Raw genomic sequence first — 72,089 nt, 5'->3', positions numbered from 1 at the left:
ATCTTTAAATTTATATTATTTTTGTTAAAAAATTAATTACAATCCGAACGAGACTTTAACTTACTGATTATTATTTCTCAATCAACATATTAATGTTTAATTCAAATTATGACAAATTTCTAATAAAAAAATTAAATTTAGAACATATAGCTTCTTTGTCATAGATCTTCATTTGCTTACTTCACCACCGAGATTTCTTCTTCTTTTTCAAGAAGCTGTTGTGTGTGCTTCCTGATTTTTTATCTCGCTTCTTGGATCATTTTTAACGGGTCATTTTGGAATTTCTTCAAATGCTCACATAGTTCAGCTTTGATTTCGAGATTGGCCCTTAGCTTCTCATTCTCAACTTTGACTTCATCTAGCTCTTGATTAACCTTCTCAATTGCCATGTAATTATTATCAAATGCGTAAGACCCTTAGTGATTTAAACTGAACTGTAATTTCTTATGAAGGAACAATCGAGAGCTACTGTCGATTTCATTTATATGCTTTTTTGGGGGAAATTAACAAACAGACGGTGCCAAAATGCCAGATTCAACTAAACAAACAAATAGGGGAAAACACTAAATAGCTAAACCCTAAAGGCGCGTAATAAAATATTAAGAAAAATTAATTAGTACCTAACCATATGAAGCCAAACATCTTTAGGTTAAATTGAATTTTAGTGTTCAAAGAATTTTTTTGCTAAAAAAATGTTTAAAGTTTTCAACGCTGTTAAGTACTTTGACTGTAACTGTCGTTAAATTTAGCCGCCATCTGACACGTGGCACACATATAAAATTCGAAAAAATTATTTAAAAGATACAACTTTAGGTGCCTAAAATATACATCAAATTGACTTTTGGAGCCTAAAGAATTTTTCATTAAAAATAAGTGACTAACGTTTTTTCCGTTACACTTTTAGATGTCTACTGTTATATTTTTTATTTTTTAATAATTCAAATATTATTTTAAAAAAAATAAACCCTTGCGTCATCCCTCTCCCTCCTTTCTCCTCACCTCTGACGACAACGAATGGTCACCACCAACTGGATTTTGTTCAGAGTAGGGCAAGGAACTCAATGGTGATGAATGTATAACATACGACCAGCTGTAGTAGTCAAAAAATAGTAAAGGAAAACTTAGAAAACTGACGATCATTTGCAACGCTTTTTACGACAATCGGTGTAGTTTCACGGTCGGTGGAGGATTGAGTTTTAGTCGTGGCGACGAAACGGCTCTGATGGTGTCAACGGTGGAATTTTGATTTTTTTAAAATATAATATTAATTTTTTTAAATAATTTTTAAAATTTTATATGCATTACATGTGTCAAATAACAGTCAAATTTAACGGTCATTATGATCCATGCACCTAAAAGTGTAACGTTGAAAACATAAGACACCTATTTTTAGCGCAAAATATTTTAGGCACCAAAAGTCAATTTGAGGTATAGTTTAGGCACTTAAAAGTGTATTAAACCTTAAAAAATAAAAAAAATATAACGGTAGACACCTAAAAGTGTAACAGAGAAAACATTAAGCACTTAAAATTGTAACAAAAAAACGTTAGACACCTATTTTTAACGAAAAATTCTTTAGACACCAAAATCCAATTTAAGATATATAGTTTAGCACTCAAAAGTGTATTAAGACAAAGGATAACTAGTTATCAATTTTCTCCCAAAAGTTTTACCCATATGGACTCTTCTCTTTTTATTTTTGTTGGGCTTGGATGGTTCTATTGAAGTTTCTGAGTTAACAAACATAAAAATAACTGGAAGCAGAAGATCCAGAAGAAGTACCTGATTTTTCTAATTATTAATTCATCATCAAAAGGAACTACTCCTGCAGCATGTTTCTTTTTTCCCTCTTAGTTAAATTTCTAGTTATGAAAAAAATAAAGATTATAAAGAAAAGATATGCGAGAGGGTTTTTTTTAATACAAATCCTAGTCGTTTTCTTTCTCTTCCTCTCTCTTCTTTCTTTTCTTTTTTACAGTTTGTGTTAATTTTATTGATCAATTCAAGTTTTTCTTCTTTAATTTTGTTTAAACGGTGGCGACACCAGTTTTGATACTGGTTGACGCCCACCGATTGTCTTTTTTCTCTATTTTTTGTTAGTTTTATAATAAGAATATGTTGCGAAACACGACTATCGGATAGAGCAAAATCGCAACTGATAATTTGAGAAAATAAAAATGAATATAAAGAAGACACAAATTTTACGTGGAAAACCCCTAAATAATATAGGGTAAAACCCACAGGCAACGGTAGAAGAATTTCACTATTACAACTTCTCTCGATCTAACAAGGAGAAAACAATAACAATTCTCTCTTGATAAAAAGGAGAAAACAACTCTCAAGAAAACTCTCTAAATTCTCTAATATTGGGAGAAAGCTAGAATGATTTGGGATGGTTTTAAAGCTAAATGAGCTAGGGTATTTATAGTTGAACCTTAAGGATTAATCTTATAAATACTCTAAAGTACAATGACCATCCTTAAGCTTCAACTCTAAATTTAGTCATTGTACTTTAGAGTATTTATAAGATTAATCCTTAAGCTTCAACTATAAATACCCTAGCTCATTTAGCTTCAAAACCATCCCAAATCATTCTAGTATTCTCCCAATATTAGAGAATTTAGAGAGTTTCTAAATTGTGATTTTACCATTGTCCAAAAATCAACATTTTCGGTGCATGCACCGAAAGCAAACCCATTTTCACCTTTGCACTGAAATTTAATGCTCTTTCTGAAAATCCACTCTTTTCAGCTTAATTACTTCATATATCATCCCCTTTCTTATTATTAACTTACATATACATGTTTAAACTCATTTATATTCATTTATCTTGTCTTTAACCTTAATATCCTCTCCTCTTCATTAACTTCAAGAATCATACCATATTTTTAACATGTTTTAAAACTCATTCTATCACTTCACATCTCTTAATTTAACCCTTGACAAGTCAAATTCAACTTCAAAATCTATTAACTCCTTCTATTTCAAAAATTCACTTAAAAACTCATTTTCTTTAATCTCTTCTATATCTTTCATCTTGTTGTTTTAGAACAAATTAATCTTTCCTTAAGCTTAATTATCCTCTAATGATCATAACCCAACCTTAAAATCAATAATTAATCCACAAGCAAAGAAACTCACCTTTGAGCTTTAAGATACGGGAGGAAGAAGAAGAAGACTGAAGAATGCTATGGAGAAATTATCTCATTTCCACATGCTTATTACCCTTTATAAAGGGAAATAAAAATCTTTCCTGAAAAATGACCATAATACCCTTGTTACTTCAAACTTTGTTATTTAAATCCAACATCAATACTTTTCATTTAAATCCCTAAACTTTCAATCTCTTCTGAGATTGGTCACTAAATTACCAAAATTCTATTTTGGTCATTGACCCGACTTTTGGGATGTTACAAATCTCCCCTCCTTAAGAAAATTCGTCCTCGAATTTTCACTGCATACCTTTATAATATCATGTCTTCTCATATTTTCATGTTGCTTCTCTTAATCTTTCCTGTTACCACTAGCAAACTTACTATTTTCCATACTCAATTCTTAATATACGTTCATATCTGTATAAGTCCATATAATATCATTCATTATATGGATAACAACCCTAAATCCTTATTCCTCAATATTATGGATCAATTGATCTTTTCCATCATTCTCTATGTGCTTTGCACATAATTCAAGATTTTGCTCATTTATTAATCATTGTCTGTATTACTATACACACAATCTTTTCCTATCCTTTTATTCTTTCTTTCCTTCAAAATCAAAATCTTCTTATACATATCATATCTTTTTCTTTAAAGTTCACATACTCTTTTCTTATCATTTATACTCATCTCTGATTACCGATCTTCATCGTATCTTCGTAACTTTGATAATCCACTTTACTTATAGAGAACTTCATTCTTTACCATCTCTTGTACTTGTATTTCCTTCCTTAAAGCCCCTTTTTAAAACATACAAATATTTATTTTCTTGCCTACATCATATCTATATAATCAGAATCACATCCAAATTCACATCACACTTAATTAATTTACCCTGACATTATCTTCTAATCCTTTAACTTCAATACCCTTACCATCACATGATTCTGTTAGTCAGCACCAATTCTTCTAATCTAAAGCATAAACCTCCATCGAACCATTCATATGCATTCTTTCCAGTCAAAATTATCTCAATAATAGTTTACTTAACTTATCAATCCACATTTATTCTTATACACTATGAAATTTTCGTTGTTCCAACCCAATATTCTAACTTCCTTTATCTTATAAAATGATCACCGATGTACCCATTCTTAAACTCTTCTTATCAATCCTTAGCTTTACTCAAACATATGAATCCTCACCTTCTTCACCATGTCACATTATTATGATCAAAATATACAACTGTATCCAGATCCACCTTATCTTTAGTTATCTTATCCTGACAATATCTCAAAATCTTATAATTCCAATACATTTTCCATCACATGATCTGGTTAGCCAACGCTAACTCTTTCCATCTAGAATGCAAGCCATTATTATATCTACACTCTTGCTTATACACGATATTATATCTTTGTTTCAAATTCATATCTTTGATTCCATTTATCTTATAAACTGATCACTAATTCACTTATTCTTGAACTTTTCTACAAATTCTAATCACATCGTTAGATCTTTTAACTTTCTTATGGTGACACTTGTTCACCATATTCTATCTTATTCCTGTAATAACAAAACTATTACATATCACTTTTCCGGTTCAAAACAGTAAAGACCTTATATCACTATTCAGATATGATTTCAACTTTTTGAAATCAACCTTTGACCTTTAAAGGCACTTCCTGAGGTGTCCGCTATTCATCCTGCCTGACCAGGGCAGGTGAATAGCTACAACAATCAGGAATATCACCTTTCACTTTATTTCAGAATTATCATAATCATACTTCTATTATAACTTAGTAATTTGATTATATTAGCAAGACAACACAATCCTTACACTATCAGATCAGAAATTTTCACTTTATGTTGGCATGTACACATTTTTAAAACTCATTTGACTTTGGTTTAAGCCTAGAATCGCCTAAACCTTACCTCTGATACCATTAAATATAACACCCCCAACCCGTACCCGACCCGGATACGAGTCTGAGGTGTCACATTGACTACTCAAAACATTTACTTTTACAAAATACCCAAGATTCAGTTTGATATTTCTAATAAAACCATTTATTTTCTATGATATAAAACATATGCTTTTACAAAACTGATCAGAGCGTATCTAATACAAATCTTTTAATTACATGCCAACTAAATTCTATATATAACAAAATACATGTTATTCATTTAGGTTCTGATCTGACCTTCGGTAAGGAGAAACTAACCTGTCTTGCTCCTATTCCTGCTTTCCTGAACCTAAGTGTGAAACACTCACACGCTAAATCATAGACTTAGTGAGACATATAAAACATATGTAAATTATCAAATGCATGTACATATCATGTAATACAACGTCATACTGGTATACATACTTTTTCATGTAACAATTACATACACACATGCATATCACTATTTATGTTTTCTCATACTCTTATATGATTATCCTTTCTTTCTCTTATCTCTTGTTCATATGATCTCTTATTTTCATATTCTATATCTTATAACATGTTCTTACATCATCATATGAGTCCTTGATATTCATTCATATATATACCTTAACATATATTCATGTACATCCCATAACAAATGCCATAACTCATAACACACATTCTTTCCTATAACATATACACACAGTCACATATATCATCATATAAAACATGTAACACATTTCCCATTGCAACTCACATTTTATCGTTATCTTTTTGGTTAGCCCATGCACACTACTGAGAACTTAAGGTATGTGAGTACATAGAGGTTGTGCACTATACTGTCACCACAGCTCGTATAATTCCCACTAGGGGCGCGTAGAATTTGTCCCAAAGGACCACGTAGATGTCCCGAATGACCACTTATAACATATATGTCCCGAAAGACCACTATATCCCAAAGGACCGCGTAGACCCTCGACTCTTGGCATGCCAACTATACCTATAGCTCTCATAACACATGACATGGACATTATCTTTTACCTCATTACACATTCACATATTCATCACATAGTCACGTAGTTTACTTTCACGTAACATTTTTCCATGAAATTGACATTCACGTATCACATAACTTTCCACTTGTACTTGTATTCTTTTTTTCATATAGCTCATAATTATGATTCTTATCTCATAACATATATTCACATCACTCATATAACATACATAGCATATCGTGTAACGTTCTCATAGAAACACATATGAGTCATATCACTTTCACATATATTTTATCATATATCTTATCTCTTATGATCATATAACCTATTATCACGCATACATGCATTCACAAGGTTCACATATAAAGATACATTCAACAATTAAACCTATGCATTTACTCATATACTTCTAGCACCATATTATTACAGGATCATGCTCAGGTACTCTTAAACATCATATCATACTACACTTATATTATTGTACTCATGTCATCTATTATCGGAATTAAACTCATCGCAAGTCTTAATTCCATAAACATCATGTACACTTAATATCATGTACTCACCTGGTCTCACTAGTCAATACCGATCTGTTATCTTTTCCTTGATCGATCTTATTTGCCAAGTTCCAGAACTTGTTTAGGCTCTGAATCTACATAGTAATTCATTGATACTAATCAGTATATTAATTAATATATTCTAAACTATCATTTCTTGGGCTAAAAGAAGAGCCATTTTTATCTTTTAATGAAGGTATGCATCGATGCACCACACCCTGCATCGATGCATAAATCCTATTCGATGTTTACATTTAAGGGGGTGCTTCGATGCACTGATGGCATTCGATGTTCGTATTTTAGAAGAGTGCATCGATGCACTTCAGGTGCATCGATACACCTTGAACAATTTCTGGGATTTACCCTTGATGCATCGGTGCACATTGAATGTGCATCGATGCACATAGCCCAGAATTCCAATTTATACCTGAAAATCCACTCTTTTCAGCTTAATTACTCCATATATCATCCCTTTTCTTATTATTAACTTACATATACATGTTTAAACTCATTTATATTCATTTATCTCGTCTTTAACCTTAATATCCTCTCCTCTTCATTAACTTCAAGAATCATACCATATTTTCAACATGTTTTAAAACTCATTCTATTACTTCACATCTCTTAATTTAACCCTTGACAAGTCAAATTCAACTTCAAAATCTATTAACTCCTTCTATTTCAAAAATTCACTTAAAAACTCATTTTCTTTAATCTCTTCTATATCTTTCATCTTGTTGTTTTAGAACAAATTAAGTTTTCCTTGAGCTTAATTATCCTCTAATGATCATAACCCAACCTTAAAATCAATAATTAATCCACAAGCAAAGAAACTCACCTTTGAGCTTGGAGATACGGGATGAAGAAGAAGAAGATTGAAGAATGTTCTAGAGAAATTATCTCCTTCCCACGTGCTTATTACCCTTTATAAAGGGAAATAAAAATCTTTCCTAAAAAATAACCATAATACCCTTGTTACTTCAAACTTTGTTATTTAAATCCAACATCAATACTTTTCATTTAAATCCCTAAACTTTCAATCTCTTCTGAGATTGGTCACTAAATTACCAAAATTCTATTTTGGTCATTGACCCGACTTTTGGGATGTTACAATTTCTATCTTTATTCATTCATCTTCTTTGTCTATCTTCTTTAGTTTTCGTTTATTTTCATTGTCTTAATCTTAATATTGTGTTCTTATCTTAATTTTCTAGTCACTTTCTTTCCCATTCAAAGCCCTAGATTGCGACAACAGTTTAATCAATCTTTCATCTTGTTCTTTGATTGAGTCTAGACCCATAGACTTGATTCTTTAACTATTCATCACTCTGTTGCCATCCCTATCATGGGATCATTGAAAAGTCTTCAATATCATATGAGAAAAAGGTCATTATTGTTGGAGTCAACAACCAGTCGATGTGTGATAGAGGTGATGAATGAAGGATAACTAGGATCATAACCAAACGAAGCGAAAAATAAAAAAAAGAACATAGATTATAAATGAATTTAGATAAATTTAGATAAAAAGATATTAGTGGTCCATGTACTTTAAAATGATAATATTTTCGATTTATTATATCAATCTGAAAGAATTTTCTTATAACATAGTGATTTACATGACACATTAATTATATATTTTGTTTATTATTATTTGTGATGCTAATGCTAATACTTTTGTTTTGTAATAGTTTCCCTACAAAGGTATCTTTCAAAACTATTGGAAATCTCTCGTAAAATAAAAAGTGAGTAATTAGTCTCTTGAATTTTGGTTCAATTTTTACATTGAATTTAAGAAATACTTTTTTTTTTTTGGAATTTAAGAAAGACCTAGTTAAAGTTGAAGAATGGGGGCAAAGGACTGAGATTGGCAAAATGAAACGAATTGTCGCATTTCGGCACGACCATATAGAATGACTTTTTTTAATCATATTTATATATTATATAAAAAAAGGGAAATTAAAGGGTAGAATACAAGGAAACAATAAAATTCCCCTAGAGCCAATTAAAGAACACGATGAAGCCTTATCCTTTAATTCATAAATTTACACTTTGAGGTTTCTTTCAACTCCTATATAAAAAAACAAAAAAAAAACAAAAAAACAAATATCTAATGCCAAAACTATGGATTCAAAACATAGGAGATGAAAAATGATGGCATATTAAGGATGGCAACAGATTGGGTTAGGGTCGGGTTTTTGGTAAACCCAACTCAAAAATTTTATATCCTCCACCTAACCTAACCCGATCCAATCTAAAAAATATATACTCTATCCTATTTCGACCCGATCCAAATTTTTAGAGTATAAATCCGACCTGACCGGACTAGATCGGATATAAAATAAGGACTTAATTAAAATAATAATAAAATTATGGAAAATACATTATTATCCTCGGATCGGGTCGGATTTTTTTCACCCTCCACCCGACCCGACTTTACCCCTTAAAAAACTCGACACGAACCCAATTTGTTTTTAAAAAATATTCGACACTATAAGGTCATATTAGATTAAAACCCGATGAATTCGAGTTAAATTGCCATCTTTAGGGCATATAATTACCAAAGGAAAAAAAACATTCTAAGAAGGCAATTATTGCTTTAGCCTCTCTTCTTAAATTACATGTGTAAAAATTGCATGTATATATTTTCAATCTGTTTATCTTTTTAGCATTTTCAAGACGGTTTTTCATTTTTTTTAAATAGCAACAGAAAATATCAAATTAAACTAAAAATTATTATTCTAAAGGAAAATTCTCCTCCAAGAGTGAAAACTTTTCCTAGTAAAAGCTTATTAAAAGATGAAGATAAAATATCTTTTTTCAATACAAAATTGATAAGAATATAAAGAAAATAAAGCAGATTCTCTCAATGATCTTTATCTTTTATATTTTCCGCGTAAATTTCAAGGGGAAAAAAAGAGTAAACAAAACAATTTAAATGCATAGGACGAATGCAAAATTTGTTCAAACATCAGACTTTTTCTTTGTATTGATCCAGTCATTTAGATGAACGAACTATGGATATCATCTTTTATAAACTTGAATAAATTTTATTTGAGTTTCTATTTAATAATAAAATATTTTATTCTTATTTATTTGAAAATGAATTAATGTAAAAAAACAACAACAAAATTAAAAGAAAACAATATACGCAAATGATCAATCATTATGTTTACGTTCACAAGGAACATATGATCAATAAAGTTTACATGGATGTAATCGTGTATGATGCACGTTTACGAACTGTAGTTAGGGCTGTAACATCAGGTAATCGCACAGGTTTCAGTCGGATCTCAGCAGTTCGGGTAAAATCGGGTACATGTCAACTCAGGTTGATTTGACACCAGATCCAATTCGGGTCATTTTCAGTTCGGATCGATGTCAGTTCAGGTAAAAACAGTTCAGGTCCCAAGCAGATAAAGACCAGGTTAATTCAGGTTCGGGTGGACTTCAATCGGATCTCGTTCAGATCGGGTCACATCATTGACAGATAAAATTCAGGTCGGATGTTTATCGGATACGGATTGAGTTCAGGTCGGGTCGTTTTTATTTTTTGGATTAATTATTTTGTCATCTTTCATGATTGGTGAATTGCAAGTTGTAATTGTATATGATTTCGAGTAAATTAAGAGAAAAATAAATATTCATGGATCAATTTTGTAAAAAATATAAATTTAATGACAAAATTGAAGAAATGTAAAATTAAAAATAAAATCTTAAAATATAAATTAAACAACACCCATAGGTAAGGGACTAAATCGAAATAAATTTAAAATGTGAGGTTTAAATTAATATAAAAAGGACTAAATTAAACACATTTAAAAAATTATGGGCCAATTACAAAAATATAAATAAATAACAACTAACAATGGAATATGTAAATATAAATTTAAGGACTAAATTGAATACACATAAAAGTGAAAGACTTAAAATTGAAATAAATTAAAAAACACAAAAGAATTAAATCGAAATAAATGCAAAATGTGAAGAAATAATGAAAAATATACTAACTTGCATTCATTTTAAAAAATTGAAAAATTATAATATATATATATAATATAAAATTATATATAAACTATATTTATATTATAAACTATATAATTATTATAAACTATATATATAAATTATATTTATGTGAACTATATTTATAAACTATGTATATAAAATTATAAACTATATAATTATTATAAGCTATATATAAAAATTATGTTTATGTGAATTATATATATAAACTATGTATATAAACTATATATGTATAAACTATAAAAAGTATATAGTTTATAAAATATTATTTATATTAATATAGTATATATATATATATATATATATATATATAAACTATATATGTATAAACTATATAAAATATACAGTTTATATGTTATAATTTATATTAATATAGTATATATATGTATGCATTAGTCTATTTAGAGTTTAGGGTTTCTATAAACTATATACTTTATTACTTTATATAGTTTATGCATAGTATTTCTATAAACTATATAAGTAATTTACTTTATATAGTTTATATATATATATATATATATATAGGTATATATATAGTTTATATATACTATACATGGTTTATATATACATTAGGGTTTAGGGTTTATAATTTAGGGTTTAAGGTTTATATAAACTATATACTTTATTACTTTATATAGTTTATGCATAGTGTTTCTATAAATTGCATCGAATTAAAAATTTAAGAAGATATTTACAATTAAACCATGACTAAAATGAAAGAAATTAAAAATCAAATAAAAGTGGAAAAATGATGATTGTTGGAGGAGCATGAGCCTAATTAACCCAAAATATCTTGTTGGACACTATATTTGGTGCCAACTTCCCAAATTTTTCTATTCCCTCTAAATTTCCCAATTTTCCTCTAAATTCCCAATTTCCCTATATTCTCAAATTTTCCTAATTTCCCTCTAAATTCCCAAATAAAATCAAAATTTTTCTCACAAAAATCTTTCTTTTAAAAAGTTTTCTCCCACCACTCACTTTGAATAATATATATATATATATATATATATATATATATATATATATATATATATATATATAATTAAACATAAGTGACTAAAATAAAATATTCTAAAATTAACATTAACATTTAATAATTATGCACATTAAAGAAAGAAGGGAAAATTAAAAATAATTAGAGTTTATATATAGGACGTTAATGAAGTTTGGAGTCTTCTTGGAGAAGACAATATCTTGCCATTGGATCTACTTTTGATCCAAGGGTTAGAATTTGTTGGTACCTTTAGCCATGGATCAGTGACATCACACCACCTAAAAAGTTAGGCCAACATTTAGTGCTTTGTCTCCTTTCAAAAACCAAAGTCAAAATTTTTCCCTCATACACCAAAAAAATCGACGACTAAGAGTAGTTTAGGGTTTATTTGTTTTTTTATTAAATGCATATATTTGTAATACATGTAGGCTAATTATTAAATGTTAATGTTAATTTTAGAATCTTTTCTTTTAGTCACTTATGTTTAATATATATATATATATATATATATATATATATATATATATATATATATATATATATATATATTATTCAAAGTGAGTGGTGGGAGAAAACTTTTTAAAAGAAAGATTTGTGTGTGAAATTTTTTGATTTTATTTGATAATTTAGAGGGAAATTAGGAAATTTTGAGAATATAGAGAAATTGAGAATTTAGAGGGAAATTAGGAAATTTAAAGGGAATAGAAAAATTTGGGAAGTTGGCGCCAAATATAGTGTCCAACAAGATATTTTGGGTTAATTAGGCTCATGCTCCTCCAACAATAATCAATTTTACACTTGTATTTGATTTTTAATTTCTTTCATTTTAGTCATGGTTTAATTGTAAATATATTCTTAAATTTTCAATTCGATGCAATTTATAGAAATACTATGCATAAACTATATAAAGTAATAAAGTATATAGTTTATATAAACGGTATAGTTTATATTTATATTATTTTTCATTTATGTTATAATTGTTAGATAATTGTTTGTACAAAATTAAACAGTATAGTTTATATTTATATTTTAGAGAATTAATCACGTTTAATACTAATATTCATTTATTATCAAATTAATTATTATTTTATTGCCAAAATTATTTATATTATTAATGTAAACCGTTAATATATATTACATAATAAATACTTTTATTATTAATATTATTTTTTCTTTATATAAATTAAACTATATAATTTATATAAATTAAACTATATTAATTTTCCTTTGCATTATTAATAATTTTTTTATCTAATTTACATTTAAATAATTTTATTAATTTTATTAATTTTAGTAAATAATTTTATATAATAGGTCTATTTATTAATATAATTATCATAATAAATATTTTATTATAACATTTAAAAAGTAATCATACTAATATTTTAATTACATTATAAGTTAAAAAACTGATAATTTATAAGATTTCCATGGTAATATATAAGTCAGATAAATATCAGATCAGGTCATTAACAAGTCGGATCATTTACATGTCAGGTTAAAAACATGTGAGGTTGAAAACAGGTCGGGTAATACCAGTTATTTACCAGGTCAATCTCGGGTTCGGGTTCATATTAGTCGGATGCAGTTTGGGTTCGGGTATCATATTTTCGGTTCAATTCAAGTTCAGGTCGGATGCAGGTCGGGTTCGGATCCAAAATTTTAAGGTCCAAATCGGGTTCAGATCACACCAGTTCCGACTCAAGTCGGTTTCGAATCACCACAGTGCAGGTCAAAAATTTTTTTGACTCGAGTCGATTTCAGTCAGTTTTACAGAGTCATAAATGTAGTGCGAAAGATGAACTAATAATTTTCTTTTAAAAATCAATATAAAATTAATAATTGAATTGAATTTGATTTGATTGATATTGTTTTTGATATAATATTATGAAATTTATTATTATAAAAATTTAATAATTTAATTAACATTTACCTTGAAGTACGAGTAATTTGATTTAATAATGAACATTAAAAAATATACTACATAAAAGTGAAATTGATAAATATAGAAACATTAAGGTTTTTTTTATCTAAATATCACACAATAAATTATAATATATAAAAATAGCACCCTTAGTCGAATATATATTAAAATAGCATCCTTTCGAAGTACGAGGTAAGAAGGCGCGTTTCGAGAAACATGCCTTGTGGATGCGGCAATGTAACACCCCAAATTCTAGGTTAGGAGTTTTGGGCCAATCCAAATTGGGTATTAAATTAATTTCCTAAGAAGCTTGGACCCAAGATTTAGTGAATTTGGGCTTGGTTTGTACCCTTAGTTGCATCTCAGGACTCTGTCTTTGAAGCTACATGTTCTGTTTGTTTAATTTAGAAGTTTTTTTTTATATCTGTCAACGGTGGAGAGCAGCCTATAGTGTATTGACAATTTTAGCTCCCTTAAATATGGGAAAGTATAAACTGAAACTGTTGTATCCCTTATCTCCTTTTCATGTTGGATGTCATATTTGTTTGCATATTAGTGTGAGATTTGGAGAGGGAAAGTGTCAGGATAGTATGAAGTATCTACCACTCTGCGATAATTGGTCGGTGATCGCTGACGAACTTGTCCGAATGTCTCAGTGGACTTTAATTTTCGGAGTGGACTATTAATGTTGTCGTTCTTCCTTCATGTATGTTGTTATCAATTAATTCAGCTTGCATGCTTATAAGTCTATCTAGAGCTGCTTGGTAGCGTGCCTCTTAAACATTATCAATCTCAAATCACATTTAATTGTCTATACGAATAATTATCTATGACATGGGGGTGAGGCTTCGAACTTGTCATCTTATCTTCTCAATATGATGGATTCCATGTTGCAGTTCTTGTTGTTTGTGACTTGTGGATGTTTCTGGGCTTTAAAAAAGATGCTAATACATGTACTTTTTGTTGCCTATAACTTTGTCTTTGCATTTTGGCCAAAACATGCAAAGGGAAGCAACCCGGTGCAGCAGTGGTTTTCATCCTTCCCAAACTTCTGAACTGATGGAATGATTAAGTCTCTAGGTGAAGTTGCCGTAAATAATTCAGCCGAGGGCTCTCCTTGAAGAAGTAATCCTATTATATTATCAATGAATAATGTGTATATATAAGAGAAGTGGCTGATTATGGTAGGGATGGGGTCTGCATAGAATTAAGGGATTAACAGCCATGGAGGATGTAGATGCTTTGGAAGAGCACAAATATTTCCAGAATGTCAACCTGTCATGGTTGGTCATCTTCCATGCTTACACGCAGTTAAAATGACCCACGAGAAAATACAGTGGAGAACTTGTGTTGCCTTTTGTGTAAATAATGTTGATGTGAATATGCAAGAGATGATACTTGCAATCAGCTCACAGCTACTGTGTATAATTTTGATCCAGAGTAATCTATTATCATATCAATTTTGTATATACACTATGAAAAGAGGACTTAAATTCTTTTATAGCTTTGCTTCCCTCTTGGTTCGATATTTCTCAAATCTCAACACTTAAATAATTCACTGTTTCAACCTATTACTCAGATGCATGATTGAGCTCCCTTTAATCTTCGGTGTTACAGTTCATTTATGGACTGCTTTTTTTTTATATATATAAAATTATTGCGTATGCTCGGTGTGATGCAGGAAGATCCTGCAGTTTTTGTTTGCCATAAAAGCTTAGGAGAAAGGGTTGAGAAGGTGCGCTGGTAAATGCTGCTCTGATAACATTCTAACGTTCGCATTGGCAATGCCGTCCAATGGCTTTCGTCTGCAATCACAGGCATTGCTTTTAAGGCTTGCTGGTCTACTTCTCATCTTTTATCAACCCTCATATGTATTCATAATGAATCTCTAATCTTTTAATATTATTAAACATACCTATCTATATTTTATATTTCAATAGTATGCAGCATTCCTTATTAAAATAATAGAATGAATACTATATATTATTATAATAAATAATATTTGGATGTATCCATACTATATTTAGTATATATGATGATTTATAAATAATTAATATTACGTGAATATATTTTTATTGAAAAATAATTAAAAATTCATTCAGTCTAAATTTTAGAGATCCATAGTTAGTGAACATTGTTATCCTATTGTCATGGTCAACAACATTTCATTTAATATAACTCAAAACATATGTAATATATCTTTATATTGTTTGTTAGTGGTTAACCCTATTGAAAGCATTATCCAGTCCTTTCCAAAGGGGGATTAACAAAGCAGTTCAGCTTTTCACATCACATTTCATTTAAACAAAATATGGAAATTTTAAATAATTTAAACCGAATTAAAATGAAATAATTCAGGTTTTAGTCAAAACAAAAGTTTTCATTAACCGAGCTACGAATAGATTTAGTTCAGCTTAAACAACTTATGTTTCTGATAAAATTGACTGTTTTTCCACCTACACTTCTGAAATCTATATATTATAATTAAACAAAAATAGAAAAAAGTGGGTTAAACCGACGGCAAGCTACATGCTCAAACTTTCCAACTGATTTTGTAACGTACGATGCAGCTTTCATGGCATAGTTGAAACTAAATGAAGAAATTAAGAAGAGCCCTACACGATCTCATAAAAAGAACATACATTTCTTTGTTGCACATAACTTGTAAGAAGAAACGAGGTTTTGCATGCTTTTGGGGTATTACCAGTTAGCAGAAACCAAGGAAAGAAAGATTTCTTTTCTGCCGCATGTGTTTGGTATTGCATTTCTTTTGAGACAGAAGCAAAGAAAGTAGGGATTTTGAAAGGGGGGAAAATGTTGGAAAGAGCTGCTAGCAATGCATATTCATGGTGGTGGGCTAGCCATATCAGAACAAAGCAGTCAAAATGGTTGGAGCATAATCTTCAAGGTATGATATTTTGATACTTTATGCATGAGGAGGAAGAGATGAAATTTGGGTATGATTTTCGATTTCTTTTTTATTTATCGATAATTTTGATGACGAGTTCTTATAATTCGTTGAATTTTGACTATTTATGGGACTTTTTATGTGATCAAAGAAAAAATACAAATAAATTTGCAGATATGGAGGAAAAGGTAACATCTGTGCTTAAGCTCAATGAAGAAGATGGAGATTCCTTCGCAATTCGAGAAGAAATGTACTTCAGAACTCTATTTTGAAAACCAGACCAGACCGGACCGGACCGGCCGGTTCAATCGGTTCAACCGGGAAACGTTCTTTAGTCCGGTTCAATCTAAACCGGTTGAACCACTATTAGTGAACCGACTAGAACCGCTGAACCGTTCGAACTGGACCGGCTGAAAATCGGAAAAAACCGGGATTTTTGTTTTTTTTTTAAAAATTAAACCAAACAACGTCGTTTGTTAAACGAGCCAAATCGAACTCGAGTATTGCTGAGCTCGACTCGAACTTGAAAACTTTAAAAGTAAGCTCAACTCAACTCAAACTCACAAGCTAAAAATTATCAAGTTCAACTCAAACTCGAAATATAATATTGAAACTTGAACTCAAAAATGCTTGAACTCAAAAAAAAATTAGAAGCTCGATTGAATCCTAAAATTCGAGCTTGATTGAAGTGAAAGAATAGTTCACTCAATGCTCACCAAAAGGCTCCATGATTTTGAATGTCAAATTACCTTATTATTTATAGAAGTTAGTTGTGGTGCGCTTCTATGTTTCTTAGCAATGTGAGATTGTTTTTGTTGAGTTAATCGATTGACGAAATTGGCCAAGAGGGGGTTGAATTGGCAATTAAAATTTTGGTGGAAGCTTTTGCAGAAAATTGAAAGAAATTGCACAGCGATTTAGAGTGGTTCGACTTTATCAACCAAAGTCTACGTCCACTACCTTAGCTATCCACACTAAGGATTTTCCAACAAATTTACTAATTTGTTCTTTCTTTTGAGGCCAAAGAGATAACCTTACAACTCCCTCAAGAATATACCCCAATTCTTGAGAACACTCTTTTCTCAAAGAGAAATACAAATTTGCAAATTTACAAGAAAAACCTCACAAGGCAAATATGTTTGCACAATTCTAGAACAAAGAAAGAACACTCAAGAATAAATACAATTGAGCACAATAAGTGTTCTTGAAAGCAAAATGAATATTGAATGAAAAATAGGCTTGAAATGCTCAAACTTGAGGTTTGATGCTTTCTCTTTGATTCTCTCTTGATTCTAATTGCTTGATGTTTCTTGTTGTTGATCAATGGCTTCTAAGCTTGCTTAAATACACCTTGAATCACTTCTGAACGTTGGGATAATTAGAGAAAATAATATAGCCGTTTTAGTGTGAAAACAATTAATAAAATAGTTTGGAGCGTGGGGGGAATCGGTACCCCCTATGGGGAATCGGTTCCCTAAGTGTAAAATTCAAATATTTCGGCCGTTATACAAGGGGGGAATCGGTTCCCTCCGAGCATACTGGAATTCTCGGAGCCAAACCATTCAGGGGGGAATCGGTACCCCCTTAGGGGGGAATCGGTTCCCTCTGAGCAATCTGAAATTTTTGGCTTTGAAATGGTTCGAAATACTTTGTAAAATTATTTTGAAATTGTTTTAAGATTAAAATTTAATTTTACACTTTGAGTAAGGATTAAAAATGATCTTTGAAAGATTTGGAGTAATGTTTTGATATTCGAATAATTCTATCGAATATACTTAGAAATCATTTGGAAAATCTTAAAATTTATTTAACCTAATTTGTTATATCGAAATATCAAAATGTTTTCAACAATCTCCTCCTTTTTGATATAGCAAAACATTTTAGTAATTTTAAGATTTTGAAATCAAGTTTTGAAATTACTCCCTCTTACTTTAACACTTCTCCCCCTTTTTGTTAAATCAAAAAGACATTTTAAAGAATTTAAACAAGGTTTTGAAATCATTTAGCCAATTGATTATATATAATATAAGCTGCTAAGATCACAAGCAAGAGAAACGTTAGCCATTAGTTTCATAATCAATATTCATAATTAATGTGAAATAGCAAAATTGGTCATATATCTAATCATGAAGTAAATGATGCAATAATGAATAAATTTAATCACACCAAATAGATAATTTCTAACCATTCATAAATCCAAACAAATTCAAAGTCAATCAATCCACAAATTCAAACATTCCAAAATATTCAAAATGTTAAAACAATAAGTTTGGAGTTCAAAGCAAAACATTGAATCACATATCCAGATCAAGAGGAGGAAAACGAGCTCGCATAGCGACCATTTCGTTAGTGAGGTCATTAATACGTGCGTTGGTTGCTTCATTATTTGCACGCATTTCCCGAAGAATTTCTAATTATTGAGCTCCCATTGTGGATAAATGGGACTCTATAGAAGTGAAGCGCGAATCCATAGTAGCGTATCGAAAATCGAATGTCTCCATAAAGGATTGGAAATATGGAGGCATTGGATGCGTTTGTTGTGCTTGCTCTTCGGGCTGCTCAGGCTCATCTTCGGCTTCATCGATGTCTCGCATTAATTTCTCAAGCTCGAGATCTTCGTCAGCTTCAGGTGGAGCTTGTGAAGAACTAGCTCCCGGAGTATTTGTAGAAGATCGAACCCATTCACCGGTTTCCTTATCCTTAATCCATCCCGCTCTCGTTAAGGAAAGAAGGTTAATTTGTTTCTTAAGGGGAAAAACGGAATCTAGACCGACTCTAAGCCCAGCTTTGGAAAACAGATTACTCAAAATGCAACCGTAAACAAAAGATGAACAGAGTTTTTTATTAGGAACAAGATTTACGGTTTCAACAATTTCAACAAAAATAATCTGAGGTAGGTTGATTTTAATATTGTTTTCGAAACAATGTAACCACCAAAGATCTAAGGCTCTAAGAGTAGAATAATGACCTCCGGATGGTCGAAACCACCAAGAAATCATTAGATGAAGAAAACGTTCATGAAGGTCTAGGACACTTGCACTATCCCTTCTTTTATAACGAGATCCTAAAACCTGTTTTTCATTTGAAATTCCATCATTATCTAATCCAAATATATTGGCTATGTAAGCCGAGTCAATATATAAGAATTGTCCTAGAAGGTAGGAACGAATTCCTATGGTTTCGGTTTTAGTTTGGTTTTTAACACAAACGTCATTAGAATAGAAAATACGAACAAGTTGATGGTAAACGATGGGTTCAAGGTCAAAGAGTTTATCAAATTTCCACTCTTGTAAAAGAGGAAGATATTTAAAATTGATAGCTAACATAGCTTGACGAGAAGGAATACGTTCTTCCCAGATTTTGTAAGAGTCAAAATATTGATAATACCAAAAACGATGATTTCTAGGACCAGGATGATTGAAACACGAATTTTGGATAGTCAAGTTAGGATCAATGGGATTAGGATTAGAAATTGGAATAGAAGGAGGATTTGGAGGTGGATTTGGTTGACGGTGTGAACGACTAGATGAATACCTAGCACGTTTAGGATTGTACATGGTTTAGGAAATCAGAATAGAATTGATAACCTGCAATTTAGAAAACACATGTATGCAATTCAATCAATCCTAAAACTCAATTGAGTCCTCAATATTTCAAGGTTCTCTAAATCAATCTTAATGGGCAAAGTTTTTGAAAAACTTTTGAAAAATATGGTTTTGAGAAACAATATATGTATAGTTTTCATAATAACAACATAATTTAATCAAAACTCAATAATTTGAAAATTAATTTTTTTAATTTCGAAAATTTTGAAAAAATCTTGTGTTTTTGATGAAATTAGTTGTAATATCTAGTTTCTAATCACTAAATAATCAATGCCCGATCAAAAATTCAACCTAGAACTAATTAAAACTAGTTCTATGTTCATAAATTGATAAAAAGAAGTTTTGGAAAAATACCTTGAATGATTTCGGATTTGAGTGAGATTAGATGAAGTTTGCACGTTTTTGATGATTCCAACAGGTTTAGAGGATGATATTTGAAGTGAATTCCGATTAAAAACGTTGATTTGAGGCAAGAATGGAGATTTGAGAGAGTAGAGGGAAGAAATGGCGTGAAGGAATAAGAGAGGGTTTGAGCAAATATTGGGTTTTGCCTGTGTTAAAACCAGAACCCTAGGGGGGTATCGATTCCCCTGTGGGGGGAATCGGTTCCCCTTCAAAGGGGGAATTGGTTCCCTCAAGGGGGATCAATTCCCTCTGCACCAAAATGCTAAAATCCGATTTTAAACATCCAAAATGCTAAATTAATTTCCTCTAGTGGTATTGGCAACACATATATTGAAAATTAATCATGTTCAAACAATTCAATTAATCTTTAAACGATATTTGAACATAAAATTAATTTTTCATCAAGAATCATAAACTCCCCCTAACTAATAGCAATGAATGCAATCAAAAAATTACTATTATAAGCATTTTTCATTTATTATTAAAAGTGCTAAAATTATTTTAAACACTCAGTGAAGATAGATTGGTCAAACCTAATTCTCTCCTAAGTGTCCAAAATCGTTCCTTGTCTAAAGGTTTTGTAAAGATATCCGCTAATTGGTGTAAAGTATCAACAAATTCTAGAACTACATCTTCCTTAGTGACATGATCTCTAATGAAGTGATGTATTATTTCAATGTGCTTAGTTCTAGAGTGTTGGATGGGATTTTTAGTGAGACAAATAGCACTAGTATTGTCACACTTAATAGGAATGGTACCTACTTCAATTCCATAATCAAAAAGTTGTTGTTTCATCCATAAAACTTGTGCACAACAACTACCAGCTGAAATGTATTCGGCTTCAGTGGTAGATAATGCAACACAATTTTGTTTCTTTGAAAACCAATAAAATTAGCATATTTCCAAGGAATTGGCAAGTACCGGAGGTGCTTTTCCTATCTAATTTGCATCCTCCATAATCCGCATCAGAAAAAGCATGCAAGCTAAAGCTAGAGTCTCTAGGATACCAAAGTCTTAAACTAGGAGTGTCTTTAAGGTATCTAAAGATTCTCTTAACAGCTAGTAAATATGATTCCTTAGGACATGATTGAAATCTAGCACATAAGCAAACACTAAACATAATATCCGGTCTACTTGCAGTTAGATAAAGTAGAGATCAATCATTGACCTATATAATTTAACATCTACACATTTACCTCCTTCATCTAAGTCAAGCTTTGTTGAAGAGCTCACTGGAGTGTCATGAGGTTTCCCATTTTCCAGTCCAAACTTCTTGAGCATATCTTTGACGTACTTAGCTTGATTGATGAAGATGCCATATTTTCTTTGCTTGATTTGGAGTCCCAAGAAAAATGAGAGCTCCCCCATCATGCTCATCTCAAACTCACTTTGCATTAGCTTAGAAAATTCTTGGCAAAGAACATCATTAGTAGAACCAAATATTATATTATCAACATAAATTTGAACTACTAATAAATCTTTACCTTTATGCTTCAAAAACAATGTAGTGTCAACCTTCCCTTTTGAAAAACCTTTTTCAATTAAAAAATTTGACAATCTTTCATACCAAGCTCTAGGAGCTTGCTTTAAACCATAAAGAGCTTTTGTCAATTTTAAAACATGATCTGGAAAATTTAAATCTTCAAAACCTGGAGGTTGTTCCACATACACTTCTTCTTTTATAAAACCATTTAAAAATGCACTTTTAGCATCCATTTGATATAATTTAAATTCATTGAAACATGCAAATGCTAATAACATTCTAATTGCTTCCATCCTAGCTACGGGAGCGTATGTTTCATCATAGTCTATGCCCTTTTCTTGAGTATACCCTTGGGCAACAAGTCTAGCCTTGTTTCTCACTATATTACCACTCTCATCAAGCTTATTCCTAAATACCCATATAGTACCTACAGTAGATTTATTACTAGGCCTTTCAACTAATGTCCATACTTTACTTCTCTCAAATTGATTTAATTCATCTTGCATAGCCATAATCCAATGTTCATCTTTTAATGCTTCTTTGATGTTCTTAGGCTCTATGCATGAAATAAATGCAACATAATTATAAATATTTCTAAGAGAAGATCGAGTTGTTACCCCTTTGGATGAATTACCTATAATTTCACCATCCTTGACATAGTTGTACTCTCTTGGATAAGATACTTCCCTTTCTTCAATGGTTGAATTCTCAAGAGGATCATGAGTTTCCTCATTTTTCGTTTCTTCCTTTGATGATGGTTCTCCAACGTCATGTCTAACGTCATTTGTATTTATAACACCTACATCATCATTCACACAAGAATCCTTCCTCGGAAGGGATTATCATCGAAAACAACATGTATAGACTCTTCTACAACTAAAGTTCTTTTATTAAATACTCGATAAGCTTTAGAATTTAAGGAATAACCCAGAAAAATTCCTTTATCACTTTTAGCATCAAATTTGTCAAGGTTCTCTTTGCCGTTGTTTAAAACAAAACATTTACATCCAAAAGGATGAAAATAACTAATGTTAGGCTTTTTATTTTTGAAAATTTCATATGGAGTTTTCTTTAAAATTGGCCTAATCATTACTCGATTTACAACATAACAAGCGGTATTTGTGGCTTTCGCCCAAAAATATTTTGGCAAATTATTTTCACAAAGCATGGTTCTAGCCATTTCTTCTAAAGTTCGATTTTTCCTCTCAACAACTCCATTTTGTTGAGGGGTTCTAGGTGCTGAAAAAATTATGGCTAATACCATTAGAATTACAAAATTCAATAAATCCAAGATTTTCAAATTCAGTTCCATGATCACTTCTAACACTAGTGATAGAGTAACCTTTTTCGTTTTGGATAATTTTTGAAAATGTGATGAAATGTTCTAATGCTTCATCTTTTGTACTTAAGAATAGAACCCAAGTATATCTAGAATAGTCATCTACCAAGACAAATGCATATTGTTTTCCACCCAAGCTAGTAGTTCTAATTGGCCCAAAAAGATCTAAATGGATCAATTGTAAAACTCTACTAGTTGATACATCATTAATGGATTTAAAAGGAACTCACTTTTGTTTTCCTTTAGCACAAGCATTACAGATTTTATCATTATCAAATTTAAGCTTAGGCAACCCTCGAACTAAATCACCTTGAATTAGCCGTTGCAAAACACTCATACTAGCATGTCCTAGTCTCCTATGCCATAACAAATCATCATGCTCATCCCTAGCAACTAGGCACAAAAAAGTCATATTAATAAAATCTAAATGCATCATGTATATATATATATATCCCTATTTTATGACCAACAAGCATAATCGAAAATAGATGCAATGTTAATCAATTTTGCAATCATTTAAAATAAAACATTGTATCTATCAAATTTATTTTTCAAAAGATTATGCTTTTAACCCATTCACATATAAAACATTATGCAATGTTGATTATAGAGATTAAGAGAACATGCATAAAGTTTTTGAAAATGTTATGCATTAAAACTTTATAATATTTAAACAAAAAATCTATGCATAAACATTAAGAAAAAAAAAATTTAGGTCAAAATTTTGCAAAACCAAAGTTCTTGAAAAATCGATATCAATTGTTAAAGAGATATCAATTATTTTTTTTAAAAACAATTTTGACCAAAAATTAATATGATGAACTAGAGTTTATAAAACATTACCAAAATTTACCATGTTCATCATACAATATTTTTCAACATACATGAGATAAAACATAATTCAACTTTTTAAAACCTCATGCATGCATAAACTAAATGAGCAACCAAATAATAAAAACATTAAGTTTAGAGGTTACCCATTCCCTTTTTATGTGTGGCTTAGAGCATCTTAATATCATCATCTTTATCATAATTGCTCTCACACACCTACAAGATACATTTAAGTAGATTTTGGTATCCAAATTGCTTTGGATCCTTGAACATTAGTTTCAATGCCTCTTGTTCCTTTTGGAACCCATACTTGTCTAATTTTAAATTGTTTTCCTTTCTTTAAAGGACAAGTAAGTTCCTTATGACCATGATAATGACAATATGAACATATTATCATTATTGAACTAGATGAATTATTTAGAATGATCTCTTTTTCTCTTGTTAAACATTCAAGCTTATCTTTCAAATTGAAATTTTCTTTTTCAATACTTTCAAATTTCATTTTTGAGAGTTTTAAATCCTTCTTCAAGATTTCATTTTGATTTTCAAAATCCATTTTCATTTCTAGAAGAAGTTTATTTAATTTGAAAATTTCTTTTTCAAAGTTTTCAGATTTTATTTTTGAAAGCTCTAACTCATTTCTCAACATTTCATTTTGATTTTCTAAGTCTGTTTTAGCTTTCAAAAAAAGATCATTTTTAGCAATAAATTTAGAAATCAATTTATTGTATTTAGAGTTCATGGTCTCAAACTCCGAAAATAATTTATCATAAGCATCTTGTAACTCATTAAAAGATTTTGAATTTGATATATTTGAGTTAGAAGATACCTTTGGCTCTGTGAGAGCTAATAGAGACATCACTTTTATTGGTTCTTCTTCTTCCTTGTCTCTATAGATCTCCTCAAGCTTATCCCACATTTCCTTGGCACTTGAACAAGAAGAAACTCCTTTATATACATTAGGATCAATTGCACAACACAACATGTGCATAGCCTTTGAGTTTTGTTGAGCTTCATTCCATTCTTGAACACTCCACTTCTTTGCCTTCTTAGTAGGAGAGGAATATCCTTTCTTGATTATCATCCAAGCTTCCATATCAAATGCTTTGATGAATATCATCATACACCTCTTCCAATGATGATAATTTGTTCCATTGAAGTGTGGAGGCACGTCAATAGGTCTTGATTCTTCCATGGAGAAAGAACCAGAAGTAGATGCCATCTTTATCGATTTAACTCTTCCCGGATTGACTCAAGAGGCGATTAAACCTTCAAATGAGTGAGGCTATGATACCAATTGTTGAGTTAATCGATTGACGGAATTGGCCAAGAGGGGGGTGAATTGGCAATTAAAATTTTGGTGGAAGCTTTTGCAGAAAATTGAAAGAAATTGCACATCGATTTAGAGTGGTTCGACTTTATCAACCAAAGTCTACGTCCACTACCTTAGCTATCCACACTAAGGATTTTCCAACAAATTCACTAATTTGTTCTTTCTTTTGAGGCCAAAGAGATAACCTTACAACTCCCTCAAGAATATACCCCAATTCTTGAGAACACTCTTTTCTCAAAGAGAAATACAAATTTGCAAACTTACAAGAAAAACCTCACAAGGCAAATATGTTTGCACAATTCTAGAACAAAGAAAGAACACTCAAGAATAAATACAATTGAGCACAATAAGTGTTCTTGAAAGCAAAATGAATATTGAATGAAAAATAGGCTTGAAATGCTCAAACTTGAGGTTTGATGCTTTCTCTTTGATTCTCTCTTGATTCTAATTGCTTGATGTTTCTTGTTGTTGATCAATGGCTTCTAAGCTTGCTTAAATACACCTTGAATCACTTCTGAACGTTGAGGATAATTAGAGAAAATAATATAGCCGTTTTAGTGTGAAAACAATTAATAAAACAGTTTGGAGCGTGGGGGGAATCAGTACCCCCTATGGGGAATCGGTTCCCTAAGTGTAAAATTCAAATATTTCGACCGTTATACAAGGGGGAATCAGTACCCCCTGGGGGGGGGGGAATCGGTTCCCTCCGAGCATACTGGAATTCTCGGAGCCAAACCATTTAGGGGGAATCGGTACCCCCTTAGGGGGAATCGGTTCCCTCTGAGCAATCTGGAATTTTTGGCTTTGAAATGGTTCGAAATACTTTGTAAAATTATTTTGAAATTGTTTTAAGATTAAAACTTAATTTTACACTTTGAGTAAGGATTAAAAATGATCTTTGAAAGATTTGGAGTAATGTTTTGATATTCGAATAATTCTATCGAATATACTTAGAAAATCATTTGGAAAATCTTAAAATTCATTTAACTTAATTTGTTATATCGAAATATCAAAATGTTTTCAACAGTTTTGTTCTCATATTTTTACTCTTTAGACTTTTGAGATGCTCTTCTATGTTTCTTAGCCATGTGAGATTGTTTTTAAAAAAAAATTAAACCAAACAATATCATTTTGTTATGATTTTTTTAACCTCAAATTTATTTTTTAATTATAGTTATATAATTATATTTATTATTTAATATGTTTTACCTTAAATATTATGTTGTAGTTAATTTGAATCATTTTGTTTCACTTGATTTTATGGTTTTTAACTTATATATGTTATGACTTGCTTTGAATATGACTTGTAATATAAAAAATTATTTTTTATTAAATATTTTTGGTATTTTTATTTAATTTTTTAAATAATTATGGCGTCGTCCGGTTCTTCCGACCGGTTGGGCCTTAGAATTGAACTTTGACTTAGGAAAATAGATTAAGAGTCGACACTGATCATTTATTTTTATTAAAAATGGGTGATCGGATATCTTATTTCTTACCTGATCTGCGTCGTACCAGTGATATGTCGGATTCAGGAGTCGGTTACAGTCAAGGAAGGGTTAACACCCTTGAACTGCTCTTTCGGTACTACATAATTTTCAGTTGTCTTTAATTAAGAAAATTACAATTTTAAATAAAAAGATAAGATATTGATCCAAAATTACTTGCCTTTGATAAATTCGAATGAAGACCCTTAAGAAGAAAACGTTAGATTTGAGAGTGATAAAAAAACTACAAAACCAATGATACAAATAAGAAGAGACAATGAAAATAAACTAAAGATAAATATGATAAATAAAGGAAAAGAAATAAAGGAAAAAATAAAATAAAAAAAATAAAATAAAAAATAAAGCATATATTAAACAAACAAATAAAGAATACATGTATACAAGCGTGAATAGTAATAAAAGAAAAAAAAACATAAAATCAAAGAAATGAAAATTATATAAAAACAAAGAAAATAAAACTTATGTTAAATAAATAAAAAACAGTAAAAAATAAACACCAAAAAAAATAAAATAAATGAAATATATAAAAAGAATATACATATAATAATAATAATAAAAGAAAAATAAATAAATAAAAATATATATGTATATACGTTAATAGTAAAAATACTAATAATAATAATAGTCATATATATATATAATAACTTATAAACAAAGTATAAAAATAATAGTAATAATAAGTATTAAAATAAAAAAATAGTAATAAATAAAAAAGAAACAGAAATAAAAGGAATTATAAAAAAAATAAAAAATATAAAAATATAAAAATATAAGTAATATATATATATATATATATATATATATATATATATATATATAAAAAAATAAAGTATAAATGAAATAAAATATAAAAATAATAATAATGGAAATATAATTAAACATATATAATATTAATAGGGGATTAAATTGAAATAAAAGCTAAACCAGTGGGCAAATATCAAAGGACATTGAAGATTAAAACTGAATTAGGGGGAAAATTAATCGTTTTAAAACAGGGAGGACCAAATCGAGGATTTACCCTCTTTTGAAATAAAACACGCAGACCTAGTATGTCACGGGTCGGGTCGCGGTCCAAAACGGATCAGTCATAAAGCCCATTTTTCTCTTCTGATTTCTTGTTTCTAATTTCCAAAACAGAAAGCCCTTCTCCCTAAACTCATTCTCTCTCGCGCCTGAAGAACACGCCGCTGCCTGTTTCCAGAAAAAATCGATGCTCACCGCCTTGCCGCCGCTCATCAGTGGTGGTCCACCACAAAACCCATATTTTTTAAGAGCATTTTCTTTCCATAATCCAAAAAACAAAGTGGTTTTTCAAAAATCCTCTCGAAAAAACGTAGATCTAGGAAATAGGGTTCGAAAATAATGGCATCACTTCGTTCATCGGCAAAAAAAACATTTTTTTGGGTTTCTTAAGCCAAATCTTGAGGAAAAATCGACATGCAAGATCAAAAAATGGACGAACAAGGTAAAAAAAAGTTGACACCTTTTTATTTCTCTTGAAATATTTACAATAGCTTCGAGTGCTTTGGTTTTGCTCTAGTGTTTTCATGGATTTTTGCGTGTAATCGTACTGATATTGTGTGTGAAAAATTGTGTTCTATTTATAGTACAAACTTCCCTAAGTTTAGCCTAATTGATTCCGAGTGAAACTTGGTTTGTTTGTTGTTGACTAACACACGGCGTTGCTTTGTGTTTCACGTGTTCACGTTCGTTGGTGGTGAGCGAAACGATTTGCGGAGTCTTCGGAGTGGGATTGTATGAGGCGTGGGGACTTGTTTGCTATGTTTTGGGCGTTGGTGAGTCTTAGAACTAGGGTTTATAGAACCCTAGTTTGCATCGATTCGCTTGGTGGCCGGTTCAAGTCACACAGGTTGCAAACTCCAGCGGTTTTGGATTTGTGTTTGGGCCACTGTTGTACTGGGTCACTTGGGTCACGTGTATTGATCATGTTCATGTAACATAAGACCCAAATAAATAAACAAACTTTATAAATTATATAATATAATTTGTTATATAAAATATATATTATATAAAATGATATCATGGATGAAATTTGATGTCTTCAGCTGCCCCTCTTTGCTCATTATCGTGTAACAAAAAATAGAGCAAAGATTAAAAGACATAAATTTCGGTCATATCGAATATCCTCTGTCGTAGAGTTGAAATCCGATGTTGAAAACTGGTTTGTCAATTTAAATCACGAAATGACTCCCTCGTTGTGAGGTTGAGTTAACATTGGAAAATTCTGAGCACAAAATCCTTTGTTGTGAAGTTTGAATCATATATGACCCCTTCATCGTGAAGTTGAGCCTTGAAATTGGACATCCTTCTTCGTGAAGTTGAAATCCAATGTTAGTTGCGTTGTTTCGAGGCCAATATCCTTCGTCGTGAAGTTAAAATTGACTATGAAACTGGAAAGTTTATTGACAGACACTCCTTCTTTGAGTTGGATATCCTTCATCGTGAAGTTGAAATCTAATCTAGAGATGGATGTTGCTTGTGTACACGATTCCCTTTGTTGTGAAGTTGAAACCGTGGGTGGCCACTTCGTCGTGAAGTTGAGCCTGGTAATTGGATATCCTTCGTCGTGAAGTTGAAATCCAAGTAAGTTGTATTGCTCCGAGTCCAATATCCTCCGCCGTGAAGTTAAAATTGGCTCTGGAATTGGGATATTGTTTGTTGACAGACAGCCGCCCCTTCACTGTGAAGTTGAGCTTGTGTTGTCTCGGGTCTAATATCTTTCGCTGTGAAGTTAAAATTGACTCTGAATGGAACTGAAAAGTTGTTTGTTGACAGTCAGTCGCCCCTTTGCTATGAAGTTGAGCTTGTTGCTTTCTTAAGTCCAATATCCTTCACTATGAAGTTGAAATTGGCTCTGAAACTGGGAAGCCCTTTCGTCGTGAAGTTGAGCCTCAAATGGCACGATATCCTCCGTCGTAGAGTTGGATGTGTGGGTACGATATCCTCCGTCGTGGGGTTGAAATCGTGGATGGCCCCTTCGTTGTGAAGTTGAGCCTTGACTTGAATATCATTTGTCGTGAAGTTGAAATCCAAGTATTGTATGTTGTGGGTGGACACGATTCCCTTCGTCGTGAAGCTAAAACTGTGGATGACCCATTCACTGTAAAGTTTGGCTTCGAGTCAGATATCCTTCGTCGTGAAATTGAAATCTACTCTCGAGCAAATTGTGTCGTTTTGAGTCCAATATCATTCGTTGCAAAGTTGAAAATTGGCTCTAGATAAAACCTGCAAAGATATGCATATTTGCGATGTTATGGATGCAATGCTCTTAGGTATGCCTAAAATGCATATGCAATATATGTTATTCTGGGCTTTGGAGAGAAATCTCGATCTCCGGCTGCCTGTCGTGTTGACTCTTGATTTTGGAATCTGGAAGTTCTGATTTCCGATCTTGAATTCTTCAAATGTGTAAATATGATGTTCTTTGTTTCTTGATTTGGGAAATTCTTCTCAACCATCTCAAGTATGTGCATGAGCCTTGATCAGCTTTCGGGGTACCTGTACTTTTCAATGAATCTTTGTATAGTAATATGCGGTTATCTTTTGCAGAAGTAAACAAATCATTAGGTTTACGTTCAATTCAAGATGCTTAAAAGAAATTGATTTAGAGAAAAGAATGTGTTTATTCATAAAGGAAAAAAGAACAAATTCATGACAAACATTCTGGGAAATGAATACATGATGAAGTATGAATGTCTTAGATCTCGATAATTTGGACATTTCTGAGCTGAAAAGCCGTTAGGTGGCTTTGAATTCAACCCTTGTCAAGGAATCTTCAAAAACGCGACAATGTTCTGGAAAGTGCAACCTTTCTCCGACTTGTTGAGTTTGTAGAAGATTCAGATGTCGAGATGTTTCCACTGTTAATATCCAAATCTCCCTTTTCGGGTTTTTAACTTGGACCCATTCTTGGTTGCAAGACGCCCTTTACGGGTTTTCATCTTGAACCCATCTTATTTTCTTTTCTCTTTTTTCTTTTGTTTTTTTTTCTTTTTTTTTCTTTTTTTTTAATTTAGAGCGTCTTTTCGGATTTTCACTCTGAACGTTTTTTTTTCTTTTTTTTCAACTTAGGACGCCCTCTCGGGTTTTCATCCTAAGCGAAGTATTTCTTGACTGCATCTGAGTTGATGGGATGTGGTAGTTCAGGTCCATCCATTTCAGCCAGGACAAGAGCTTCTCCGAATAAGGTCTTTTTCACGACATAAGGTCCTTCCCAATTTAGCGTCCATTTTCCTCAGAAATCTTTCTGGACTGGCCAAATTCTTTTTAGCACCAGATCTCCTTCACGTAATATTCTCGGGTGCACCTTCTTGTCATATGCTCAAATCATCCGTTTATGATAGATTTGATCATGGTGAATGACTTTTAGTCTCTTTTCATCTATTATATTAAGCTAATGATATCTGGATTGTACCCATTCCGTATTATCCAGTTTGACTTCTGTCAAAACCCAGAGTGACGGAATCTCTACTTCAATGGGCAGCACTGCTTCCATTCCATAAGCTAGTGAAAATGGAGTTGCCCCAGTCAAGGTTCGTACCGAGGTTTGGTATGCGAACAAAGCAAAAGGCAACTTCTCATGCCAATCTTTGTAAGTCTCGGTCATTTTCTCCACTATCTTCTTAATGTTTTTTTGTTGCTTTTACTGCTCCGTTCATCTTTGGCCTGTAAGCAGTAGAATTATGATGCTTTATGTTGAACTGTTCACAAGAAGCATTCATCATCTTGTTGTTCAAGTTTGTAGCATTATCGGTAATAATCCTTTCAGGTAGACCATACCGTTATATGATCTCTTTTTTCAAAAACTTGCAAATAGTGGACTGAGTGACACTGGCATATGATGCAGTTTCTACCCATTTTGTTAAGTAATCGATGGCTACAAGAATGAATCGGTGACCATTTGAAGCATTCGAATGGATTTGACCGATAACATCCATCCCCACACAGAGAAAGGCCATGGTGACGTCATTACATGAAGTGGATGAGGTGGAACATTGATTTTATCTCCATAAATTTGACATTTATGACATCTTATAGCGTAGTTGATGCAATCACTTTCTAGTGTAGGCCAAAAATATCTGCATCTCATTATTTATCTTGACATTATATGTCCATTTGCATGTGATCCATAAACTCCGTCATGTACTTCCTCCACTATCATTTTTGCATCTTCAGCATCGACGCACCTTAACAAGACTTGATTATGGCATTTGTTGTACAAGATCTCCCCGTCAAGGACGTATCCAGCTGCCATCCTTCTAATGATTCTTTTATCAGTTTCGGTGGCTTCCTCTGGATAATTTTGATGCTTGATCTACTGTATAATGTCGTGGTACCAAGGCTTAGTGTCTTTCACTTCTTCAATTTGGTAGCAATGAGCCGGGTACTCATACGACTATATGTCAATTGGCGTCATTTCAGACTCCCCGTCAGCCTTGAATGCGGCTGCCAAGGTAGCTAAAGCGTCAGCCATTTGATTTTCTTCTATTGGCACGTAGTGGAAGGTGACTTCATCGAATTCTTCGAGCAGATCCAGTATTAGCTTCCGATATTCCATTAGCTTTGTATCATTGGTTTCCCATTCTCCGCGGAGCTGATAGATTATTAATGTTGAATCTCCGTACATCGGCAAGGTCTTTATGTTTTGCCCCAGTGCAGCTCATATTCCCAAGACACAGGCTTCGTACTCTGCCATGTTATTGGTGTAATCGAAATTCAATCTGCTGGTAAATGGGTAGTGATTCTCTTTCGGATAGATCATGATTGCCCTGATGCCATGTCATAATGTATTTGATGCACCATCAAAATGCATTCTCCAGGAACTGTCGGTAGAAGTACTTACCTCTTCTAAGGTGATAGCCATCAGGTCCTCGTCTGGGAAATCAAAGTCCAATGGCTCGTAATTCTCATCGGTTCTACTTTCCAAGAACTCCGATATGACACTTCCTTTGATTGCTTTCTGGCTCACGTATTCGATGTCTAATTTAGACAAGAGCATCTGCCATCGGGCTAACCTTCCAGATAGAGCAGGTATAACATATATCTGACTTCGCAATCAGCCAAGTAGTATGATACAACATATATTTTCAGAGTCTTTTTGTGGCCCAGACTAGAGCACAACAAACCTTATCGATAGGAGAATATCTGACTTCGCAATCGGTGAACTTCTTGCTCAGATAGTAGATGGATCTTTCATTTCTTCCAGATTTGTCATGTTGACCCAGGACACACCCCGTTGAGTTCTCGAATATGGATAGATACAAGAACAGAGGTTTGCCTGGGATAAGGGACATTAGCCATCAGGACAGGAGTGCGAGACAAACACTCCTTTACCTTTTCGAATGCAATATGGGAGTTTTCATCCCAAGCTCCAGAGTTATTCTTTCAGAGAAGACGGAAGATTGGATCGCACTTGTCGTTTAACTAAGATATGAACTGCGCTATGTAATTCAATCTCCCCAGAAAACCTCAAACCTCCTTCTGTGTTCGTAGGGGAGACAGATCTTGGATAACCTTAACTTTGTCGAGATTGACCTCATTGACTTTACTGCTGACTATGAAGCCTAATAGTTTTATGAAGGTGCTCTTGCTAGGGTTTAATCTCAGTTGGAATTTCCTCAATCTCTGAAAGAGCTTCTTCAGATTCTCGACATGTTCACTCTCGGTTTTTGCCTTGACAATCATGTCATCGACATAAACTTCGATCTCTTTGTTCATCATGTCGTGTAATAGGGTCACCATAGCTCTATGATATGTTGCCCCAGCTTTCTTCAGTCTGAAGGGCATCACTTTATAGCAGAAAGTTTCCCACATTGTGATGAACATGGTCTTCTCCACGTCTTCAGGATGCATATTGATCTGATTATATCCTGAAAATCTATCCATGAATGAAAAGAAAACGTTCCCGGTTGTATTGTCTACCAACGTGTCAATATGAGGCAGAGGAAAGTTGTCTTTAGGGCTCGTCTTGTTAAGGTCCCGGTAATCGACGCACATGCGAACCTTCCAGTCTTTCTTCGGAACTGACACTATGTTGACCACCCACTCCGGATACTTGTCCACATGAAGGAGACTGACATCAAATTGCTTCTTGACTTCTTCTTTAATTTTAAGGAGCATCTCTGGTCGCATCCTTCTCAGTTTCTGTTGCACGGGTTTGCACTCTGGCTTAATTGGCAGTTTATGAACTACCATATATGTGTCTAGTCCCGGCATGTCTTGATACGTCTAGGCAAAACACATCTCTGTACTCCTGAAGTAAGACTATCAGGTTTTGTCTTGCTTCAACCGAGAGAGTCGTACCGATTTTGACCTCCTTTCTTTCATCTTCAGTGCCCAAATTCAAGATTTTGATTGCCTCCTCATGTGGCAGTATTTGCTTTTCTTCTCTTTCTACCATTCTCAATAATTCGGTAGGCAAGTTGCACTACTCTTCATCGTCGCACTCGTCCAATTTCCCAAGACAAATGGCCGATTCAAAATCCACTTTCGGATCATGATCATCAGTGCCTGCATTATCATTATCTGGGGTCCTGAAGGAACAAAGAAGATATGTGTGTGTGAGAGGAAATATCCCACACGAAATATTCAAAGAATTAAATTTGAAAGAGAATAGAATAGAGTACTGGAATGAAGAAAATGGACAATGAAAAAAAGAAATGAAATAAAAAACTTGTTTTCCATGGAAAGGAAAAAAATGCGTCTTTTATTGAACATAAACAAAATGTTTATTCACCCTTATAAAAGATCACTTATTGCCCTGAGTATAGGAAAATAGGGATAGTTCGAATATTACTCTAAAAGACTCTTGTAAATCACAGGTAGTTCTTCCATCGACCAACTGCTAGGCACGAACCCAGGTGGCAGAGGGCATATCCCAGATCTATCTTCTTTGTCAACATCTTCTGTGGTCACGACGTTGATGCTTAGATCTTCCATCGTCGTTTCTAAATCGGATGTGGTGGTTTCAAACACATAACCACCTAACTTGAATGATTGGTAAAGAGGCGGGAATGTCATGGGCTCCCATTGAAGTTTACCTCCAGTTAACCTAGCTAGTCTTCTTTCTCGATTCTTCTGGACTTTCTTCCTCTTTTCATGGTAACCGGGCTGAAAACCAAGCCCAAACTGGTCTAATTTTGAAATGGGAAGGACTGGACTAATCCTTCCTTACAGTTTCTTCTCAAACCCCTTTTTGATCTTGGCACATTGGCCCAGGGTTTGCTTGATCTCCATCTTTGTGCACTTGGAGAGTCGAGGTCTAGGAATCTTCTTTCCTTCTGCCACGAATGTGGCATTCACAAACTCCAAGGAGCAGAATGAACATTCTACCGCTTCCTTGTCTACTTCAATGTATGGAGCCTCCGTGGTCACACTTGCCACGATATCTTCCTCAGCATTGATAATTACTAAGGCCCCGTCAATAACAAATTTAACTTTTTGGTGCAGCGTGGACGGTACTACACCTGCTTGATGAATCTATGGCCTCCCTAAATGACAGTTGTAAGAAGGCATGATATCCATCTCTAGGAACTCAATATTATAGGTGGTAGGTCCGATGGTCAACGGTACCTCGATCTTGCCAATAACCTCTCTCTTGGTCCCATGAAATGCTCATACCATATTCTGGCAGGTTCTCATGTGTGAGGTATCTATTGACAGCCTTTTCAGTGTAACCAGAGGTATCACATTCAGGGCTGAGCCGTTGTTGATTAAGACACTTGGTAAAGTGTGCCCCTTATAGTTGGTAGTAATGTGTAATGCCTTTGTTTGGCCTCTTCCTCTGGATGGAATTTCATCATCTGAAAATGAGATGAGATTTCATCTTGAATATTATTCAACAGTCGATCCATCTTGCTAACTGGTATATTTTAGGCCACGAACGTTTGATTTAGGACTTTCAACAGTGCTTCTCGGTGTGTCTCTAAGTCCAATAATAGTGATAGCATTGAAGTACGCGTAGGTAAGCTGTGGAGCTATTCTACAATGTTGTACTCGTTGTGCTTCAAGATCTTGAGGAACTCATTAGATTCTTCCTCTTTTATAGGCTCGTTGACAGCTAGCACATCTTCTTTGAATGGCTCAAGTGGTCTTTGCCCCACTTTGATATCATATCCTTTAGAAGTACTCACCTGACATTCGTACTTCCATGGAACTTGCCGATTGTCCTTGTATTGAAAAGGCGAGGTGCTATGATTACCACCTTGGCCAGTGTTGTTGCTGTCATCATTGCCTTAGGGGCAATTATCAAAGGACTACCCCTACCGAGTCTTCTGTCTGATTATTCTCTGGTATCGCAAATGTCTGCTTCTGAGGAATCCTGAATTTCTTCAGGGGAATCATGAATTTCTTAATAAAATTCCATCTTTTTCTTGTTCATCATGAGCTGGACTAATGATCTGAACTCCGGGCACTGTTGGACTCCATGCCCTTCTTCGTTGTGGTAACAACAATGATTACCATCTTCAACCCTTGTTGCACATGATTGAGGTACAAGAAACCCCACTTTTACCATTTGGCTCCATACCCAGGCCAAAGGAGCTTTAACTTCCGAAACACTGGTTTTGATTCTCTTGCCGTTCTTAGTGGTGACTGCATTGATTCCAACCTCCGGATGATTAGGTAAGGGATTCTGGGTAACGTTCAGTGCTCCGAAGTTAAAATGGATCCAATTCTTATTCTGCATTCGTTGTACAAGCCTCTTAAAAGAGAGATAGTTTTTAATTGAATGCCCCTACACACCACCATGATATTCACAGTGGACATTTTTGTCAAACCATCTCGGATATGGGTGCTTTATCAGATCCATTGGGTAGGGTGACACCACTTGAGTGTCAAAGAGTTGTTGATATAACTCTTTATACGATATGAAAATGGGATCGAACTGTTCCCTTTCCCTTTCTTTCCTTGGTTCTCTCTGAGTTTGGTTAGAAGTACCAGATGGTACAGCTGCAGTTGTTTTTGAGCTTGAGATCATAACACCTTTGTTGGCATTGTAGGTGTTGACATTGTTGATCTCTCGCTTTTTGCTCTTAATAGGAGGCTTCTTACCGGAGTCTCCTCTCTCGATTTTTTCTTGTTTGATGGCCAGTTCGATCATTTCACCGGCCATGACTAAATCTGAGAAACGTCTCGATGTGATTACCACCAAGTACGCGAAGTAAAGTGTCTTCAAGGTCTGTACAAACAACTTTCGATTTTCTTTTTCATCCAAGGGTGGATGAACTTGCACATACAAATCCCTCCATCGCTATGCGTATTGTCGAAAACTTTCATTGTGCTTTTTCTCCAGGCTTTGTAGCATAACCTGGTCTGGTCTCATATCGTTAATATGTTTGTACTTCTCTAAGAAATACTAGGCTAAGTCATTCCACGTCTTGATATGAGTTTGGCTGAGCTGGTTGTACCAACGGATAGCTGAACTGGATAGGCTCTCCTGGAAGTAGTGGATCAGGAGTTGGTCATTTCCCCATATCCTGTCATCTTCCGACAGAACATAGTGATATGGGCTGAAGGGCAGTTGTTCCCGTCGAACTTCTCAAGCTTAAGAATTTTAAACTTAGGTGGAAGCACCAAATCTGGAACCAGGCTCAGCTCCATTGCATCCACTCCATAATAATCATGGTCCCCTTGGACCATCTTCATTTGATCTTCTAACATCCTGATATTCTCTTCCCTCTTCTTTGCCTTATCATCCTCATCAAAATCCGGGATAGGGCAGCCGTCCGGATGACTGTTAGGATTTGCTATAGAAGTCTGTAAATTTGCAACCGATACAACTTTCCCTTTGGTGGCAGATGAGTCACCTTGCAGTCTGGGTAAGATCCCGAATGAGACAACCACTTTGTGGGGTCGGTTGTATGGTTACCCCCTCAGATGCACCTACTCCGCGTGCACTTGCATGTTATTGTAAACCAGACAACTTAGCCACAATTTGGTCGACTAAGGACTCCTGGTTTTTTTTATAGACTCCATGGTAATTTGACTGTTCTGAGCCATTATGTCCTCTAATTCTTTCTACAGCTTTGCCATGTTCTCTTCAATCTTCTCAATTCTGGCTTCTATTTGTCTCTTTTTTGCTAGAGTATTGTGCAGGTGATGCGTGTCTTGAGCTTGTGGAGGTAAGCTTGGTGTCTGAGACATGTTCTGTTAGTTAATAAGAATGTAAAAACATGGAAAATATAAAAAATAAAATATAAATATAAAATACAAAATATTCAATGTATGATGTATACAATTTGGAGGCATTGATCCAGAAAAGTGTCAATTATTATAAATAATCCTTATTTAGACAAAAATGTTTTATCTTTTAAAAGACATAAAAATAATCAAAGATACATCCAGACAAAATCCTATAGACCCCGAATAGCTTCTAGTAGGTTAACAAGTCTTATGCCTTCATCTGTCACTGGTTGAATGCTTTTTCGAACCACTCCAGCTTCCCTTGCCAAGCCGTGAAGATAATGGGCTACTTTCTGCACTTGATCCAAGAAATCTCGAATGACTACGTCTCTGGCCTTCACCCTTTGTTGTGCTTGCTCCCAATGGAAACGCCGCTGTAAACCTCCATCGAAGGGCACTATCTGAAGCTCGTTCGCTTGCCTATTAAACCCATCTATAATAGCTTTTAACTCAGCTATTGTTTTGCCATCCTTTTCATATTGTTTTTCTAAGTCAATCACTTGGATTCTCAAGCGTTGGTTCTGATGTTGACTGTCTGCCAAGCGCCTTTGAGCAGCCTTCAGTTGTTCCTTCCAAGCTCTTTCATCAGGCCCCTCAAACTTCCTTTTCAGACTGTGAGCTTCTTCTTTCCAGTATTCAGAGGTTACTTTCAACTTGGAGTTATCCTTGACTTTATCTCGATACCCTTTTCTCAAATCTTCGAGTTCAAGACGGACTCTTTTCTATTCCCTTTCCAGTTTATCTGCTCTATCTTTCTGAGAGTCGACATCTAGCTTCCACTGAGAACGTTTAGCTTCAAGTTCCTTAACCGTATGCTTCAGCTCGTTATTCACAGCTTCAAACTCTGCCTTGGCTATCACAAGTTCAGAAGGGACATACCTGAGATGTTCCTCCATGGTCCGGGTGTCTTCACAGTCTGGCACCGGGTTGTTGTCATTTTTCCTCAATCTTCGCCACTCTACATAATCTGGAGTACGCATGTCTCTGGCAGCTACAATATCCATCTGGAATACTTTCTTCCATGAATCGATTGTTTCCTTGATCATTTTCTTATAGCTGTCATTGTGATACACAAACTCTGATCTAGATAGTCCGCTTGTTGCTGGGAAAAACTGACGTGCCCCATACTGTCTAAGTGCAAACAACGAAGCATACCCAACTACACCCCAAAGTCTGAGTAAGGTCATAGTATCAGAATCCCCACACCGGAAAAGAACGTCCCCGAGGAACAACCAGGGGGCTCTCCAGGTAATATCCCGATCCTGAAGATGTGTAAAGACTTTCATCCACTTTTCCTTTGAAGTACCTTCATGCCATTTCATTGTGATGAACTCTCCCAAAGGTGAATAGGTGGTGGTAAATCGACGGTAGGCAACCCCGTTAGTCTTCTAGAAGTGGCTGTGAGTCCAGACTTAAAGGAGCTGAACACACCCAATGAAGATTCATCCACCAGTTCTTCTGCAATGGTTGAGAGATCAAAAGGTTTTGGCTAAGATGGTCGGTGTTGGGTTGACTCTCTTTGGAAGTTGTTCAAACAGCTCTACCACAGTAGCATCAATGTATCCCAAAGTCTTCGGAAATATAATTAGATCATACAGACCCAGTGCAAACAGGTCTATTACATTTCACTCATCGGGATGGTTCTTCATCAGTTGCTTGATATGAAGCCAAGAAATTCCTTCCCCACTGCCTTTACATCGAGCCTGGTCAGTTACCCATTTTTTGTCAACCACGGCAACCTTGGCCAGTGCATTCTTGAAAGGCTGACGTTTAATGTGTTTAATGTAAGCTCGCTCTAGTTTGATGCTTTGACAGTGCAGCAGTGTAGTGTACTCTTCAATGGTGGGAACCATGTCCTCCTAATTAAAAGTGAAGCAACTGTATCCCGGGTTCCAGAATTGAACCAAGACTCTGATCAAGGGCTCATCAGTCTTAACATAAAGCAAAAGTCCAATGTCACCGTACCATTGGCTGAACTTCTGTTTCTGATCATTCTTCCAACTATCCCAGATGTCTCGAAGTTCTTGTACATTGTTCTGCTTCAGGCTGATAGGGGAGTAGCTAACTAGCTCTGACACATAGCTTCCTTGAAGACTGTCTCCCTTTTTCTTCTGGGTTTTCTCAGACCATAGTCGTACCTCGGGGTTTTCAATCTCTTATATTATAACACCTTTATCCTCAGATTATTTTGTGTGTAATAAATACATTTTTAGGGATCAATGGCCTCTTGTTATGATGCAAATGCTAAAAAACAAACACAAAGGTAAAAATTTAGTAAAATAATAAAAGTAAAAAAATGATGAAAGAAAGAACGAAAAGTAAAAGGAAAAAAACATGGTTAGGGTAAAAATATCCTGGGTTTTGGAATGTAGTTTCGGGGTAGGCTCTAAATCTCCACATTCTCTCGGTTTAGCTTCTAAAAAATGATACTCGAATTCTCCTTGCCGGCGCCCCCTTGGGCTTACCAAACCCTTAGTCCTAAGCTATTACAAGCTTGTGTGGACTAAGTTAAACTCGAGAGGACACATTCCCTTATGTATGTGCGGTGAATAAATTCACACGAAGACATACGGCATATGAATCCCGAAGGCTATTTGCTAAGCCTGTGTGGTGAATAAATTCACATGAAGGCGTCGATTTCACCCCCACTTAAATAAGGTTCAGAGCTCGGGTTTAGAGCCTTAAGTGAAAAAAGCTTTGAAGGCTGAAATCATTAGAAAACGATTAGTACAACTATTTACTTGAAAATATAATCAAAAGTAAGCCATAAGGATTGAAATGTTACCTTAAAATTTAAACTTACCCTTTTCGTTAAAAAGACAACTGGAAATTACCTTAACCTAACTCACTTACCTGTGTCCCCAGCGGAGTCGCCAAGCTGTCGGAACCATCTTTCGGTTGGGCCCCAGAATTGGGCTTCGACTTAGGAAAATGGATTAGGAGTCACCACTGATCATTTATTTTATTAAAAATGGGTTGATCGGATACCTTATTTCTTACCTGATCTGCGTCGTATCAGTGATATGTCAGATTCGGGAGTCGGTTACAGTCAAGGAAGAGTTAGCACCCTTGAATTGCCCTTTCAGTACTACATAATTTCCAGTTGTCTTTAATTAAGAAAATTGCAATTTTAAATAAAAAGGTAAGATATCGATCCAAAATTACTTGCCTTTTATAAATTTGAATGAAGACCCTTAAGAAGAAAACGTTAGATTTAGAAGTGATAAAAACAACTACAAAACCAATGATACAAATAAGAAGAGACAATGAAAATAAACTAAAGATAAATATGATAAATAAAGGAAAAGAAATAAAGGGAAAAAATAAATAAAATAAAAAATAAAGCATATACTAAACAAACAAATAAAGAATAAATATATACAAGTGTGAATAGTAATAAAAGAAAAAAGCAAACATAAAATCAAAGAAATGAAAATTATATAAAAACAAAGAAAATAAAACTTATGTTAAATAAATAAAAAAACAGAAAAAAGTAAACACCAAAAAAATATAGTAAATGAAATAAATAAAAAGAATATATATATAATAATAATAATAATAAAAGAAAAAAATAAATAAAAATATATATGTATATACGTTTGTAAACAATAATTTTTTCATTTTATTTTTATTATTATTATTAAAAATATTGTTATTATTATTAATATTATATATTATTATTATTATTAAATAAATAATTAATTACAAGCCCAAAGACCCGGAGGCCCATTTTACAACAAGAGCCCATAACCGACCCAAACTAGATAGAAACCCTAAATCAATTTAGGGTTTCTACTAGGGTTTCTAACCCTAGCGCCGTCGCCGCCTCAAGCTTCCAACCGCCTCTGCCAGATGCTCGAACTTCCTGCAGCCACGACTTCACCGCCGCCTCGAAGAAGCCTCCAGAAACACCACGAAGCCACCCACGTCGAAGCCTTATGGTGAGTCACCACCATAGCTATGGTGACTCACCAAACTTCGCCTCTTTACCCGGTCCGAAGAAGACAACGACGAGGCTATAAAAGCCATCACCGATCCTGCCAAAAAGAAAAAGAGACACGAACAACAACCGAGGAAGAACGGCAGCAACCAATGACAACACCATCGACAACAAGCAATAACAACACCAAAAAAATCAGCCACGAAGCAAGAGACAACCCACAAAAAACAAAAAAGAAGAGGAAAATGAACTGCTTACCCTCGAAGAACCCAAACGCCGCCGGAAAACCTTGTATAAATCGAGGTAAAACCTTCAGTTATCGCTTAGATCTATTGATTTGAGGGGGATTTCGGACTAAAAGAGGTTAGATCTAGGTTCTGGTAGAAAAGAGGGAAATTTTGGGGTAATTTTAAGGGAATTGAAAAAAATAAAAAAAATGGCCTAAGGGTCAGATTTTAAAGGGTATTTAAATCCCTCCCCAAACGACGCCGTTTTGGGGAGAGACCCTCTGCGTAATTTCTCACTTGGAACAACTAGGTCTGCAGCCCCTCTAAATTTGTAAACTTCCATTTCAGTCACTAAAACAATTTTTGCATCTTTTAATTCGGTTTTTAAATTTTATTTAATTTATAACTTAGTTCCTACTATAGTTATATATATTAGGTAAAATAACATATTTAGCCACTGTAGTTTTAATAATTTTTATTTTTATCCCGAATTAATTTTTTATGACTAAATTACATTATTAATATTTATATTTTATGATATTATTAATTATGTTCATTAATTTTGATCTTTTATAAATTAATCACTAATTTTTATAATTCTCAACGTTGACTATGAATTTTATATATAATTTAATTGTTTTAATTTAAATTATTTTTTATTTTAATACTTTCCCAAATTTGTTGTCAATTAGCCATTCATAAAAGATTAATTCACCTTTAATGGTTCATTTTCCTTAATTACTTGTAATCTTGATGTTTGTATTTTTGACTTTATTTTTTCCTTACTTTGCATTTATTTATAATTGGTATCTAAAATTTACTTTCCATTCCATCCATTTTAATCATAATAGACATTAATACTATTTGACTTTATTATATAACTATTTATTAAAATATAAATTTCTTTTAGTATTTATTCTATTCATTTACAAAGATTGCTTTTCTTATATTTATATATGGTATTTTATTATTAATATAACGTTAAGTGTGTATATATTATAGTTTTAATTTTATTCATTATTAGATTGCAATTTATTTTATTTAATTATTACCTTTTTAAATATGTTTAAATTAGTACTTTAATTATTATTTTATTATTCGTATAAATATATATATTTGATTAAATAATAATTTATTTTTAAATATTAAGAAAGGGCGGTCTTAAAATAACTAGACGTTCTATTCTGGTATTTTAAAAATAAATAAATATCTTATATATATTTACTTCATTTTTTAAAGAAAAATTATTCTATTCTTATTAATATTTATTTATTGATTGATATTAAAGAAATGAGATGCCTTAAAGCAACTAGAAGTCCTTTTCTAAATATTTTTAAATAAATGAATACTTTATTTATAATTTATAAAAATTATTTTAATATTTTTCTTCCTTATTATCCAATTGAGTATGAAAAGGATCATAAATTAAATTTACATTCGAATTCTTAGACTTCTACTACTAGAAACAATTTATAATCGACAAATACCAATTTTGGGCGTTGTGGGGGTGCTAATCATTCTCCAAACGTAATCGACCACGAATCCCTTTTCATTATTAAAAAAAACGAATTTTTGGTTAATCGCATACCAATTTATCTTTTAACTGATGTTTTCTTAAAAGCTCTTTTAAAAGATGATTTTTAGGTATTCAACCTACCTAATCCAAAAGGTCGATGGCGACTCCAAAACATTTCTTTAAAAAATCCATTTATTTATTCACATTACTTTTTCCGCCAAGTAAAATTTCGTGCTCGAGCGAAAACCATTTACGACAACGTTAATAGTAAAAATACTAATAATAATAATAGTCATATAAATATATATATATATATATATATATATATATATATTAACTTATAAACAAGGTATAAAAATAATAGTAATAATAAGTATTAAAATAAAAAAATAGTAATAATAGTAATAAATAAAAAAGAAACAGAAATAAAAGGAATTTTAAAAAAAATATAAAAATATGTAAAAATATAAGTAATATATATATATATAAATAAAAATAAAGTATAAATGAAATAAAATATAAAAATAATAATAATGGAAATATAATTAAACATATATAATATTAGTAGGGGATTAAATTGAAATAAACTAAACCAGTGGGAAAATGTCAAAGGACATTGAAGATTAAAACCGAGTTAGGGGGAAAATTAAAAGTTTTAAAACAGGGAGGGCCAAATTGAGGATTTACCCTCTTTTGAAACAAAACACGCGGACCTAGCGTGTCACGGGTCGGGTCGCGGTCTAAAACGGGTCAGCTATAAAGCCCATTTTTCTCTTCTGATTTCTCATTTCCAAAACAAAAAGGCCCTCCCCCTAAACTCATTCTCTCTCGCACCTGAAGAACACGCAGCCGCCTGTTTCCAGAAAAAATCGATGGCCATTGCCTCGCCGCCACTCATCGACGGTGGTCCACCACGAAACCCATATTTTTAAAGAGCCTTTTCTTTCCACAATCCGAAAAACAAAGTGGTTTTTCAAAAATCCTGTCGGGAAAACGTAGATCTAGGAAATAGGTTTCGAAAATAATGGCCGCACTTTATTCATCGGCCAAAAAAATGTTTTTTTTGGGTTTCTTAAGCCAAATCTTGAGGAAAAATCGACATGCAAGATCAACAAATGGACGAACAAGGTAAAAAAAAAGCCGATACCTTTTTATTTCTCTTGAAATGTTTACAATAGCTTCGAGTGCTTTGGTTTTGCTCTAGTGTTTTCGTGGATTTTTGTGTGTAATCATATTGATATTGTGTGTGAAGACTTGTGTTCTATGTATAGTACAAACTACCCTAAGTTTAGCCTATTTGATTCCGAGTGAAACTCGGTTTGTTTGTTGTTGACTAACACACGGTGTTGCTTTGTGTTTCACGGGTTCACGTTCGTTGAATGTGAGCGAAACGACCGGCGGAGTCTTCGGAGTGGGTCTGCATGAGGTGTGGGGACTTTTTTGCTATGTTCTAGGTACGGCGCTGGTGAGGCTTGGAACTAGGGTTTTGAGAACCCTAGTTTACATCGATTCACTTGGAGGCCGGTTCAGGTCACGCGGGTTGCAAACTCCAGCGGTTTTGGATTTGTGTTTGGGTCACTGTTGTACTGGGTCACTTGGGTCACATGTATTGAACATGTTCATATAACATAAGACACAAATAAATAAACAAACTTTATAAATTATATAATATAATTTGTTATATAAAATATATATTATATAAAATGATATCATGGACGAAATTTGATGTCTTCAAGATCTTACCGAGCCTTGGCTGAACGATACAATTGCTTATCAACTGAGCTGCAAAATGCCAACAACACAATTGCTTCCCTTTTTCCCAATCAGGTCCAGCTCGTGATGGATGGTGGTGTCGAATATGGCTCCCCGAGTCTCCGGAACAACTCGACAGAGAACTTAAAAGGCAATATCCCCTTCCGAAGCTCCCTGTCAAAGACTTGAAGGGTTTAATAACATTGGCTATCAAGAAAATGCAACATAAGAAATCACCAAAAGATACTACCCATGCAGCTGCTAAATCCGGATTGACAAAGGCTAAGGGAATCAAAGAGATCGATAAGCTTGGCAAATGAATCCTGGCATTGCAAACGGTAAAAGAGTTTGCCAAGAGTTGTTATGCGAGCGTGTTAGAGATGTAATACACGTTTAAGCATACAATTATTTTGATAGTATGGTTAGCTAGGTGGTTAGTCTGTTAATAGAATAGGTTAGTCTGTTAATAGAAGTTGGTGAGCTTAGGCTCGCATTATAAATAAGGTGTACTGCCTAATATGAATGAATATCCTTTCCTGTGTAAATACACCATTGTTAGTAGTTTATCAATATGGTATCAGTCGCCAAACGGTCCTGACTTTGTTTTTCTTTCGCTGCATGGAGTTCGTTGGCTATATTCATGACTGCTTCTGCCGGTGTTGATGCCGTGTCAGTATTACTCTCTTGCTGATCTGAATATGTATCTTCGTCGCTCTTCCACAACAGCGATAAGATTAGAATATGATGCTCCAATACTCTGTACTTGCTTTGTGAGCACTACAAGTGGGAGACTGTAGAGGTTACTATACCAGAGATAGAGGCGATGCGGCTGGCACATTATCTGACCATTGGCTCCAAATGTACTTCTTTACTGAGTTCTTGTCTGGTAAAGCTGGATTTTTCCAAGTTAGGATGGGATGCAAGAGTAGCACTCAGGTATATGGTGCTTTCGACAGCAACGAGTATATAAAGGCTCAAAAAATCAAGAACTGCCTGATGGAGATTCAAATGAATATATTTTCCAAGACAGATGTCATTGTTGCTCCAACAACAGGTGTGTCTGTATACACGATATTCGATGATGCTCTAAAGACCGGTGAGCTCGACTACATTAACGGAGCTTTCCTAGTTCGATATCAGATAGCAGGGAATTTCTTGGGACTATCAGCGGGGACCATTTTCGTTGGTTATGACAAAGAAGGCCTTGGGCATCTCACAGTAAAAAAAGCCTGAAGTTTTCTACAATCTACTGAATAAAAACTGAGTGGAGAACCACCGTGATAGTTCGGAGGCCGGAGGTTAACCGGTCATCGAGATTACTATGTTTAGTATAGTTTCTTTTTCTTCTATTGATGAACAACTGACTTGATCACTTACCATTGAATATTACAGTACTCTTTATTTGCTTAATCATTTGGGAGCGCCATTGTTGAGTTAGATGTGTCAAAAATAATTAGCAGCTGAAAAAAATTATCAAGGAACCCTGTATAAGAGGATGAAGAAGAAAGAAATGAAGGTGAATAAGAAGAACGAAAGGAAGCATCACTTTCGATTCAAGTGAACGAAAGGAAGCATCGGCACTTTCGATTCAAGAAGAACGGAAGGAAGCATCGACACTTTCGATTCAAGTGAATGGAAGGAATCATCAATATTTTCGATTCAATTAATCATCTTTTCATCAAGAAGGTTGAGAAAGTAGGGGGAGTGTGTTGTGTATTGTGAGTACTATAAAATTATACGTAAATAATGTGCAAGTATACACAATCGCTCAAGTAATAAAGTGATGAGTGAGTACCGTCTCCACAAGGATTGGAAGGATATTGAGTGAAGTTTATGCACTATTGTATCTAAGTATAGTTAGTCTTGATATATACAAATGTCATGGCAATGGATATGTGTATGTTGGTGGATGTGGAGTGATGGTCTGATGGTGTAGCAGGTGGAAATGCAGTGGCAAGAACAAATGTTCAATGTTGGAAATGATGAAATGTCAAGGCAATAAAAAGTGGTAAAAACATAAAATAAATAACAAATAAAATGAAAAGAAGATAATCCTCACGTGACAAGCTTCCAATGGAATGAATGGTAGGGATTGATTTGAGGATGCTAAACTTATTTCTCATGCATATTTAAGCTCTCTAATCCTTACTTGCTCGACAGGGCTTTCCTAAAATGTTCTCAAAGGAACCTAACAGAATAGAATGCCAAGGCATATGCTCTCACTCAATGATGTTGGCCAGTCTACTCTATTGATAAAGACACCATTTTTAGTCGTTGAAATCCTATCCTAGTCTTTCTCGAGATCTAAGGGATTAGGTTATAATATCCCTAGGTCGGTTCAAAGCCCCTTGAAAAGATTATAACCCATTGCTTATGAGGTTCTTGTCTTGCGGTTCTCTCGAATACTTACAAGTATTTTTAGCTTAGGTTTCTCCTGAATACCTAAACTTTATATAAGAAATGGAGATTTTCATACCTCTTACAAGCCTAGATGGTGAAGCATTCATAAGCAAAGAAAATAAAGAACCAAAATAAACTTAAATATACCATTAAAGTAAAGTCTAAACATCCATTAAACTAACCACCACCAAATAAGTTAGTTCATGGTCGGGTTCGAAATATCCAAACACAAAGTCATGCAAATATTCGTTCCAACAACCCACAAATAAATAAAAAAATAGTAGCAAAAATGGAAGTGAGAAGTAGCCTTCGACACGCTCCACCGGAGGTCTTCTCGGCCACCACGAACCACCTTAGCTCGCTAGCTCCTTTCGGCACCTAGCTAGCCACTCCTTTAAGCTTTATCAATGGAGGAAAACCCAAGGAAGAAGAAAGAAAAAGGGAAAATAAAAATGAGATTTTTCTACTCTACTTTATGCGTCTTTTTTCTTCCACACACTCTCTCTCTTGTGAGGTGTAATATATAATAAAAATATCTAGGGGTAATGATCAGGTTTTTGGGTGAATGTTGGGTGCAAAATACGCCTCATACCCCTAGAGTCACACCTTATGTGTGAACCTTATCCTACAGGTGGTAGTGGTCCCAAAACAGGCTGTTACAACCATCATTTCACGTACAGAGCCAGCTGGCCTCGTACAGTTATATCTTTTTGTCATTTTCTGCGCCAGAAATGCCAAGGCATTTCAATTTACGTGTGATGCCGCAACATTACTTCCCAGCTTGCCTATTTTTCTTGTTATTTCCTGCACATCACTAAAAACCACACCTTCCTCCTCATATTGCGCCTTAATAAAATAAAATAACCCAACCACCAAAAATGCAATTAAATGTAGCTACCTACATCTAAAATGACCTGTGTACCCTTAAACAAACAATAACTTAATAGAAAAGGGCCTTAAAAATAGTCTTTTTACGGAGTTATCACACCCCCAAACTTAAGCTATTGCTTGTCCTCAAACAATAGATAACAATTAACACAATCAAAGTGTCATGACAATTTTCAACAGTAGGACAACAAAATAAGAATTGAATTTCAACCCTCAGAAAAATTGACTTCAACATGCTAGACATATCAAGAATTCAAGTACTTTTCCCTAGGTCAAGATTCTTTATGGTGTTGTGTGTGTGTGATTGTATCTAATATATACTTAACGAATTTAGGCAATTTCTAATTGAGTTCCCTAGTTTTGTCTTGGCATTTACTCATTCATTAAGTACATTTACACTCTCTTTTCACTTACTACACATTTTTCTTTTTTTCACTTCTTTTTTTTCTTTTTCTTACGCTACTACGAATGGAGTCAGTTCATCACACCTACCATCCCACACTCTAAATGAAAGGGAGCATACATTCTACCCCCAAGCTAGTCAGGTAGAGTCATCCCGTGACTACTTTCATTCACTCGTGTGTGCATGGATGTCATTTATTAAAAAGAGTTCCAGCCAATGCCACGGCAAAGAGGAGTGTCCCTCTATAGCTATGTCGAAGCATTTATTAATGATTAAACAAAATTCAGACATAAGGGAGTTCTTAAGCAGTGATTTATCATTTAAGCATAATATCATATTTTAATGCCAAGGCTAACCAGAGTTCTTTCATAAAAATTTCCTAAGTTCCTTAAGTATAGAGAACATACAAATCATGTAAGAATAATTCACAAAGCATCAATCCCTAGAGTTAGTTCTATCATTTTCAACAGTCATTTGCATTCAATTTTCAGCCTAACAAGTTAACCATCATCGGGTATCATTAAAACATTTCATCTAACTGTCCTATCATTTACTGATGCCATGGCATAACATTATGTTAATATTATCATGCACATGTTCTACAAAGAACACTACCTCCCCCAAACTTGAGAGAAGCATTGTCCTCAGTGCTGAATAAAAACTAAGTTAAAACAAGACTACATGTTATGCGATGCAATACAATGCAAGGTACCTTGTATTCCTAAGATACTGGTGGACTCACGCTAGCAGTGCTAGTAGTATTGCGTCTGGTGTACTTCCTCAATGATGTGGGGCTTTTGTCAGGATCAGAATTGGGTTCAGCGGGTGGTGTGCTAGGGCTTTCAGTGTTCTTAGATATTGAGGTCTCTATACGCCCAACAGATGACTTCAGACGTCATTTAGTCCATGTTGACTGGGTTAGCATCCTCTGGCTTGGGTGTACTGTCTTGTTGAGTGACATTTGGAAATGTGGTGGCATCCTCAGATGCTGGTAAAATCACGTCCATGATGACTGGAGGATTATAAGTCAAATGTAGGAGCATCTCCTTATGAAAAAGTGCCACGACTGCGTCTTGTTAGAGCCTCAATTGCATCTAGCTTTGCCGTGGCATATTGCTTTACAGCAGCCTGTGAAGTTCCCTCGTGAGATTTCATCATACTCATCCTCCAAAACACCCTTCGTCCTAAAAATAAATAATATTAAAATTAAAATAAAGAAATAAAACAAAGAAAAATAAACAAACAAACACTCACAACAAAACAAAACTTCTAAAACATAAATTAAAAAGGGTTCAAGGGATGCAAACTCCAAAATATTATGAATTGTTATGGCATTTTTGTCGCGTTCGATTGGAGCACCAGTATAGACCAAAATGCTCCACACATATAACAGCACCACCTTCAGTGTAAGTCAATAGAACCTAATTTGTAGGACCTTTGCAGTAGTCCTCTCTTTTCTCTCCCCGTTGCCGTGGCATCTTTTAATTGCTTGAACAACAAAGTCGTTCAAGAAGTAGGGGTCACCATCCTACATCAATCTGTTCTTGCCCTGGCTATTCAAGTATGGAAGCAAAACACCACTAACGAGAAAATTTATAATATCAGCATACCACGACAATGTCGTGGTAAATAATAATTTCTCATCAGGGAATTGTTTCTCCATTTTATTCCTTAATGCTTTAACAATTTCTAGCCTAGAAAAATGGGTAACTAATTGGGGTTGAGTAAATTCAATGAAATCAACAGGTTTAGATTTCGTACCTGGTCTACCTATGAGTAAGCTGGACTGACCTGTCTCCTTTAAAATATCCTTAAGCTCATCTTTGTCTTCTTCATCGAGCTTCAAGTACTCACAAGTGCCTACAAAATTGTCGTGGCATGATTATGCAGCTTCCCTTTGGTCATCAACTCCTATTAGTGGGGTTTTTTCTTTTGTCGTGGTATTATTTTGCCTGCCATCATTGGGTTTACTCATTGAACCTTCAACTTTGTTCTCTAGCAAATGTGAGTCCTCTTGCAATTGAGATTCTTTATGCATAATCTCATAGTTTGGTTCTTCGAGTGTTTCTCCCCCCAAACTTAGCATCTTCATAGATCTGGGTGCCACTCCCTAAGGTGAATGTACTAAATTGCTCACTGCTTTTAGCCTTAGTGACTTCAGTATTGCTAGGCAATCTGTCTGGTTGGTATTCTTGTAATGCCTTGGCAATTTGACCCACTTTCTTTTCCAAATCTCTCAAGGACAAATTATGACTTTGCAACAATGCCCTTTGGCTTTGTAATAATTCTTCTTGACTCTTAATAGATTTGTCGTGATCTTGTAATAGAGTCTTTGTAGTTGCCATAAAGTCTTGCATAGTGGCCTTTAGAGAACTTGTATTCAGTGAAGATGATGTCCCCTTATTATGCCATGGCATATTCGTTCGAAAGGCTGTGGGCTCATACATATACTATTGTTGAGCGAGATGACTGACATTGCGAGCTCCTTGATTTTCCCATGAGAAATTGGGATGTTGACTCCATCCATTGAAGCTTCCCACATAGTTGATGGATTTTTTATTGTTCAGGCATTCATTCATGTTGATTGCCACAGCATAACAGACATGCCGAGCTAACAACCTTTACTTCTTTCACCTCATTAGAATGTTGCAAATCCTTCAACATATTGGTGATGGTAGAGAGTTGGGGCGATACTGAATCTTTAGTTTCTAACTTGAATGTCCCAGATGCCTTCCTTCTAGTTTCAAACCTTAAAGAGGGAAATTGGTAATCATGGTTAGCAATTTGATCAAGAATGCCAAAAGCCTCTTCAGGTGATTTTTCATGTAAAGTGCCATTTGTCCATGCATCTAGCATCATCCTCGTGGGTGCATTGGCTCCATTATAGAACATCACGACTTGAGTCCAGTCGTGGAATCCATGGTTGGTACATTTGCGAAACGATTCTTTATAGCGTTCCCAACACTCATGCATCGACTCGTCATCAGCTTGGTGAAAAGATGTTATGGCATTCCTAAGATGGTTGTTCATATTCGGAATCCGTAGCAAAACAATTTTGTACAATTTAGCCTAAGACCTTATCGATCCGGAAGGTAATCCATTGAGCCATGCCCTGGTATGATCTTTCAAAGAGTATGGAAATAACTTCAATTCCAGCACATCTTTATGCACATCTCCTTGTGGAAAGGAGTCACAAACCTCCAAAAATGATCGAACATGTTGCCTTGCATCCTCATGAGGAGCACCACCAAACTTTCCAATCAAGTCGACATAACCGGTTTGAGCTCGAATTGGGTTGCCTGAATCTTGGGAGCTATAATAGCAGGTTTTAGGTCATCCAAGATGGGAACTAAGTGATCTTTAATAGTTTGTGGTCGAGCAGCATTCCCAGCATTTGAAATTGTCGTAGCATTTAGAACAGCAGGATCCTTCACTTGATTTTGAACAATATGAGCCTCAGGTTCAATATGAAATAATAGTTCTTTGGGTCTTTTACGTGTCGTGCGACAACGTAACACCTGAAAAAGGTAAAAACAAAAACAAGTAACTATGTACAAAGAAAAGAAATAAAACGGTGCAACAACTAAACTCAACATCATCAATTGCCAATCCCCGGAAACGACGCCAAAAACTTGTTGCGTATTGTGAGTACTATAAAATTATACGCAAATAATGTGCAAGTATACACAATCGCTCAAGTAATAAAGTGATGAGTGAGTATCGTCTCCACATGGATTGGAAGGATATTGAATGAAGTTTATGCACTATTCTATCTAAGTGTAGTTATTTTTGATATATACAAATGTCATGACAATGGATATGTGTATGTTGGTGTATGTGGAGTGATTGTCTGATGGTGTAGCAGGTGGAAATGCAGTGGCAAGAACATATGTTCAATGTTGGAAATGATGAAATGTCAAGGCAATGAAAAGTGGTAAAAACATAAAATAAATAACAAATAAAATAAAAAGAAGATAATCCTCACGTGACAAGCTTCCAATAGAATGAATGGTAGAGATTGATTTGAGGATGCTAAACTTATTTCTCAGGCATATTTAAGCTCTCTAATCCTTACTTGCTCGACATGGCTTTCCTAAAATGTTCTCAAAAGAACCTAACAGAATAGGATGCCAAGGCATCTGCTCTCACTCAACGATGTTGGTCAGCCTACCCTATTGATAAAGACACCCTTTTTAGTCGTTCAAATCCTATCCTAGTGTCTCCCGAGATCTAAGGGATTAGGTTATAATATCCCTAGGCCGGTTCAAAGCCCCTTGAAAAGATTATAACCCATTGCTTATGAGGATCTTGTTTTGTGGTTCTCTCGAATACTTACAAGTATTTTTAGCTTAGGTTTCTCCCGAATACCTAAACTTCATCTAAGAAATGGATATTTCCATGCCTCTTACAAACTTAGATGGTGAAGCATTCATAAGCAAAGCAAATAAAGAACCAAAATAAACTTAAATATACCATTAAAATAAAGTCTAAACATCCATTAAACCAACCACCACCAAATAAGTTAGTTCATGGTGGGGTTAGAAATATTCAAACACAAAGTCATGCAAATATTCGTTCCAAAAACCCACAAATAAATAGAAAAATAGTAGCAAAAAAGGAAGTGAGAAGTACCATTCGATGCGAGTCACCGGAGGTCTCCTCGGCCACCACGAACCACCTTAGCCTGTTAGCTCCTTTCGACACCTAGCTAGCCACTCCTTTAAGCTTTATCAATGGAGGAAAACCCAAGGAAGAAGAAAGGAAAAGGGAAAATAAAAATGAGATTTTTCTGCTCTACTCTATGCGTCTCCTTTCTTCCACACACTCTCTCTCTCTCTTGTGAGGTGTAATATATAATAAAAATATCTAGGGGTAATGATGAGATTTTTGGGTGATTGTTGGGTGCAAAATACCCCTCATACCCCTAGAGTCACACCTTGTGTGTGAACCTTATCCTCCATGTGGCAGTGGTCCCATAACAGGCTGTTACAGCCATCATTTCACGTGCAGAGCCAGCTGGCCTCGTACAGCTGTATCTTTTTGTCGTTTTCTGCGCCAGAAATGCCAAGGCATTTCAATTTGCGTGTGATGCCGCATCATTACTTCCCAAATCACCTATTTTTCTTGTTATTTCCTGCACATCACTAAAAACCACACCTTCCTCCTCATATAACGCCTTAATAAAATAAAATAACCCAACCACAAAAAATGCAATTAAATACAGCTACCTACATCTAAAATGACCTATATGTACCCTTAAACAAAAACGATAACTTAAGAGAAAAGGGCCTTAAAAATAGTCTTTTTACGGAGTTATCAGAGTGTTAGGTTGTCTTCGAAGAGGAAGCAAGAAGAGTAGGGGGAATGTTAGAGTGTTGTTAGAGATGTAATACACGTGTAAGCAGACAATTATTTTGTTAGTATGGTTAGCTAGGTGGTCAGTCTGTTAATAGAAGAGGTTAGTCTGTTAATAGAAGTTGGTGAGCTTAGGCTCGCATTATAAATAAGGTGTACTGGTTAATATGAATGAATATCCTTTCCTGTGTAAATACACCATTGTTAGTAGTTTATCAATAGAGCGGATTGGAGAAGTTTTGGGAAATAGATAATGAGCTGAATCAAATGTAAAGAGAGAATTTGTGGTTTGGAAGATGAATTTGGTGAAGGTAGAATCATTGAAGACGATGTGGCTCAAAATGTGATGGCTGCAACAACTTTAAGATAGTGCAAAGAGACATTGATTCGGCTACAGGAGAAACAGGAGAGATCGATCATGGAAACCAAAGTGGTGAAGAGAAGGATTGAGGATGCCAGGGAGAAGCTGGTTTCATTCAAGAACGAGTTTGTCTTAAACAAAATTGGACCCGAAAATCCATCGGCCAGAGAAGACGAGTCCTTAGTGGAGAATATGAAAGAGAAGTTTGAGGTTGGCCCTGGTGAATCTTTGAGTGTTGCAGGAACGGAGGACACGATTGATGAACTTGCGAACAAGGTGCTTGACTTAGAAACTGCGGTCTCATCTCAGTCTGCTCTTATCTAGAGACAAAGGGTAGAGACTGATGATTCGGAAGTAGATAAATGCTCACTCATTGATGTAGAAAATCATTTGATGAACAAGTTAAGGAAGATGGAAGAGAAGTTGCATTGGATTCAGGACTTGAACCGGAGTGTCGAAGACCGAAACAACGATCTCCAAGCACATTTAACCGAAGCACATTGTAATATCGATTGCTTTTCGAGGGAAATGCATAATGTCAAACTGGACGAGGTTGAATCATCAGAGGACAAGGTCAATGACTGCGACAGGATGATGAAGAATGTGAATGCAGGCAGGGAGTTTGAGGTTTTAGAGAAATCTGAAGACCTGATAATGGCGTAATCTTCTCCGATGACAGTGCACATTCTCGCTTCTGCAAATGAAGGTAGTGTTAGCCATGAAACCTCTAAGCCTTTAGGGAAATCTGAAGACCAGAAAACGGCACAAGCTTCTCCAACAACATTGCACACTCTTTCCAAATGTGAACCGAAAGAACACGAAAGAGAGTCAGAGGATGAACCGGATTGGAAGCAGCTGTGTATGAAAGGTATGGAAAACAGAGAGGAAAATCTATTGACGGAATACATTACAATGCTTAGGAGCTACAAAGATACCAAGAAGAAGCTCATGGAAGTAGAGACAAATAACCAGAATAGCCTGTCCGATATTATGTTGCAGCTGAAGGAACTGAAGAACAGTAGTACAATGAAAGACGAAGAGATTCTGTCCTTGCGTCGGGAATTAAACCTTTCTCAAACAGGTCTAAGCCAAAACAACAATACCGATCAATATGCTGAACCTAGAGTAAGTACTGAGAAATCAATGGTGATTGAAAACTCACTGGTTTTACCAACCAAAGAGGAAGCAAAAGATAACATTGGGATGGTTCTCGGTGATCAGTCTCAAACTCTCTCAGAAATCGAAGAAAAGTTTCTCATGAACATTGATGAACTGCTGGACGAGAACTTGGGTTTCTGGTTCAGATTCAGCACAGCAGTCCAACAGGTACCGAAACTTGAGAATGGGGTGAAGGATTTACAGGCTGAAGTATCGAAACTCGATGAACAAAAAAGAAAGATGGAAGTGGCACTGTGAAAGATTCACTACTGTCAGATGTGACACCATTGTACAAACACCTTACAGAAATTCAGTCAGAACTGAATGGTTGGATCGAAAGAAGCATATTACTGCAAAATGAACTGAGGAACACATTTTTGTCTTTGTGTGACATCCAAGAAGAGATGATAAAGGAATTGAAAGCAAGTGCTGCAGATGGGGAGTTCAAGTTCACAGTTACCAAGCGGCGAAATTCCAAGGCGAGATTTTGAACATGAAACAACAGAATAACAAAGTTGCAGAGGAAATCCAATTTGGTTTAGATATTGCAAGAACACTGCAGCTTGAAGTTGAGAGGACTTTGGAAAAGTTGACTGAAGATTGGGAAATTTCAGGATCCAAGGTCGATCCAAGTGACCAACTACGGCACTTGGATACTTGGTACAGAGTTCCTTTGAGGTCATTAATCTTCGGCATCAAACCGAGAAAGCAAAAGACATCGATAATAGCAAATAGGTGAATCATTCCATCGTGCGTGTGTGAGAGCTTCAAAGATGCCTTCTTCGCTTTTACAGAGAACTCTCTTTTCCATTTCTCATTTTTTGTATGAACCGGAAGAAGGTATTTTCTGATGGCTGTACATGTCTTATAATTTGTAATTACCGACATAAGATTAATATTTTTTTTCTATACGTTCCATTTTACTGCATTTCCCTCCTTCCCTAGGAACTATGACATACCTTCCTGAGTTGGTTAAGCTTCACTTATGAGTAATGGCATATGCAGTGAGCCGTAAAGGCCTCGGATCAAACTCCAGATCCCCCCCCCCTCTCTCCTTTCCAAAGGTCGGACTGACTGAGCTCAGCTCAAACAAAAATAATGCTAAGATGAAATTTAAATACAGTTTCCCCCCTCCCCCCCCCCCCCAGAGTTTCAGAGCTAGGGAAGAGAAAAGCAGGCACATATACCCCAACTTAAAAGAAAAGTTACTACGAGTTCTTATTGATTTGAAAACATAGTATGAATCTTCAATTGACAGATATTACAGTAAAAGTGCCGTATTTTTGGTATAATTCCATATTTTTTTTACTGAACTAAATGAATTATAGAATCATGATTCATTTAGGCCTCTGGTATTATATTGGCTTAAATATATATTTGATTTTTCAATTAAACCATCCATTTCAATTGATATCTAAAAAAATTGTTCTCAAATTAATACTGAAACTCTAATATGTATATCATAAAAAACTGACACCATTGATAAAAAAAATCTAAACAACAGATAAAATTAAAATTAGGATATTAGCTCAGTCCAAAATATGGACTGAATCAGATCAGAAGCATATCCCCATAAAGTGCTGATAGCACGTCGTCTGCTGCATTAGTTTATCGTTAGGGGAAAAAAAACCTCCAACACTCAGCTTTGTTAAAAACCGGATGCCATCTCCTTTAGAAAGTAGGGGGCAACCCAAAAACTCAATGATTTAAGTAGATATACAGACATTCCGACTTTGTCAAATTATACAGGAAACAAGTTAAAACTGTTATTGTAAGACCTTTAAGCTAGAAGAAGGATGCAGCAGCTACACAAATACATTGAATTTCTATCATTTCCAGGTACAATCTCAATTGTCCTTGCTGTCATCCTTAGGAAGCTTTACACCCATCAGTCCAAGCATATTGGACGTTGGACCAGGAACTCCTTGTTGGCAAGAAAATGAGTCAACCAGATTCTTAATAAGGTTGACATCCACATCCACTGGACTAAACTCTTCATCCATATGTTCTGTTACATTGGATGTTCCCTGGAAAGATAAATTCACACATTAAGGACCATGTACCGAGACTGAAATCCGCTGACCGACATATGACATAAGTAAAGTCTACATTTACAATGTTCTATGTGTTTATGCATCTAAAGTGGAGTCATTGGCACTTCCGTCAACATATAGTTCCAATTACAGATTACTACCAGCGGAATGCATGACATGAATTACAAAAGGTAAAATATTGCCATATCATGTTAAGGCCTAGATAAAAATAAACCTCATTTTTATTGGATGACTGCTCATTTGCATGAACGAAGCTTCTCTTGAGGGTAGTATTCCTCAGTTCATCATTCATAACATCAGAATACGAATGCATGAAGGAATCCTCGTGATCAGACATGTCACTTCCATCTTCACCTTCGCCTGCAAGTTTCGTTAATAAATTTCAATCAGTCACTAAATTTAGATAGGGACATCTAATTCCCTGATCATCTGTTAATGCGCCTGCTTAATAGAATAATGTATATACGGTAGGGAAAGGGCAGCCTTGGTTACAAATGCCCCCCCCCCCCGCCAAAAAAAAAACACCAAAGAAGAAAAGGGTCAACTTCATTTTTGAGAAGAGCGTTGTTAGGAGAAGATGACAAATGGTTGAATCTAAGCCCTAAGGGCACTAAATTTGTGAAACAAAATTGCTTTAAACTATGAGCTACAAAAGACAAACCGCCTTGCATATCCCAAGTCATCAAAACCGTCGTTGACCTTCAGTAAAATAATTCCTAACAGGCCAATATAAAACAAGGAATCAAATTTCACCCATTCCCAGGTGTATCCTAGAAACAAAGCAATGTCTCAGATGTCTAAATCATATACATTCAGAAACATATAGAGAAAATTAAGGTGTTGAGTAGACATGAAAAATAAACGAAACTTAATTATGAATAATCCATAAAGTTTCAGGCCAAAAAAAGTTTATGTATACATATCACTGAAAATAGATTATTATCATAAAAGAAAGTTATGGCAAATTAACTGTTTCACAGAGCAATAGTGTATCTTCCCTGTTTGCACCAGAGAGAGAGAACAGTTTTTCAGTGTGACATATCTAATTAGCTTGTATATGCTCCTCCCACGCCACACTGTATGCTAAAAAAACTTGCAACTAGGCAATCCTATAGAAATGTTAACTATCACTCATCAATTAAAAAGAGTTCTTACCAAAATCCATGTCTAAAGAACCTTCGTCGTCATCCACATCACCAGTCAAATTTTCATCACCTCGGCATTTTATTACCGACTCCACATCCTTCATAAAGAGCTCCACATCAAGTTCAACTTCTCTAGGATCCCTGCAAAGGGAGTCGTAAAAAAGTTTATAATGCTGTGACTGAACAGTGGTTATAGAGCACAAAACTTATACTCGGAAATTTTATAATACACACATCAAATTAGGAACAAATTTCAAAAAGAACTACGTTAAATTAAAAGGTCCACCAACCTGTCTACAGGAACCTCAGCTCCCTCATAACTTGACATCTTATGGATAAAGCCCTGCATGGTTTTCACAAGCTCACTAAGATCAAAATCTTCACCTTTTGAGCGGGATGATGCACCAGTATCCTGCTGCTCCTTTGACTTCTTTTTGTGTTTAAGCTCATAAAGATCCATCTCATTTTGCCTATCCTGGAGAGCAGAGTTCAACTCATCCTCTCCACTGTAAAGCCAAGAATCATCATCGGAAGGTGGAATATCCTCATTCTTAAAATCATCAGCTGAATAAGGTAAAGAAAGAATCTCATCTATTTGTCTCACAGGAGCATTCAAAAGTTCACTGCGACAAAAAACACAGGCTCAGGCTCAGAACTATAACAGCAATTTTTAAAAAATGAGGTAAGAAACCAAAGACATACCGGGTCTTGGAAAACAAAGAACTGTTCCTATAATACTCTTCAGCTTTCTCCGTCAACATATTGTACTCTTTAGAGCCAGGAATCAACCCTTTGAAATACCCACTCTTCTCCAAGCTCTCTTTGTACATTTTCCAGCCACTCCCTTTCCCTTCTTCCCCTTCTTTCTTCTTTTCCTGATACATCATCTCAAACCCACACGCTATTTTCATCCCCAGCTCCGCCTCCAAGTCACCCTTTTTCGGCGGCATCGGATAACACTTCGGCGCCTGAAACCTCTGCTGCATCAGCTGCGCGTACATCGCCATCGACATCTTAACCGCCACAGTAACCATCTCCACTTCTTTCCCTCCCTTCAAAAACCGTTCCATCTTCGCCGCGTGTTTCATCGAATCCAGGTCGCGGTCGTAAAATCCTTCCACGGCTAAAGAAATCAGTAACGGCGTGTTTCAACACTTGCGCTACCGTCACCGGAACCCTAACCCTCACCATATGCGTGTTCAGTTTCGCTTTCTCCGGATACCCCGCGATTCTTCTTTGTATGGCGGATTGCACAGAATCCGGCGCGACAGCTTCGTTTTCAATTAGGAAATTTAGGGATTCGGTTAGGGTCGGGTTAGGGAGGGCGGCTTCGGAGATGATATGGAGCTTCCCGCGTCGGATAAATGTGCGGTTTTGAGAGTTTTCAGGGTTTAGCCAACGAGGGAGATGGTAAGCGGCTTCAATCAAGAGGAACTCGCCATCGGAATCGTGGACTTGGATGGAAAAGGAAGGGAAAGAGGCGGAGATTCGGAAGAGAAGGAAAACGGTGAACCATTCGTCGTTTAGATTGTCACCAAAACGGAGGTGGCCTTGGAGGTGAGGGAATGGGTGGAAGGAAATGGAGAGGTTGAAGGGTTCGTGCTGCCAAATGTAAGAGGAAACCAAAGGGGAAACGGAATCGAGGATTTGGAGGTGGAGGGATTGAAGGAAGTCTTGCGAAAGGGAATTGTCTGGGTATATGGAGTAGAAGATAGTGTCGTCTGGGAACCGAGAAGAGGCTTGAGTTAATGGATTGGGGTTGTTCGCGGCTAAGAATGGTGGCCGCGTAGCCATGGACGGGGACTGAAGCGGCGAACTTGAAATACTTGGAGAACACCTGAAAGTTCCTGAAGGGGATTGGATTGGAATGGAGAGTTCGAGCGAGCAGGATTTATACTACGCGGGCAAATGCCACGTCTTTTACTTTAAAAAATAGTCCACGTTAATTTATTACTAATAAAGCAAATGGCTTAATGAATTTGTCTTTAGCTCAGTTACCGGTCCTTCAAATGTTATTATCAAGCAAAGTACTATTTGCTCTTAATATTAATGGAGCGGTTCATCCTATCTCTAGTCAAAGCTCAATAGGCGGGTTAATTCGAGATGAAGATGGCTCTTGGGTCATAGGGTTCTCTCGATCCTTTGATATTACAAACTTGTTACAAGCTTGATTCTGGTTTATCTATAAAGGTTTGAAGCTCGGTTGGTTCCTTATCTTTGAGTTCTTACAAAAATTCAATTTGACCGTTTCACAGCGATATCCCTCATCAACTCTCAGGAAACTAATACTAGCCCCTACTCTCTAGTTCGAGACATTGGTGATCTGCGTAGTCGGACTTAGGCAACAAAGATGATTTGGATTCCACGCGAGGTTAATCTACCGGCGAACTACCTTATTCAATCTCAACACTTATGAGACACCCTTATTCAATCCTTGACCTGCTATCCAAAGATGTCTGCAACCCTTCTGTAAACCTCAATGAAGCTAGTAGTTAACAAGTTTTTATATCTTTCAATTAAAAAAATAAAGCAAATGGCGGTGGTAATACCGGGCTTTTTTTATCTAAAAATCACCTAAAAACACACACCATATTAACACCATTTTCTCAATAGGAAGAATCGGTATCCTAAGATATCCTAAGATAAAAATAAGAATAATCGGTAAAATGATCTTTAAATTATTATAAAAAATAATTAAATCTATTAAAATCTTTTATATTTAATTGAGTTTTTAAATGGTAAAGTTTAATTAAATGCATTTTTTGATCAATATTGTATAAGTAGTAACAATTGATATGATTTAACTGAAAATGAATTAGGTTTAAGAAAACCCTTTTTTGTTGTAAACAAAAACGAAAACCTTTTTTGTATTTTTCTATATAAAATTAAAAAAAATGTTTTTATTAGAAAATAATGAGTGATAATATTTCGTAAACTAGTATTTTATTAATAATGAACTTCATTGTATTTAAAATAAAATCGAGACATATATAACTCTGAAAACAAAGTTTATAAATTTAAATACCATAATTAACCAAACATGTAAAAGTGAAAGTGAAGGCATAGATACATATTTATGTCAAATTATGCAATTAGTTTACCTGTCACGTATAAATTAAGCTTTATGCACGAACCAAACGACTTTAGCGGTCAAGTAATTGTTGGTATTCTTTGAGGTCTTAAGTTCGAGCATCATAAATGTTAGTGATATGAGCATTCGATGTCAAATAGTTAAGTGTTATATTTGAATACATACTATCTCCTGGCAAAATCCACAAGATAATGCTCTCAAAAAAATTTCACGAAATAATGCTCTCGCCAGATTAATTGCTGAGATAGGGTGATCTCTACAGTCCCCAGGCAGGTCGCCAGGTGCTCTGGGCAACGTAGGTGTGTTGATGTCAAGGTCGCCATGCACGCCCAACGTCTTTCTACATGCGGGGTAGGTCGCCATGCACTTCCAGCGACATGTAGGTCGCCAAGCACGTCGGTGCTAGGTCGTCGGGCGTGCCTACTCCCACCGTCCCTTGTCGCTGCTGCTGCTGAAGGCTCATGCATGCGTGATTCAGACCGATTCAGTTGCTGCAGCTATAATAGCTGCATTATTGTAACGTGAATTCAGCTGCTGCATGCATCAATAATGGTGATGATACGCTCAAATAATTGCCCAAATGCATCGGGTGAGTTATATATATTGGATATGGGGGTTTAGGGTAGAAGCATAAGAAAGAAAGAAAGAAAGGGAGAAGAGAGAAAGGAAAGGAAAAAGAAGAAAGGAAGATAAGTTGCAGTTTTTGTGAGGTATTTTTTAACATTTACATTAGTTTATTATATGAAATTATTAGTTTGTTAGTTTAGGGTTTAGGGTAATTTTTTTTTTAGTTAATTAGTTTGTTAGTATAAATTATTAGTTTGTTAGTTTAAGTTATATTATATTAGTTTGTTAGTTTAAGTTATATATTATATTATATAAAAAAATTATTTAATTAATTTGTTAGTGTGTTTAAACGTATATTAGGTTGTTTGTTGAAGTTATATTATAAAAAAATTAATTAATGCTTAATTAGTTTGTTAGTTTGTTATTTTAACTAAGTTATATTATAATAAATAAATAGTTTATTAGTTTAAGTTATATTATAATATATTAGATTATATAAAATTAATTTTTTTTAATTTATTGTTGTTTAAAGAAATATTTTGTTTACACGTACAGGGCATTATTTCACAACTTTTGCCCACGTACAGATTGATTCGAAGAAAGAAACAAGAAAGGAAAAGAAAGGAAAAGAAAGGAAAGAAAGAAGGCATAAATACGCGGGTAATTTATTATTTTTTGTTGTTGTGTATGTGTAAATTAGTTAGTTAGTTAGTTTATATTACATTATATAAAATTAATTTGTTTAATTTATTCTCGTTTAAAAAATATTGTGTTTAAAAATATTTATTGTTGTTTAAAAAAATATTTTGTTTAGTTTATATTAGATTATGTGTAAATCAATAAGGAGTTAAAATTAAATAGAATATAATCTTAAAATTTATTTGATATTTAACAAATATGATTAATTAATTAACAAATTTGTTTGAAATTTAAAAAAATAAAAAATATTATCAAATTAATCATTATTATCAGTAATCATTACTAAATAATTAGTATCAAATCTAAATCATTAAATATTTATAATAAATAATTATTAGTAATCATTACTAAATCATATTATTATTAAATCATTAAATATCAAATCACTAGATTAATAATTATTATTAAATCATTATTAGTAATATTAGTAATCAATCAATCAAGTTAAATAACAAATTTTATTTTATCATTAATATAATATTTTATTTATTTATTTATTTATTTAATGATTTATGAAATTATCTTATCTAATTTTTTAATCTAAATTTATATTTTTTTTATTTGTAGAGAAAATGAGCAACAACTTTTTCACGATTGTTCATTATAATGGACAGATTATGGAAATGAGGTCGGAGTTGTTTTCAGTCTGAAAAAACAATAAATATGATATTAAAAAAAGACATCATATTTATATAAATGAAGCAGAAGATATAAAGAAAAATTCGAGTTGTAGTTGATGGTTTGAGGTTGTTGAGTTAATCGATCGACGAAATCGACCAAGAGGGGGTGAATTGGCAATAAAAATTTCGGTGGAAGTTTTTGCAAAAAATTGAAAATAATTACACAGCGATTTAGAGTGGTTTGACTTTCTCAACCAAAGTCTACGTCCACTACCTTAGCTACCCACACCAAGGATTTTCCACGAATTCACTAATTTGTCTTTCTTTTGAGGATAAAGAGTAACCTTACAAATCCCTCAAGAATTATACCCCAAATTCTTGAGAACACTCTCTCCCAAAGAGAACAATACAAATTTTGCAAACTTACAGAAAAACATCACAAGGCAAGATGTTTGCACAATTCTAAAACAAAGAAAGAACACTAAAAAATAATACAATTGAGCACAATAAGTGTTCTTGAAAGCAAAAATGAATATTGAATGAAACAGGTTTGAAAATGCTCAAACTTGAGGTTTGATGTTTTCTCTTTGATTCTCTCTCAATTCTTGTTTATTGTTGTTGATCAATGGCTCCTAAGCTTGTTTAAATACTCATTGGATCACTTCTGAACGTTGGGGATCACTAGTGGAGTCAATAGAGCTGTTATTGTGTGAAAACAATTAATAAAACAGTTGAGGAGCGTGGGTGGTATCGATACCCCTTCATAGGGTATCTGTACCATCTGGGGGTATCGGTGCCATTTGAGGGGGGTACCGGTACTATCCGGGCAATATGGGTTTTCTTGAAGCCCTTCTATTTAAAAATTATTTTTGACTCAATTTAGGCTCGAAATACTTTGTAATATTTGTTTTAAAAATATTTTGAGATTAAAACATAATTTTACACTTTTTTGACATTTGAAAAACTTGGAGTAATATTTTGATATTCGAATGGTTTAATCGAATATACATTTGAAAATGATTATAAAATCTTAAAATCCAATAACATTTAATTTGTTATAGCAAAACATCAAAATGTTTTCAACAATCTCCCCCTTTTTGATATAACAAAACATTTTATTAATTTTAAGATTTTCTAATTGAAAATAATTTTTGAAATCAAGTTTTGAAAAATTATTACTCCCTCTTATTCTAACACTTCTCCCCCTTTTTGTTAAATCAAAAAGACTCTATAAACATTTTTTAAACAAGGTTTTTGAAAAATTTAGCCAATTGATATTTAGAAATTTAAAGCTTAAGCTGCTAAGAACACAATCAAGAGAAATGTTAGCCATTAGTTTCATAAGTCAATATTCATAAATAATGTGCAATGGTAAATTGGCCATATTAATCTAAAATGTAGATGATGCAAAAAATTAATAGGCATTAAAAATTCAAACCAAATATATAAAGATAATCATGTAAGTTCAAATATCCAAATCATCCAAAACAAATTCAAGCATCCAATCCAAAAACATCAAAAGGTTTTATCAATCCAACATATAAATCCTAAGTTTAATCCAAGCAAAAACAAAGCAAGGCAAGACAAGGTCTAATCCATAGAATGATCGGGAGGAGGAGGAGGATAACGTGCTCTCATCTCAAGTGTGAGCGCGTCTAAACGTTCGTTCATCTCCCGTTGTTGAGCCCCCATAACAGTCAAATGGGACTCAATGGATGCAAACCTCAGATCAAATGTCACCATAAATGATCGAAAATATGGAGGCACTTGATCCTCTTGCTGTGTCGGCGCGTCCTTGGGTGCTTCATCGTCAATATTTTCGATATCTTGCATAAGTTTCTGAAGCTCTGGATCATCATCTATTGCCGGTACCGGAGGAGGTGGATCTCGTGTGGAGCTAGCTCCCGGTGTTTTCTCAGGGGATCGAACTCATTAGTTTGTTTCTGTATCCTTTTTCCATCCCGATTTCTTTAAAGATGTCAAATTTATTTTGTTTTTGAGAGGGATGGCTACATCAAGTTGTAATCTAAGCTCGGCTTTGATAAACAGGTTACTTAGAAGACAATCATAAACAAGAGTTTCACAAAGTTTTTTATTAGGGACAAGGTTTATGGTTTCAACGAGTTCGACAAATATAATCTGAGGTAGGTTAATTTTCCTATTATTCTGGATACAATATATTCATCAAAGGTCTAAGGCTCTAAAAGTGGATTATTTTCCTTCGGATGGCCTAAACCACCAAGAGAACATCGGATGAAGAAAACGATATTGTTGATCTAACACACTCGCACTAGACCTAACCTTGTAAGGAAAACCTATTGTTTCCTTTTCATTATATAAATCGTCATTATCTAATCCAAATGCGTTAACAATGTAGGCCGAGTCAATATGGATGAATCTACCTAGAAGATAGGATCGAATTCCTATTGTCTTGGTTTTATCTCGGTTTTGAATACAAGCGGCATTTGAATAGAAAATCCGAACGAGTTGTTGGTAAACTACTGGTTCGAGATGAAAAAGTTTATCAAATTTCCATTCTTGAAGAGTAGGAAGATATCTAAAGTTTATTGCATCCATAGCTCGAAGAGAAGGAATACGTTCTTCCCAAATTTTGTATGACTCAAAATACTGAGAATACCTAAAGAATAGATTTTGTCTACGACCAGGTTCATTAAAGCACGAATTGCTAATAGTCATTTCGGGTTCATCGGGATTAGGAATTTGTTGAATAGGAGGTGGGTTTTGAGGTGGACTTGTGGTCAGTTTGAACAACTAGAGGATTTTCTAGGGCGTTTATAGAACATGGTTTAAGAAATCGGAATAGGTAGCTACAAATTTAAAACATGTGTATGTAATACAATCAATTCCCAAAGCTCAAATGAGTCCTCAATATTTCAAGGTTCTCTAATAATTCTAATGGGCAAATTTTAAAAACTATATTTTAAAACAATGTTTGAAAATCGATGTGTAGTTTTCAAAATTATCAAAAACAACAATTTTAAAATCAAAACAATTTTTTTTATGTTAATTTCGAAATTAAATTTTTTTTGATCAAATCTTGTGTTTTTGATTAAATTAGTTGTAGATTCTTGTTTTAAATCAAAATTTAAGTAATGCTCGATCACTATTTCAACCTAGAACTAATCAAAACTAGTCCTAAGTTCAAAAATCAATAAAATAGAGTTTTTTTTAGGAAAGTTACCTTGAAAGATGAAGATTGAGTGGATTTTGATGATGTTTGCACGAAATTAATAATGCTAGCAGGTTTAGGAGTTGAAAACTGAGTGAAATCCGACTTGAAACTATTGTTTTTAGGCAATGTAGAGATTAGGGGTGAAAGAGAGAGTGAATGGCGTGAGAAGAGAGAGAGGAGGATTTTCTCTAGTGGTATTGGCAACTCATATATCGAAAATTAACTATGTTCAATCAAACAAATCTATCTTTAAACATTATTTGAACACATAATTAATTTTCTTTAAAGATCATAAACTCCCCCTAACTAATGGCAAAGAATGCAAAAAATATATTATTTTTATAAGCATTTTTCAATTTTAATTAAAAGTGCTAAACTTATTTTAAACACTAAGTCAAGGTAGGTTGGTCAAACCTAATTCTCTCCTAAGTGTCCAAAATCTTTCTTTATCTAAAGATTTTGTAAAAATATCCGCTAATTGATGTAAATTATCAACATATTCTAGAACTATATCTTCTTTAGCAACATGATCTCTAATGAAATGATGTCTAATTTCAATATGCTTAGTTCTAGAGTGTTGGATGGGATTTTTAGTGAGACAAATAGCACTAGTATTGCCACACTTGATAGGTATGGTACCTATTTCAATTTCATAATCAAAAAGTTGTTGTTTCATCCATAAAACTTGTGCATAACAACTACCTGCTGAAATATATTCCGCTTCAGTGGTAGATAATGCAACACAATTTTGTTTCTTTGAAAACAGAGAAATCAGCATATTTCCTAGAATTGACAAGTACCGGAGGTACTTTTCCTATCTATTTTGTATCCTCCATAATCCGCATCAGAGAAGGCATGCAAGCTAAAGCTAGAGTATCTAGGATACCAAAGTCCTAAACTATGAGTGTCCTTAAGGTATCTAAAGATTCTTTTAACAGCTAGTAAATGAGATTCATTAGGATATGATTGAAATCTAGCACATAAGAAAACACTAAACATAATGTCTGGTATACTTGCGATTAGATAAAGCAAAGAGTCAATCATTGACCTATACATTTTAACATCCACACATTTACCTACTTCATCTTTGTCAAGCTTTATTGATGAGCTCATTGGAGTGGCATGAGGTTTCCCATTTTTCAATCCAAATTTCTTGAACATATCCTTGAAGTATTTTGCTTGATTGATGAATATGACATCTTTTCTTTTCTTGATTTGGAGTCCCAAGAAAAATGAGAGTTCCCCCATTATGCTCATCTGGAATTCACTCTGCATTTGCTTAGAAAATTCTTGGCAAAGAGCATTATTAGTAGAACCAAATATTATATCATCAACATAAATTGGTACTACTAATAAATCTTTTCCTTTTCTCTTTAAAAACAATGTAGTGTCAACATTCCCTTTTGAAAAATCTTTTTCGATTAAAAATTTTGACAATCTTTCATACCAAGCTCTAGGAGCTTATTTTAAACCATAAAGTTCTTTTGTCAATTTGAAAACATGATCTGGAAATTTTGAATCTTCAAAACCAGTAGGTTGTTCCAAATACACTTCTTCTTTTATAAAACCATTTAAAAATGCACTTTTAACATTTGATATAATTTAAATTCATTGAAACATGCAAATGTTAATAACATTCTAATTGCTTCCATCCTAGCTACGGGAGCGTATGTTTCATCATAGTCTATGCCCTCTTCTTGAGTGTAGCCTTGAGCAATAAGTCTAGTATTGTTCCTCACTATATTACCACTTTCATCAAGCTTATTCCTAAATACCCATCTAGTACCTACAGTAGATTTATTACTATGCCTTTCAACTAATGTCCATACTTTACTTCTCTCAAATTGATTTACCTCTTCTTGTGTAGCCATAATCCAATGTTCATCATTTAATTCTTCTTTAATATTTTTAGGCTCTATGCATGAGATAAATGCAACATAATTACATATATTTATAAGAGAAGACCGAGTTGTTACCCCTTTGGATTGATTACCTATAATTTCACCATCCTTGACATAGTTGTACTCTCTTAGGTAAGAGACTTCCCTTTCTTCAATGGTTAGATTCTCGAGAACATCATGAGTTTCCTCATCTTTCGTTTTTTCCTTTGATGATGGTTCTCCAACGTTATGTCTAACGTCATTTGTGTTTACAATACCCAAATCATCATTCACACAAGAATCCTTCCTCGGAAGGGGATTATCATCGAAAACAACATGTATAGACTCTTCTACCACTAAAGTTCTTTTATTAAATACCCGATAAGCTTTAGAATTTAAGGAATAACCCAGAAAAATTCCTTCATCACTTTTAGCATCAAATTTGCCAAGATTTTCTTTATCATTGTTTAAAACAAAACATTTACATCCAAAAGGATGAAAATAGCTAATGTTAGGCTTTTTATTTTTGAAAATTTCATATGGAGTTTTCTTTAAAATTGGCCTAATCATTACTCGATTTATAACATAACAAGCGGTATTTATGGCTTCCACCCAGAAATATTTTGACAAATTGTTTTCACAAAGAATGGTTCTAACCATTTCTTCTAAAGTTCGATTTTTCCTCCCAACAACTCCATCTTGTTGAGGGTTTCTAGGTCCTGAAAAATTATGGCTAATACCATTTGAATTACAAAAATTAGTAAATCCAAGATTTTCAAATTCAGTACCATGATCACTCCTAACATTAATTATGGAGTAACCTTTTTCATTTTGGATTACTTTGAAAACGTGATGAATTTTTCTAATGTTTTATCTTTAGTGCTTAAGAATAGAACCCAAGTATATCTAGAACAGTCATCTACCAAAACAAAGCAATATTGTTTTCCACCCAAGCTAACAGTCCTAATTGGCCCAAAAAAAATCTATATGGATCAATTGTAATACTCTACTAGTTGATACATAATTAATGGACTTAAAGGAAGCTTTTCCATGTTTTCCTTTAGCACAAGCATAACAGATTTTATCATTATCAAATTTTATCTTTGGCAACCCTCTAACTAAATCTCCTTAAATTAGTCGTTGTAAAACACTCATGCTAGTATGTCCTAGTCTCCTATGTCATAACAAACTATCATGCTCATCCTTAGCAACTAGGCATAAATTAGTCATATTAATATAATCTAAATGCACCATGTAAATGTTTCCTATTCTATAACCAATAAGCATAATCTGATTAGATGCAATGTCAATAACTTTACAACCATTAGTATCAAACAAGACACTGTATCCCTTATCGCATAATTGACTAATACTCAATATATTATGCTTTAATCCATTCACATATAAAACATTTTTAATTTGTATGGAAGAGGCATTACCTATAGTACCTATAACTTCAATGTGACCTTTTGAATTATCACTAAAAGTCACTTCTCCTCCTTTTTTGTCATTAAGCTCAATGAACTGGCTCTTGTCTTCGGTCATATATCTTGAGCATCCACTATCAAGGTACCATGAGATTGAACTTGTTTCTCGTGCCTTGTAGCAATGCTCTTTTCCCTACAAACATAGATTAATTTTTGATTTTTGATACCCAATTTCTTTTGGGTCCATATTCATTAGTCTCCAAAATCCTAGTCCCCTTGGGTATCCATTTGTATAGGATATCCTTATTTTTAGTAGTAATGAGTTCTTTAGGAACCCATATACTTCTAATGATTTTTCCAATAGAGGCTCTTCGGGGACCTCTATGATTGTAGTTTTAAAAACTTTTTCTAATAAAGTTGGATTTTGAATTTTCTCCATTTTCAAAACGTTTTGTTCCAACTTTATCAAAATAAGTTTTAAGATCATCAATTTTCTTTTGATGATCGTCATTTACTCTTGAAAGTAAGTTATGCAAATCAATATTTTTCTTTTCAAATTCATCTAATTTGATTTGTAATTCTTTGATCTTACTTTCAAGATCATTGTTGGTCTTGGATATGAGATTTTTTTCATTTTTTTAATTTTGAAATATCATTTTTTGTATTTTAAAAATAATTTCTCATAATCCGAAGCCAACTCAGTATATTCCTCTACTAACTCATCAAAAGAATAATCCTCAAAATTAGATGAGTTAGAGGTTACCTGAGAGTTTTGCCCGATAGCCATCAAGCACAAGTTTTCCACTTCTTGTTCCTCTTCATCGGAACCTTCTTCATCGCTCCATGTAGCCACATGAGCCTTGTGTTTATTCTTTGATTGACCATTTTTCTTTAATTGTGGGCAATCATATTTGACATGCCCGGGCTTTTTGTATTCTTAGCAAATGATAGGGTCTTTCTCATTCGGTTCATTTTTGAAGTCTTCATTTCGTTTGAATTTTCTTCCTCAATTGGGCCTCATTAACTTTCTGAACCGTTTGGCAAATAATGTCATTTCCTCGTCATCGTCATCTTCATCCAAATTACTCTAATCTCTTGTAGATTTGAGAGCAACCCCAACGTTCTTCTTCTTTTCCGTCTCTTTTTTTGGCTCGTTAATCTTCTCGAGGTCTACCTCATCTTGAAACATCATTTCATGAGTGATAAGTGAACCAATTAAC

At 34.1% G+C, this 72,089-nt stretch overlaps 3 pseudogenes; 1 reads left to right on the top strand and 2 right to left on the bottom strand.

The window, feature by feature from the left end:
• LOC120216468 overlaps positions 1 to 389 on the bottom strand; it is a 2,090-nt pseudogene extending 1,701 nt beyond the window's left edge.
• Positions 390 to 16,393: 16,004 nt separating this feature from the next.
• LOC120216534 lies at positions 16,394 to 56,932 on the top strand (annotated as a pseudogene).
• A 1,022-nt stretch (positions 56,933 to 57,954) lies between these two features.
• Positions 57,955 to 61,201, bottom strand: LOC120216412 (annotated as a pseudogene).
• Positions 61,202 to 72,089: the final 10,888 nt, after the last annotated feature.

This window comes from Hibiscus syriacus, unplaced genomic scaffold (assembly GCF_006381635.1).
Source record: "Hibiscus syriacus cultivar Baekdansim isolate YM2019G1 unplaced genomic scaffold, ASM638163v2 tig00110160_pilon, whole genome shotgun sequence".
In the NCBI taxonomy this organism is placed as follows: domain Eukaryota; kingdom Viridiplantae; phylum Streptophyta; class Magnoliopsida; order Malvales; family Malvaceae; genus Hibiscus; species Hibiscus syriacus.
The sequence above is the reverse complement of the archived record's forward strand: the minus strand, read 5'-3'. Positions and strand labels throughout refer to the sequence as shown.